Source organism: Bombyx mandarina, chromosome 17, assembly GCF_030267445.1.
Source record: "Bombyx mandarina strain Sakado chromosome 17, ASM3026744v2".
Taxonomy (NCBI): Eukaryota; Metazoa; Arthropoda; class Insecta; order Lepidoptera; family Bombycidae; genus Bombyx; species Bombyx mandarina.
Genome location: NC_143223.1, coordinates 4,796,389 through 4,868,477, shown reverse-complemented (window position 1 = coordinate 4,868,477; position 72,089 = coordinate 4,796,389). Strand labels below are relative to the sequence as shown.

Sequence of the window (72,089 nt, the reverse complement as noted above, 5' to 3'; positions counted from 1 at the left end):
ACAATAGACAGGGTCTATCTCCAGACACTTGTACATTTTTGTAATATCGTAGCCATAATATCATTAAAAAAATTATTGAGTTGTCTAATATATTGCATCGAGTAAAAATCGTTATGCAACATAGAAAATATAGCTTAAACGAATATGAAATAAATCGACATTGCTCAATCATCTCAAGGTAGCTTCGCTAGTTAGTGAGAATTTTACATCAAATTCACTCTCAAAATCTCAAGTGATTATTAGTTCACAGTGCGGTGCTAACATTTCGTTTATTAACTCGATTTAACGCGAGTTTTTATTAAAATACGACAAATGTTGAAAGGAGTCTGTGATTTATAAGGCACGAGCGTAATAAAATCTATTGTTTGTGTTTATATCTGCGCTGCGGGGAATTAAATTGGGTTCCTTAATGAAACGATCATTTTATTGTGTCCGTTTTGTTGTGGATTTCGGGGGCAGACTTTTGTTTCGGCACGACTTTCGTTGGGTTTTCCAAGTTTGCGAATCTAGATTTTACTAATTATTTTTTAAAAGTTTAATATTGAATGAGCAATGTTCTCCTCGGCACATACATATACATATATACAGGTATATATTATGTAGGGTTGATAAGAACAGAACTATGAAAAAAGTGTGGAACGGAGCCTTAAGATGTGACTGGGAGAAAACGGAAAGAGAGGAAGAAGAGAATGACAGACAGAATGACAGAAAAAAAGAAGATGGCGAAGACGGTTGAAAAATGAGCAAGACGTAATAAAAGTGTTAATTGATAATTATTATTATAATAGAAGATTTTGGAACAGTGGAAATTTTATTTTATGCGCTCCGATCCCTATTTTACATAATATAATAATATATTTTTGTAACGGATTTTTTTACAGTGATACAATTTCATAAAAAGACTAGCGAAGCTCGATCATAAAAATCTGTTTATCTTGCTAATTGTACGTAAAACTCGGATTTGCTACAGGTACAGAATAAAACTGTATTTTCACACATTTTATGTTAAATAGCATTTGTTTTTGTTTCTTCCGCATACGGAACCTAATTGTAGGCCAATGAAATTAAAATGTCTTTTACATTTTTATCCCGCGCTTAATGTTTTTAATTTAGTTAGATTTAAACACAATTCAAAAAAAAACTCGAGACTAAACCAATAAAATTAGTTGTAATTATTTATGTACGTCTACAACTCTTAAAAACCGAAGAAAATATTGATTTTGAAATTTAAGAATCGAAAGTAAAAGGATTTACAGCAAAATTATATATTAAAAAATAGTCGTTATTTATAATATAAATTTACATTATTATATATGAATGTAAAGACCATGTGGCCTTTTAAATAAAATGCCCAGTCTGCATAATTTAGCTTAGATGCAATTCAAAACCAGTCTCGCCACGAAATAATCTCTCCTCACCCATTTTTTTCAGTCTACCCGCCCATTTATTTTTAAATTATCAGTTAAGTAATTTTCAGTGTACATCTTATGCAAGTTGACTTTGGTCAACTTTTAAAATACGGGATTTGGTTTTGGGCACTAAATTCATGTCCCTAACTAAAATATATTTGTTTTTGATGGGATTCTATTTAGATTCTATCAATAGAAAATCTGACCTTCATTGTAAACAAACAAAAAACAGATAATGTATAAAGTATGTGGTTATTTGGCTTTTGTTTTTTTGTTAACTTTAGTTACGTATTATTAATTAAAAGTGCGATCCGTTGATTAGTTTCTGTGATGCGGCTTGGAGTTAACCCAGAAATATTGTTGATAAATTAACTTTCTTATTATATTGATGTTTTCATTGCAACTAGTAGAATCATTATCACATTTCACATCAAAGTCAAGTGACGAAAGTTATTTAGAGACTCAACTTTGACTTGACGCTGCCACTGGACACTGACATTAGCACTGTTAATTACTGTACCGACAATTTTCTTCGCGATTCTCATTAGGGACTGACAGCGGTCGGGCACAACTTGACATTATTTCTGCAAGTTTAATTAGTAAGTCCCTTAAGCTGTAACAAATAGTTTATTAAAGTTCATCCTTTTCTGTCAATAATTCACTGTGATAATACTTTTGAAAGTTATGATGGTGATTAGGCGTCTTGTGAGCCTGTACGGGTAGATACCAACTCCAGCCTGCCTACTTCTACCACGATGGCATAATGTGTTCCGGTTCGAGGGGTAGGGTAGACTTAGAACTCATACCTCAAGGGGTGGTGGCTCTATGGATTCTGGTAACCTCTTAACACCAGATTATGTTTTGTTCGATTTTCACTTAACAAAAGCAATCAACAAGAAAGCTTACACGCAAAGCGGTCTTTGAGGCGTTTTCAATACATCATGTTATTCGAAGTGTATGAATTCTTCTTCTTAGTAATTTGCATTTTTGGCAGTGTGGTCATTGTCATCAGTTCGGGTGGTGGTGCGCTTCATAAGTCGTCGCTATTCTTCGTGTACCGCGGCCTTTCTTGTGCACTCCTTAGAGCTACCTTTATCTGGTTGGTCCATCGTATCGGTGATCTTCCGTGCGGTTTTGTTCTCAACCATTCCCTGCACTTAAAAGGCGCTTCACTGATTCGTCACCCCGTCGCGACACATGTCCGAAGAAAGTGAGAATGCGACCCTGAACGGCGAAGTGTACGAATACCAGACTGATTTAAACGCTTAAGGTTTTTAGGCTATCTGAGGGGTGTATTGAATTAGGACAGTAGCCCTCTTACCTATATCTGCTACGAAGCAATCATATAATTAATATTCTAATAATCTAATGTGAAGGATTAACGCTAGTGTAATGCGATTGAGTGTTCGACATCATGTCTTGAGGGGTGCGGTACTTTGTAGTGGTGTAATTATTTTTTTTCCCTACCTATGCTGATAGCCTTGAGAGGCTATTTCAGCTTCTCCTTGATGTGTAGGTGAGCTCACGGGGCTCAAGCCAGAGTTTTGCTAACACTGACCCTAGCAAGAGTAGTGCTTCGCAGAATCTACCACCGGATCGGAAACGCGACCTACTGAGAAGATCCAGCGAGAAACTCAGTGGGCTGTATCTATGGATTAATTTACTCGTCGAGCCTTTAGTCGTAAGCGACGGGTTCGGCGAAGACGGTGACCGGATAGTGTATGGTGATCGTCTCGTCGAATAGTACATTCGATCTTAACTGAAACATTACTCTAAGAAAATGAAGAAATGTTTTGGTAAAAGTATTCAGAACTTAATTCGATTATCTTAAAACCAGAGGTGCGATGCGTTGATTGTTACATCTCAATCTTACAAGAATTGCAATAGAAGAGTAATAGATGTCCAGTCTTGTGAGAACCCGCTGAATGATTTACTATAGTAGAGTTCAAGGATCAGGTTATTACAGAAACCTTGTTCGCGATTCGCGTGGAGCCCGATCTGTTTTAACTCACGAATTCAAACTGATAACACATTATGAATACGTGACGTAACGAGCTACAAATTTAGAAAATGAACAGAAAACGTCCGCATGTGACTAAACTGTTGGAAATTTCATCGTTTTTTAAATTACTTTTGTATTTATCAAGTAAGTGTAGTATAGAACTTAGTTAATTCAGTGGTTACTGAACTTGACTACTAGCTTCCGAAGCTTTCTGTCGAAGTCAAATTTTTTATTGATACTTTACTTATGAAATTGCCGTTTACTATATAGAAAGTAAGTAACTTTTTATAAAAAAAATATATTTATATCATTCAATTCACCCGTCGCATCCGTACATCTCTGCCAGTCCAGGGGTAATTTTTCAATTTTACGGGAGCCAACAAACTGCTCAAAGGCATATTGAATGTTTTCTCTGTTAAGAATTTATCCATGTTTTGGAAAAAGTAGAAGTTAATCGAAGGAAAGTTTGGCGAATACGGTGGATGACGCAAAACTTTCAACCCTAGCTTTTGTAGCTTAGAGACCGTCTATTACGCCGTATGAGGTCGAGCGTTGTAGTGAGCAAGGCTGGCCGAAGCTTCGCAAGCTTCTCCATTATTGTGTCCAGTTCTTCACAGTATACATCTGCAGTAATTCTGGTACCATTTAGTAAGCAGCTGTGATCAATTATACGTGCACTAGACCATCAAACATTTTCCATGACTTTTTTACAGGTAATTTTTCGATTGGGGCATTATGTAGGGGCTATGTAGGAACCAAAATCTAACCAAGATAATAACTTATAAAAACCGCCTAAAAATACGGCGTTATTGTTGCGAGCCTTTGTACAGCATTACGTACGTCACGGAATTTGTATTTCAAAATTACTCGAATTGTATCGTGTCCATGTTGATGAATAAGATACAAATGTAGTGAAAACCAAACACTAATAGAAAATGACTAAATTTGAAAAGAGCATTCCATTTTTTTAACATTTTGGTGGTAGGACGTCTCATGTATCCGCATGGGTACCACTACCCTGCCTGTAAGATTGTCACGGTTACAGGTTCCATTAAAAATTTAACAGTAGCCTGTGAACTCGCTAATAAGGAAAATAATCGTGAAAAAGAAAGAAAAAACTGGTAGTTTTAACTGAAAGGTAATGCTACGGCTCATAGATTGAAAAAGACTAGTCTGTACATATATCGAATAAATTCACTTAATACGCTTAAAATAAATTGTCAAAATGCAGACGAAAATATATTATATAGATATATATTTAATATTCAAAGTATTTTAAGGTAAACTTAATCAATAAATATCAGTAATGTAACGTGGCGTAGTGTACGTATAGGCTGCTTGCGTTTCAGTCTTGGTTCGCTGCAAATAAAGGGATTCGTTTAATACAACCCTAAGTTGCAGATTCACAAGTTCTGTACTTAGCAGATACGTATCCGGGAGACAAACGGATTACTGATCCGAAGAATTGGGTTGGGACTTCCCTGCAAAAAGTATTTACGTTAATATCTTCTTATTTGGTATTGGTATGGATAATATTATTAGATAGACTTATCTGCATAGCTACTTTAGTTATATTAGTCCATGATCCGACTCAGTTATGGGCTTGAAGTTCCATGCAATTACTGGTACGGAGAAATATCATTATTTTAGAACAAAAATATTTTCTGATCTATATTCGGTCCGCATTTTTTCGCATTTCTGCTCACAGATTGCCCTAAATATTATATTTATTAATTACTTAAAAACTGTTTCATGTAATTATAACTAAATCAATAATTTTAATGTAAATGAATGAAAAATAAATTTAAGTTGAAAAGTATTATAGGATCTTTATTAAAATACTTTTTACGTAATATAAAACACACTTTGTTACCGATAGAACCCTGTTCAATTCCAACTGGAATTAGCCTTAATTTTAAATTGGAGGCTATTCGAACTTTCCTAATAAGTTACGGTTGCTTTCGTTTAAATTTCAGCTGAAATACCCAGTTTTCAATCAAACTTCACCGCTTTTCAAGTTTGTTTGTGTTATAGTTTGGGATTACAAACCAAAAGAGTATTTTCAACATCCAGGTCACTCTTACGATAGGTCCATTCTTTCGTTCCAAAAACTCGTTTTTTATCTGTCTTAGACTACCATTCTAATAACGAATAGGACCTTCCGAAATTACATTACAGATTCGACTTTAAAAAACGAATTGAACAAATTACATTATAACTTCAACAATTATCAGAACTTCCTCACAAAGGGGACATCTACAAATAACTCGGGAGAAATTGAACCATAAATTAGGTACAACGGAACTCCCGACAGAAATAGGTAATGGTCGGTGTGGATTGATATAGCGCTGAATCAACGTCGAAATATTCTGGCGACGTTTGAATTTATCGTCTGGATAAACAGGCTCTGGGTTCCGTGAGAAATACGGTAGGTTTGCAAGGAATTTTCGTGAATGCCCCTAAGGTAGCCTTGGACTGGAACATCTGTTTTATTTTATAAGCGCTTTATTTACATTTGCTATCTTGTATGATTTCTTGAAAAGAAAATGGTTATTTAAATCAGGAAAACAGAGCATAAAATTGTTTAATCTTGTGTGCCTGTTCGATGCAAAAAATGGTCGTTAATCTAGACGCAGTGTAGGTTGTAGCCTACAGACCAGAATGAACACACAGAGGAAGGTAAAAAGCAATGTGTGATTAGGGAAACCGACCTCGGGGAACGGGTTATGGTGAAGCCAAAGAAAGTGTGGACTTAAGCCTCACCTAGTCACGTTGTGGCATTTGCGGGTTTTAATGATCGCTTTTGGATAGAAACAAGAATTAAAAATACTAAAAAATAATTATCCTTATAAATCGGGATCAATCCTTAGTAGAGACATTATTATCTGGTGTACCATGAACTGTGAACTCGTCGTTTCATCTAAACTAAGTTATGGACAGTAAAGAATAAACAGAGAAAACATTTATTTGAACATCAAACACACACTTATTGTATTTCAAAGGAACACCTTAAGGAGACCGGACAAAGGAGTTTTCATTAATTAAAAGAAAATCCTGCTTTGTGTAGGTGTTCTTCCGTTTTCTCACAAAGGGGGCCCGATGTTAATTTCAATTTAATTCGATTGTTGTATTTTAGGCGTTTGAGAGTCATAAATTATTTATAAAGTTTTATTTATTAAGAACGAAATTTATAGTCAAAATAAATAAATGGTCAGCGAAAACAAGAAGTGAGATTGTGATGTGATGGAATCTTGAACGTGTTATCGTTCTACTTAAAGGAGCTTAAGGCTAAGGTATGGATGGGCATCAGGTCCTTCTAAGAAACATTTCTTTTGTTATACGTATAACAGACCGTTGTTGCACTATGCTAAGAGACAGATGAGACAGCAACTCATATTATAGTCTAAAATAAGACAATGTTGTAGACTACCGGGCGAAAGTCCTTAGCATCTCCAGGTCAAACGCTGAGTTCGGTAGCATAAAAGGATTTATTCGATCTCCCGGAAGACCTGAGATATCACAGATACGAATCCTTAACAGACACAAAGAAAATCCGCGGTCATCAAGTTTCAGAAAGCAGTTCGATATTGCGTTGTCAAAATAACTACATATTTTGTGACATTTTTAAAGCCGTTCAAGGTCAAATTTCCAAAATTTTAGTGTTTAGGTTAACGAGGTTTTAATATTTAAGACTTATGTATGTATGTATGATGTTGTGTTTTTATGAAAAACAATAGAAGCTTTGTGTCTCTGAAATTTTGAGTTGTCTCTGAGGTCTTAGTAATTAAAATGATATTGTAGTTATCTTAAAGGGACTTGACGAATCAGGGTATACAAAAAACTAAAGGATTCTTAACGCTGACAACAACACGAATGCATACAAAATTAAGTAACATCGAATACAAAATAAAAAAATGGAAACAGACATCTAATTACTACTAACATGGACATATAGTTAAAGACGTAATTGAGTAGTGTCTGAGGTACAATAATTGAAGGAAAGGTTGGCTTAGTCGGAAAAGGTAAATACTGGTTATTAAGATTGCTGAGGGAGGAGAACAGTGATCTACGTGGGAAGAAGAAGCTCATGGGGAGGCTTATGGTGCAAAGCATAACCTACAGAAAAATGCTGGTGAATAAAAAATTGTAAACAGTGCACATTTGATAATGAATAAAGGCTTTATATTAATATTTTTAGATAATTGAAGTTGATGAAAGTCTTCGCTTCGATTTCAATTAGCTTTTCTTTCTAAAATGTGCGAGAATAAACCACATGTAGTAGAGTGGTTCTTATTTATTATAGAGTAACAACCAAAACTAGTTCTATTCATTACTAGCGACCCGCCCTCGCTTCGCTTCGGAAACTGTAATTTATTATTGATTTCTCCACTGTTTAATGGATGTTATTATACATATAAACCTTCCTCTTCAATCACTCTATCTATTGAAAAAAAACCGTATCAAAATCCGTTGCGTAGTTTTAAATATTTAAGCATACATAGGGATATAGAGACAGAAACAGCGACTTTGTTTTATGTATGTAGTTATTACTAGTACATGTAGTGATAAGCTATTACTTTTTCATCCTGGAAATAATTCTAGAACACGTCATGCTAAAGACTAATTACGGGCTTATTATTTGAAAGAGCAGAAAAAAAAAATTCGAATCAAATGGCAATTAAAATAGTGACCATCGTTAGATTTATCTCGTTCTAAACAAAAAAGGACAGCGTTGTGAAAGGTAAGTCGGGAAGTCCTTGATCGATGCCGTTTCCTGAACTAATTAATCTCTCCAACTTTCGCCGGATCAGCGCTAACTCGTGAAACTTTAACTTAACGTTTTTGTTTCTGCTGGAATTCGTTTCTACTTTAGGTTCGCCTGAAGTTATGCTGGGGTCAACGTAATTTGACGTTGTTGTATTGGGTTTTTTTTCTACTCTTTTCAATTAGTTGTTGATAATTGAAACTGAAGATTGAGTTATCCTTAGAATAACATACGTCATGTTCCGTATACCTATTTTTTTAAATTATCTTTTTTTTTATTGCTTTGATGGGTGGACGAGCTCACAGCCCACCTGGTGTTAAGTGATTACTGGAGCCTATAGACATCCACAACGGTAATGTGCCACCCACCTTGAGATATAAGTTCTAAGGTCTTAACTATAGTTACAACGGCTGCTCCACCCTTCAAACCAAAATGCATTACTGCTTCACGGCAGAAATAGGCAGGGTGGTGGTACCTACCCGCGCGGACTCACAAGAGGTCCTACCACCAGTAATTACGCAAATTATAATTTTGCGGGTAATTTTAAATTTCTTCTGCATATTTCGTTCACAAAAGTAATTCTACGCCGACTTCAGTTTGAACACTATGTTGCTATGAAAAAGCTAGTAGGAGTTCTGTATATTTAAATGTTAGAATTTCTACCGCCAAACTCTCATGCGTTTTTGAAAAACTGCCACTATTGCAATTTAGGCTTCGACTTTATATCTCCATATGCTTGGTAGCATTCATATTATGATATTTACTGGCTCTATCAACAACTGAATACCAGGTAGACGATAAGCTTGTTTACCTGTTAAAAAAATCTACTTAATTTACTATCTGTACAAAGATCGAAACTTTGTACAGGTAGTAAATTAAGTAGATTTTTTTTAACTCAAAAATTTATGAAATTTTATTAGTTTTTTTAGACTGTATTAAAGAGACATTTTAGTTAAAACCTTAACATATTCTTATTCCCGAAGATACACTTATCGACGAATAGATTCGTAAAAATGCTTACTAAATAAAAATATGCACATAAATTTGTGTCGCAACACCTCAAAGAGACGAATGGGGGTGCAATATAAAAGTGGGGTAAATATTCAGTTGCATTCTTATGAACAGAATTCGATGCTTGCGTGTGCCAAATTGAATTCTCTGACGCCGGAGGTTGTGGGCACCTGAGGGGACGAATACAAAATTTGTTATATATGAATAAGGTAATATAATGATGAAAACGTACAGTGAATACTACACTGTACGTCTACAAGATCGCAGCTAGGCTAGCAAACTCTGTTATTTAGAATGAGATTTGTTATGAAGGATCGGGCGCGCTAAGAATTATATTATGGCACCCTCAAACTAGTATCGAGTTGAAGTATGTTATACCCAAGTTATAGACATAGCACAGAGAATTAGTAAGCTGAAGTGGCAATAGGCTGGCCATATTAGCCGGACAATCGACAACCGTTGGGGTAAACTCGTTCTTGAGTGGAGACCGCGAACTGGAATACGCAGTACAGGACGCGCTCATGCTCGGTGGAGTGATGATCTGTGCAGGGTGGCTGGCAGGAACTGGATGAGAGAAGCCGAGGATCGTGCTCAGTGGCGAACAATTGGAGAGGCCTATGTCCAGCAGTGGACTGCTATAGGCTGATGATGATGATGATGTAAATATGTATAGTCCCCTAAATGAGTGCAGTAGAATGGCCTCGAGCAGGGAGAGATGGCGGGACATCGTGATACGCATCAAGTCCGCCCCTTCCAACACTGCATGACGATCACGACCACTCTGTAAAGAGTGACACGATTGAGAAGATGTAAATATATTCGAATTTGTTAATGTTTTATTTTCGAAAATTTCATCAAGTTTAATAGAGTGGATCGGCAAGAGCTTCTCGTCTTCACGTCGCTTTTCTCATTACCGAGGGTCGTGACTCCTTCGCTGCATCATTCTCTCGCGTACGATTTCTCTCCATGTGCTGCAATCCTTGGTTTCATGAATGGCATTGTGGAATTTAATGTTTAGAGAAGATCTAATTTAGTTCGACCAACCGTATTAGGTGACCCACTTTTTGAGCAATGTCTCCAAAGAACTCCAGTACTTTACGAAGGCATATGGTGGAAAGTCTAGGTTTAATGTGGAGCTCTTGTAGGATTGACACATTGGTGAGACTATGGATTCTGCAGCAACAACATCCTCTAGCACCACATTTCGAAGGCATCTAATTAGCGTAATTACTGGTGGTACGACCTCTTGTGAGACCGCACGGGTAGGTACCACCACCCCGCCTATTTCTGCCGTAAAGCAGTAATGCGTTTCAGCTTGAAGGGTGGAGCAGCCGTTGTAACTATACTGAGACCTCAGAACTTATATCTCAAGGTGGGTGGCGCATTTAGGTTGTAGATGTCTATGGGCTTCAGTAACCACTTAACACAAGGTGGGCTGTGAGCTCGTCCACCCATCTAAGCAATAAAAAAATTAAAAATGTATCTCTCTCTGTCTTTTTCAGTGTCCAGATATCACTTTGTAACTGAATAGGGAGAAAAGCAGCGATTTCACCAACTTGATTTTTGGTTTCCGTGACACGTTTCGATCTCTCCATATATTATGTAGTTGAGACATTGCATTTTTTGCGATTACTTTACATTTCCTTCTCTCTTTTTCGCATGACCCTTAGACCGATTTCATGTTAGGACGGTGTCATGGTTAGTCTGTCAGCATGACTTAAAACCTTGCTTTTTAGTGTATTTGCAAAAAATGTCTTAGTCATTTTTGTGTTCTATTTGGAAGGAAAACAGAAATATCATTTAAAAAACGTACTCTTCATCATATTGGGCGCCCACGTTTCTTCTCCAGACGTTGTCCAATCTTAATTTTTATTACACGTTGTTATTTCTTCACCGTGGAAGTCAATCTTGAACATTTGTTGAGTACGTATTTCATTAGAAAAATTGGTACCCGCCTGCGGGATTCGAACACCGGTGCATCGCTTTAACACAAAAGCACCGGACGTCTTAACCGTTAGGCTACGACGATTTCTATAGACTTGTTGTAAAGAGAAGGGTATGTAATAATAAATAAAAAAAAAAACATACAAATGGCACCATAGCTTAGTTTGCAAAACCACGTTCTTTCATGAATTTTTCTATCACAAGTTCGCACATTTGCGGCTGTATGGTTTCGATAAGTTCATGAAATATATCTTTGAGATCTTGGATCGGTTATGCGTTATTGGCATAGAGCTTGTCTCTCACGTACTTCCAAAGAAAAAAGTGTACGTGTACTTATGTACGCGCGTAAGAAGTTATACTTTATTTTTATTAAATTTTTTTTATTTTTTTTTATATTAAATAATTAATAATAATTTTTTTTTACGTTAATAATTTAATAATATTTAGTATTAATTATATTAAATAATAATTTTGTCATTTATATTAGGAAATAATACATACGGATAGTTAACCTCAATTGTATTGGGGCACTTAGGAAGGTTGATGAGCACCGTTTTTTCACAAATATTTTATAATATAAATTAGTATTGATTTAAATATTCAATTTAAATCATTTCTGATTATAATTCAGACGCACATATGAAATTCGCACTTGTATAATGAAAACAAAATGAAAACACGTGTTTTAAATGTAGACACTCAAAGCATGTGGATACATATTATAAATATAAATACACAGTGAACAGAGGCGGTGTGCGTGCCAACATGCGCCACTAACAGAGGTTCCATTTCTGTTTTGTTGGTAGCATTTTTTACGAGTGTACATGCGCGAAAGTTCACCTGCGGCTATATTCAGACTCGCCAAGTTACGTCGGTCGTATTGTAATGAGCGATTTAGTGGGCAACTTCATTCTGTTAATTTTGTGTCACGGTGCGCGCGCATCGTAAAATTTCACTCTCGTCAATTTTTCATAACGGGCCTAAAGAAGTATAACTTCAAAAAAGTCTAAACATGCCAAATTAACAAGATCGCGGTAACTAATTATGATCACCTCTTCGAGTAGTCACACGGTCAGAAAGCTTATTACGCAAAACAGGCACGTAACGCTGTCGTCATCATTTTCGTCAACAGTATGGTGCATTGTAAGTACATAATCAGCATTAAGAAGACTTTTTTGGTGATCGGTGGGCGTGTTAATTGAACTTTGAAAGTCTTAAGACTTAAGTTTTTGTGTAAAATACGATCGATTGTCATTTGTGGAAGATCTAATCTAAAGTTCGACGCGAAATTGACAAACCTGGGATTTTTCCCAAGGCAACAGCGATGTTTTTAGTTATTTTTCAGCGACGTCTGTGAGTTCGATTCTTCACATCAACTAACATGACCAAACAGCGGAATATTTTCTAAAATACCAATTTCATAATTGCTGGCCAATATTTCGACGCCTAAAAGGTTTTAGTTATGCGAACTATGACCATGAAATGTCACCACTTTTGTATTGTATTTAAAAAAAATTAATGCTTTGTTAAAGTCTATAATGTTCCAATTTGATTGATGGCGTAGTGTTTTAAATATTAAGTGTATTATCTATGTCGTAGACTTGTCATTTGTCAATTAGTAAGTACAACTTTACGCAAGACCACTGTCAAAATGTTAAAATCGGGTGTTATTCAAAATAAAATGTATTATTGAAGGACTCTATACACACATGAAAACCCTATGCTTCTTGTCTGTACCTCTATTATGTAAAATTTCATGATGATCGGTTAAATAATTAAGACTGCAAACAAATCCACTTTCGAATTTATATTTAAGTCGTAAGTAATATGGGTTAAGTAAATGAAACACTCAAAATTAAACCTAGTGTTTCGGCGTGTGGAGTCTGTGCTTATATAGAGCGTGTGTGGTATTATGTGGTGATAATTATTAATAAGGCAAGACAGTTTGCAACCTGTTTATTGTGCGACGACTCGACACAGACTGTCGAAGCTAAGCCCGCTACATCACTCCCCCCTTAAAAATAAGACATAAAATTTTATTACAAAAAAATAAGAGTAAAATGTAAAAAAAAAGTGTAAAAATATAAAAATCTTAACTTAGTAACATTATTCGTTGCTTAACAAATAAGAAATATAAAATAAAAGTAATCCTATTTAAAAACATTTTTAAACTTCTAGTCATTTGTAGCACAATTTCACATAATTTCCAACGTAGCGAATTATTACAATTACAATTTCTTGCGAAATACTTTGTACTGTGCAAAATATATCGTTTTTCTATTCATCTACTTAGTCAGCAAAACGTACCGGTGGTTTCACAATACGACCACTACGTGTAACACGGTAATTAGCTGAGCGATTTTGATCGCTATTCTCGGAGGCTCTAATAGGTTCCTTGTTGTGGTCACTTATTTTAGGTCTATCCGTTAATAAGTTATTTTTAATAACCAAATTATTTTCTGCCAAGTGTTGGGACTGTAGTACGGCTTCGACTTGTATAAACCACAATCGGGGCTGATCCTGCCAAAAATCAGGAATTCTAGCTGCCACTGACACTGCTAACACGCCCGTATCCGTCTTAAATCCTTCCTCAGCCATGGTGAAATAATTTTTTTAATGTAAATTGCACAATCTAACAGTTTCAGTTTTTCACCTTAAAACACGTAATGTCTTTCACTATAAATTGTTACAGTTCATCACCACTATAATCACGCCTCAGTCACGTCGTCAGCAAATCACGTCGGGGTCACCAATGTGGAGTCTGTGCTTATATAGAGCGTGTGTGGTATTATGTGGTGATAATTATTAATAAGGCAAGACAGTTTGCAACCTGTTTATTGTGCGACGACTCGACACAGACTGTCGAAGCTAAGCCCGCTACAGGCGTACCATCTAATTAGACAAGCTATGGTCAACTTTAAGGTTAGACCACTGAACGGGTGCGAAACACATTTAAAATCGCCACTTGACAGCGTTTTTAAGGGCAGTCACAAACATAGGTAAAATATAAATGACTAGCTTTTGCCCGCGACTTCGTTCGCGTGGAATAGTTACTTTGGCATAACGCAAAATTTTACCCGCCTCTTCATTTACGTAGAAAGTGAAAATATGTTTGTAGAATGTTAAGGAGCTGTTTAATGTACCAAAATCACGCTTTTTAACCGACTTCAAAAGAGGCAGTTATTAATTCGACCAATTTTTTTTTATCTATGTATGTTCATCCATTTCTCGAAAATGCTTGAACCGATTCTGATAATTCTTTTTTCTTTTTTTTTGTTCGAAAGGGTAGACTTCCCGAATGGTCCTGTAATCATCAAGATCAGAATCTAATGATGGGATCCAGGAGAAATCGAGAAAATTTTCAAAGCCTGTCTTGAAGCGATTTGGGTTTTTGTTATGTTTCTTATTCTGTGCCACCGAGCAGCACCAGTCGGCCGGCGCCTTTCATTTCATGATGAGTCTTAGCGTGATTTTATATAGCCTTCCTCAATAAATGAGCTATCTAACCCTGAAAGAATTCATCAAATCGGACCAGAGTTCCTGAGATTAGCGCGTTCAAGCAAACAAACAAACTCTTCAGCTTTATATTATTAGTATAGATTACTTTTTTCATAATATTATGTATTTTCTGAATTAATAACATGATTTTTAAATCGACGTTCGCTAGCAATATTAATTTTAGAATTCCACTCAGAAGAGATTAAGTTAGAAAAATTCTATATACTTGATTGTTGAGTGGGACAACCAAGCCGTTGCCTATTCCTGCTACTGCCTAAGTCTGAGACGGGATATTCGAAATAATAAGCAATCAATCAGAAGATCCACCTATTTTTCTATATTTAAACCAGAAGGCAAGATCGGTTTACAGTAGCGCTGGTAACTTTGGTCAAACTCATAAGTTTTGTATTATAAAAAATTGCGTGCCACTAATTACTATTTGTTTTTTTCTTTCACATAAACAAATAAAAGACAAGATAGGAAATAACAAGTAAATAGTTTTTAACAAATAAATAACTCGTTTATTACATAGTCCCAAAATAAATATATCTCTCTGGATACACTTAATACGGTTCGATTAACATGATCTTTTTGAAATCTAATATGATAATAACGTTATTGTGTACGTATCAGGAAATAACGTGATCCGAAAACAAAGAGCCTCTTCAGACAGCGATGCTAATTTTGTTACTAATGAAAAGATGCTTTCCTTTGCTTGTTAGATGCCTACTTAAATGATGCACAATGTATTCTAAGTTTGTTTTTGTTACTAGCCTATCTAAGCCGATAAGCGATGGATTTGAATAAAACAGTATCTTTAGCAATGTAAAGTTTGTTCTGTGAATTTCTAGTCGTCTATAATTATGCTAAGGGCACTGTTAATTTTATGTCTGTAGAAAGAAACATATTGTGGGAGGTTTACGACGAAAGGAAGATGCGGGTGATATTACTCGGTAGACCGACGGTCCGAATGTTGTTGTTCGGAACTGTATATATGCAAGCTTATCTGGAAAATGTCGTAAGCGAGATTCAGGCATCTGTCAATTATCTTGCGTTGTCTGAGGGCTACCCTCCGAGACCGGACGTCGTGTCATTTTAATTATCGTTGTCCGTGCTGAGATTAGCTTGCAAGTGCCAGTGCTGCTCGAAGTTTGCGGTGAGTCGAAACTGAGTTTGAATGCTGCGTGCGTGTCGCCAGTAGTCCATGTGATGCAGAGCTGCCACGCCGGAGATGTGCGATCCCAAGTGTTGATAATTCGGTCGTGGGCTGCGATGAACTGTAGTGTCGTGATGAGGAAGTGAAGTTGCGTGCCGTAGGACCAGGAAGCGCGGTGAGTCGGCTGCGATGGTCCTGTTGAGGCTGCGATGCTGGCTTGCTGTGGGACGACTGTTGATGACTTTGTTTTTATCTGCGAGAATGCAGGAATTGTGGTAGCAGAAGTTCTTAATGAGCTGATGATGAAGTGTGAAGACTGCAATTGTTCCGTCGCAGCTCACCAGTTTGGGGGGCTTAACGACGGAGGGAAGATCTTCCACCGAGCGGGTGATATTACTCGGTAGACCGACGGTCCGAATGTTGTTGTTCGGAACTTGTATATATGCGAGCTAATCTTGAAAATGTCGTAAGCGAGATTCAGGCATCTGTCAATTATGTTGCGTTGTATGAGAGCTACCGCCACAATATGAATTGGAAATCGCACAAACGATCATGATGCAAGATGTGACAGTTTCCAATAGTACGTTTTCTATATCTACGTTTTTACTTTGTTATAAAATAATGGCTTGAAGACATGGAGTGATTTATATAAAATTTATAACCTAAAGTTCGAGAAAATCCAAGAAAAGTCAAATCCGAAATGATTGATGAGTTACAAGCCTTTTAGGTCTGTTGCTTTGCGGGAGTTAGTGTTTTTGGAAAATGTATTTGTTTCGCCATATTTCTATGTATCGTTCAGTTACTAACCTTAGTAGTCCAACTATAACCGTCAGCTGAACAGAATAAGGCCGACATTCACAATGGCATTATTTAACACGTGACTATTCTCCAAGTTGCGTCAGATTGAGTGCGGTACGTTCGCCAACTTTCGCCTCGTCATTTTGAGGTGCTCGAGACAAACATTGCAAAGTTGCGTAATGCCGGCCTAATGTAGTTAAAACATTTAATTTACAATGCACCAGTTTTGATACTTTAAAAACTTAAATATCCCAAGCCGTACGCACGTACCGAGCTTAGCCGGCACCTAAGTGCTGCGGGCGTTGAAAATTTCATTTGCAAAGTGCGTCCATTACGAGTCGTTTAACTTCGCCCGTTAAGCCGCGGATGAAGTAAAATTAGAGCGTCGTGGTTCAACGTTGTTGCCAGACGGAAGGAAATCCTCGGAGACCAGTGGTTTCTGAGTTATGATCTAGGAAGGGATTTCATCAGATTAGAATAAGTTACATCATCCTCGTAATGTCTGTCCTCTGTTCACCTTTTTTTAATTTTTATTGCTGATGTGGGTGGATGAGCTCACAGCCCACCTTGTGCTAAGTGGTCACTGGAGCCCATAGACATCTACGACGTAAATGCGCCACCCACCTTGAGACATAAGTTCTAAGGTCTCATGTATAGTTACAACGGCTGCCCCACCCTCCAAACCGAAACGCGTTACTGCTTCACGGCAAAAATAGGCGGGGTGGTGGTACCTACCCGCGCGGACTTACAAGGGTACCCAACCACCAGTTATTACGCAAATTAAATTTTGCGGGTTTGATTTTTGTTATTTGTTGTCTGTCATTTACAGTAGTTGAATTTTAAAACTAAAAATCATATAAATTTTATATATATAATTTTTTTTTTTTTTTTTTTTTAATTGCCTAGATGGTTGGACGAGCTCACAGCCCACCTGATGTTAAGTAGTTACTGGAGCCCATAGACATCTACAACGTAGACGCGCCACCCACCTTGAGATACAAGTTCTAAAGTCTCAGTATAGTTACAACGGCTACCCCACCCTTCAAACCGAAACGCATTACTGCTTCACGGCAGAAATAAGCAGGGCGGTGGTACCTATCCGCGCGGACTCACAAGAGGTCCTACCACCAGTAATTACGCAAATTATAATTTTGCGGGTTTGATTTTTATTACACGATGTTATTCCTTCACCGTGGAAGTCAATCGTGAACATAAGCAAAATACCTATATTGGGTACACGCTTATTTGGTTTTAGTTGAAATAGTGCTTTTGGCTGATGTAAGATAACAGAATCACAAATTAGCGCTGTGTTAGCACTTAGAACACTTCACAAACACTTTAAAATTCTCAATTCCCTTCTTCCGCTTCGCTTCAGGTGATCTGTTCGCTGTTTCGCTTCGAGTAGTTTCGATTAATAACTGACTGCGTGCCATCTCTGCAACGATTTTATAGCCAATACCACATCCCTAGAATTATCGAGAATATTTCACAAAAGTCGAGTATTGTGTGTTTCCGCTATCTGACAATAGATGGCGTTCTCAAGCGTTCTAGATGCTACTGGATCCTTCGATATTCGTTCGGCTATTCGGCGATAGATGGCGTTACTCTTACCAGTGTAACAATATTATCAGTATTCTGTCGAAAATTAGCTGCTGTTAAATTAGTATATATGACATTAAAATTACTTTTAGGCCATATATACTTAGACACCGCAATAAGAATACTCCACTTGACATAGGAAGTTAAAGTCGAAATTATTTCGTTGACGGCTGACCTACCTTTCAAATTAGATTGCATAAATTCTCCGCGATGGAAATAATTTGCAATAACTAGTATTGCGGGCTCATGATACATACATCCGTAAGGTTGGATGTCAGATGATCCGAGTTACGGTACAGCATCTTTCTATGCTGTGCACTGACGCATCATATTGTCGATTAAATGTATGAATTTATAAATCATCACCTGGCAATCCTATTTAGTGATCTGAGTATTAAAGTCGTGCTGTGACTAGGTAGAATTTCGGTGCTCCTCTATAAACTAAAATTGAATTAAATAAGTCATGGTCGCTCTGGATAAGGAACTTTGCATCGAGTTAGCGTTGAATATAATAATTGTTACTGCCTTGAAGTTTTGCACTTCGAAAACTTTTAGTTTTAATGAAGAGGTGACCACTTTTCGAAGTGCTTATTGTTATATAGAGGTGCTGCGTAGTTTTCCTAGATTCAATTTGTAATTCCGAATTAAGTAATTTGTACTATACCGGGATATATATATGTAGTTACATGTGTCAATTTTTAGATTTGTTGGTACATTAGATCAAGAACTAACGAATGCACTGTCATCATCTTTATTATATCAGATACACCCACCATTATTTCAGTTGCGTTTTTACTATTTTAATAAGACTTATGTATTAATTCACGTTATAAACTATGCGAGATATTTCATTCAAATTATATAAACGCTATTTTTTTAATATTAACTAGTATAGAGAAAAAAAATCTTTGAATGTTTCATAACCATCCTGAAGATGAACGCAGGACCGATGAGTATATAGCCGTTTCAATAATATGTTCTTCTTCTTCTTCTCAGTCGTGTCACTCTTGACAGAGTGGTCGTGATCGTCATGTAGTGTTGGAAGGGGCAGACTTGATGCGTCTCACGATGTTACTGACCGTAATTAGTTAAGAATAAATGGCAAATCCCAAATACCCCGCGTTCCCTCCTGGCGCGAAGACTACGAGGTTCTGTGCACTGATCTTGACGTTATACGGTCTCCAGGATTACCACTCGGCTTTATTATATTTCCTATTCATTTTGTATATGGGTGTTCCCTTTCTTGTTTCATATCAGTTTCTCATGTTTATAACAGGAGAACACATCCCTAGTAGTCTCGGTTTATCGAATGTCGAATGCTTGGGCTTCAATCATCGAGTTTGGGGTTGATGGAAAGACGTTACAAAAGGCTTAGAAGCAGGTGAACATTTAATAGGAAGATTCATTTACATTCTAAAATAGATAGGGTTCTATGATCGGTAACTGGAATTTAATAGTTTTTACCTAAATTCATGTCCCCGTCCTTCAGTTTTACGTTGTTTGTATGCGGTATTTATAGAGCAGAAGATTTATGAGAGAAGAAATAGAAAGAGACCATCCGTTATACAGTGAAATTACGGCTTTGAAATCATGTATAAGGTTAGTGGCGGCAAAGACGGCAAATCTAGAAGCTCCGGTAACAACTTTCGATAAGGTGTGCCGTAAGTACGTTCACCCTAATACGCAGAAACAAAAGCTAATGCGTCTTAAGCTGCTCTCAGACTACGCTATACTATAGGGCCATACAGTATAGCAGCCTATACTTAGCCAATAATATACAGTACAGTATAGTGTGAACGTGTCCTTAACAATGTATGGTGCGCGATATTGTTGTTGTGCTATGAGCTATATAATCTATGTCATTATATTATAGCGTGGTCGGAAAGCGGCTTTAGGCAATGACAAATACTAAAGTACAAAAGAGAGGCCTATATCCGGAAGTGCGAAAGAAAAATGATCATGATTTTTTAGAAGCTTTATCCTCCAAACTTCCTCACACAAAACTTCCTTAACTATCTTTATGATTGGATACGGCTTCGTATTACCGACCAGCACATTTTGATTGCAGCTAAGAAAGTTTAAATAGAAACTTTAGCCTAACTAGATCCAAAAATCTCGACCTGTTGCTTAGCTCTCGGAGTATAGAATGGCATGTTTCTTACTAATAATTAACCCATAGACACAGCCCACTGAGTTTCTCGCCGGATCTTCTCAGTGGGTCGTGTTTCCGATCCGGTGGTAGATTCTACGAAGTACTGCTCTTGCTAGGGTTAGTGTTAGCAATGTTTCCGGTTTGAGCACCGAGAACTCACCTACACGCTGGGATAAAGCTGAAATAGCCTGTCAAGGCTATCAGCATAGATAGGAAAAAAAAACTAATAATTGTTTATTGCTCTCCGTGTCCTTCGCTCATTAGAGAAATACTTTATACTTATTTATATGTTTGCCCTTTGACTGTTAGAAAAATTGTGTTTCAACTATAATTTAAGTATCGAAATAAACGACACATTTATATAATGCTAGCTAAAATACCCTTACATTTTTCAAACGTCACAGGTGTTCGAAATCGTTAAAATACATCTCAAAAGTCCCGTCCAAATAAACGCGAGTCACACTGGATTCTGTCACTCAACGCTGAGTGTTTTATTACTATACGCCTCGTCTCTCTTCTTAATTATTTTCTTTTCATTTTGTCATGAGAAAAAAACGCTTGTGACGCATTAAAGCATCAGATTTTGTGATAAATATAGCTCCCTTCTGGATGCCTTTTTTTAAATCGTGGGCGTTATAATTAAGGCACGCTAGGTAGATAGGTCGGGTGCAGTTTTTTTGTTAGTTGAGATCATTAAGATTCGTTCTGTTAATGAATTGAGAAATGGTTTTGTAGCCCTTTGGACGACTTTGTTTGTTCAGTAATCGAAATTTTTAAGTCTGGCACTTTAAAAATTTAGAGAAGCATTTGCCGTTATTTTTCTATTTCTTATCCTACAAACGGTTTGCTTTTATTGGAAAAGAGTGCAGCTGAGCCAAGATCCGCTGTGACTGTCGCTGACTGTGTAAAATAATAGATATGTTTACGAATACTTTAAGCATGCACTTATCATGTATTGGTGTTTCCATATACATAACAAAAGGCTTTCAAAAACAATTGAGTAAACTAAGTATGCTGCTCGATAGATGTGTAGGAATACATAATGATAGATTGATTGATTGAAAATTCTTTATTGCACCAAAATATTGCACAAAGGCGAACTTAACGCCATGTAGGCATTTTCTCCCAGTTAACCCCCGTTGATGATATGAAAGATTCAAGAAGTGCGTAGCTGTGATAAAGTTAATACATGGCGATAATTTAAAGAATTATGGTAGACATGAGTGAAAATAAACACTAGGTTATAATTACATTGCCAAAATAAATACATAGATAAGAAATACATCTATAAGTATAAATAAAATTGGAGTGTCTGTTTGTAATATTGAAATAATCGCTTTTTATTACATGCATATGAATATATATACGGTACATACACCAAAATAACATTTTTTACAATTTTTTCTGTCTGTCTGTCTATTTTTTCCGGCTAATCTCTGGAACGGCTGGACCGATTTTGATGAGACTTTCACTAATAGGTAACTGATGATATAAGGAGTAACTTAGGCTACTTTTTTTAAACTAGCTTCTCCTCGCGGCATCACCCGCGGTACGACAATAGCCGCGGGTAGCATCACGGGACTCAGCTATCGATAATAAAATTTAATGTTTCCGAAGCGAAACGAGGGCAGGTCGCTAGTCTAAAATAAAATAAATTATATAACCACAACATACTACAAAACAATCAAGCCATCTGTGCTTTGAAAAAGAGATCATGTACTTTGGCTTTTAAAATATCAACTGAAAGTGCCTCACGAAACCTCGGGGGAAGGCTATTCATAATGGAATGTATGTTTTTACTGTATCGAAAAAAAAACAAAATGTGTGCAATTCACACGTAGTAGAAATGAAACCTTCCAAAATTAAAATACAATTATCCTAAACGTCTTAAGTATATGTAAAATTTTGTCATTAGTAAATAATTGTAAGGTAGCGCCCTCTGTGAATTGATATTTTAATTTCACGTATAATCCTAAATTAAAATTCACTACAAGAGCTTTTATACACACGTTAGTATTAAAAAATCTCACAGATGGCGCTGTATTAAATAGTATGTATATTTCTGTCTCATTCTTTGCTGGCTTCATCCTACACATTTTTGTATTTGTGTCTCTTACCTGTCGTTTTTTCCGTTGCATCCGGTTTGAAATCACAACGATTCTAAAGAAGTTTTCACTTCAAAAAAATTATATTCTACAAAGACGGTTGATGCGCACACCAGACCTTTTCGTTATACGTCTTGCAATTGTACATCGTCGATGATGCTTGGTCAAGATTGCGAACACTTGGTTGGGTCCTCCTCCCCCTGATCCATGTAGGTTATAATTGTAAGCCGCAAAACAAGCACGGCTGCAAATATAATTAACATAGGTAGTGGTAGGGTCTATCCACAATCTGCCTACAAAGAATATTGCGGTATTTTGGTCATGTTGCACGTAGGGATACCAGCAATTTGGAACGCCTTGTGGTGACCGGTAAAATAGAGGGAAAAGGCCTAGGGTTAGAGGTCCCAAACGATGGTCGGACCAAATAGCGGAGGAACTGGGGATACCTATCAGCGACGCATTCCACCGGGCTGCAGGGCGGGATCAATGGAGACAGTTGGTTGACGAAATCGGACGGAGTCACGATCCTCAGCAGTGAGGAACCGATCGAAGAGAGAGAGGTGGTGGTAGGACGTTTGAAGTCGTCGTGGCTTAAATAATAAGACGTCCGGTGCATTCGTGTTGAGCGATGCACCGTTGTTCGAATTCTTGGCGGATACCAATTTTTCTAATGACACACGTACTTATCAAATGTTCACGATTGACTTCCACGGTGATGGAGTAACATCGTGTAATAAAAATCAAACCAGCAAAATTATAATTTGCGTAATGGTGGTAGGACCTCTTGTGAGTCCGCATGGGTAGGTACCACCGCTCTGCTTATTTGTAACGTGAAGCAGTAATGCGTTTCGGTTTGAAGGGTGGGACAGCCGTTGTTTTTTTTTATTTTTTTTTTATTGCTTAGATGGATGGACGAGCTCACAGCCCACCTGGTGTTAAGTGGTTACTGGAGCCCATAGACATCTACAACGTAAATGCGCCACCCACCTCGAGATATAAGTTCTAAGGTCTCAGTATAGTTACAACGGCTACCCCACCCTTCGAACCGAAACGCATTACTGCTTCACGGCGGAAATAGGCGGGGTGGTGGTACCTACCCGCGCGGACTTACAAGGGTCCTACCACCAGTTATTACGCAAATTGAAATTTGCGGGTTTGATTTTTGTTATTTGTTGTCTGTCATTTACAGTAGTTGAATTTTATAAACTAAAAATCATATAAATTTTATATGAAGCAAAATACCTATATTGGGTTCACGCTTATTTGGTTTTAGTTGAAATAGTGCTTTTGGCTGATGTAAGATAACAGAATTACAAATTAGCGCACTTAGAACACTTCACAAACACTTTAAAATTCTCAATTCGCTTCTTCCGCTTCGCTTCAGGTGATCTGTTCGCTGTTTCGTATATAATAAATATAAATATAAATATAAATATAAATATAAATATAAATATAAATATAAATATAAATATAAATATAAATATAAATATAAATATAAATATAAATATAAATATAAATATAAATATAAATATAAATATAAATATAAATATAAATATAAATATAAATATAAATATAAATATAAATATAAATATAAATATAAATATAAATATAAATATAAATATAAATATAAATATAAATATAAATATAAATAAATATAAATATAAATAAATATAAATATAAATATTTACTAACAATCACGCCACGTTAACTGGTCCCGTGCTAAGTTCGTAAAGAACTTGTGTTACAAGTACCAGATAACGGAAATAAATATAATATTTTTATTATACACCCGTCCGGACTCACAAGAGGTCCTACCACCAGTGATTACGCAAATTATAATTTTGCGGGTTTGGTTTTTATTACACGATGCTATTCCTTCACCGTGGAAGTCAATCGTGAACATTTGTTGAGTACGTATTTCATTAGAAAAATTGGTACCCGCCTGCGGGATTCGAACACCGGTGCATCGCTTCAACACGAATGCACCGGACGTCTTATCCTTTAGGCCATGACGACTTCAAACAGTCACTACAGTAGAATCGATTCTTCCAACTCTTGTCTTAAGGTCGGTGGCGGCAATTATGTTTTTTACGTCTATGAACTCCGGTAAATACCAGGTACACCGTGAACTTATTCACCTATCTAAAGCCTTCGTCAAGCAGAACGCGTATTTAGCGCCGCGTACTTAACGTCGCGCTCTTCAAATTGATTAGATGAGTCTAACGCTCCTTGATGCAACGCATTCGCCAAATCATAGTGCCTTTCGATAGAGGTGTGAAAATTTAAAAGTATTAAGAAATCGAGTGATTCAGATGTGGCATTGTATAAGCATGGGTATTTTCTAACTATTTATATCATTTTTTCGGGCATTATCTAGTATTTTAATACACATTCACTCGGACGCTAAAATAAAATTTGTAAAAAATTACAACGCCTGACGTCAAAGCGTCCCAACGCCGCGACAGAGCGCTGCGTACTTATAGCGCTGGGGTTCTGTTTGACGGTATGTTACCATATAAGTACAACACATCTCGGTGTCATAACGCGGCGTCAGTTTAGCGCTCTGACGCGCGCTAATTACGCGTTCTGTTTGACGAAGGCTTAACTAATAAATACATACACAATCAGTAACATTTTCACTGTACTAAATTGATTGTTGAGTGGTGGAAGCCGCTGCCTACCGTAGTAAGATGTGACAAAAACATTCAAAATAAAAAACGCAGGTGGTACATGAGGACAAATATTATTACCAGATGTAATCCCTTTAAGGGAATTCTGTCTATAATTCAAACGGCCCTGAATCTTAGCAGCACCTGGGTAAGCCAATAACATCGTTCTTTGTCGCACGCTCGACCGCTCACTTATTGGACCATGTGACTTATCGGTCTCTCTAGGGCGTCTGTCGTGGTCTCTTCGAATGTTGTTAATCTTAGTTCGTTTTATGAAATAATATAATCGCTTTTATTTATGAATAACTAGCTGACCCGGCAGACTTCGTAGTGCCTCAATCGATAAATAAAAGACCTAAACTTTTGTATAAAATAAATTTAAAACAAACAAAATGAATCCGTCCGACGGGAGACACATCAAACGGAAAACAAAATTGTTATTTTTATTTAATACCGAGCATTTTCATATTTATCTACCTTTTAAACCTTCTCTGAAATTCCACAAATAATTCAAGACCAAAATTAGCCAAATTGGTCCAGCCGCTCTGGAGTTTTAGCGAGACTAACAAACAGCAATTCATTTTTATATACATATATAGATGAATAGGATAAAACGCGGGGAAGATGGCGCGACATCGTGAGACGCATCAAGTCTGCCCCTTCCAACACTACATGACGATCACGACCACTCTGTCAAGAGTGACACGACTGAGAAGAAGAAGGATAAAACGCACCGAGCTTTCAAGCCAAGATGTACGTACATTTTTAGATATGCTCAGTTACAGCTCGTGTACACTCAACTGTACTCATTTTTGGCCTATAGAGTAATGAACAAGAACTCAGTAATGGACAAGAAAATACCAGGTTTGGCTGAGCCCTTGCTCGCCCACCTGCCCTGGTAAGACTAGAAAGGCCTCCGGGCCACCAGTAATCTCTCAAACATAAAAAATATCAGGTCGGAGGTGACTATAAACAGTGCAGACCATCTCCATTCCATCCTTCTCAGGTTCTGTCTCAGGCAAGGTCGGGATACTCCTATTAAGAGAAACGAGTGTATTCCCACATAGATTCGCCATTAACTCCAAAAAAAATTACGTCATTTTAATCTTCATATTTTCATACAGTGTCAAATACACAATAAGATAGAAATAGAAATCATTTTCTACCTATAAAATGATTATTATAATATAAGAACCATTACTACGAGTAGACGTTATCTGGTTTTAATCTTGGCTACACCGACGATACATTGTTGCTATTTGGAATTTATTTTTAGTGTATTTAAAAAATCTGTTAAAGTAATTCAGATTCATTTTGTCCACCTCTATAAGAGTGCTTCCTGTTGCATATTCTTCCCTAACTATTTGCTGGTAGCCTAATAGGTAATTCCAGCTACGCCCAGACGAGTGCGTGAGTTCAACCTGAGAGAATTTGCTAACACTAGCCCTAGCAAGAGCAGGGCTTCACAGAATCTACCACCGGATCGGAATCACGACTCACTGAGAAGATCCGACGGAAAACTCAGTGGGCTATGCTGTTGCAATTTGAAAATTTCGTAACATGTTGTTTGTTTTACAGTCATAGATAAGTGGTTGCAGGTGATATAGTCAAAGCCTCGTCACCGGCTTACCTTGAGACATGAGATCGTAGTCTCAGTTGTACTACGTAAAGGATGTACCGCTATTTAAAGCGTAGTATTTCAAGATATCAATTAGCAGAATGCTGATGCAGGTGCGCTTCCACAATATCTCCTACAGACATATCATTTCACTGATTTAATACCAGGATCCTTCTCACTAAAATTGGACCAAGCAATCCCGACCAAAATACGGCACAATAAGTCTCAAAGGAATGACGCTCATTAATTTTATTAAGGGCGATAAAATAATAATTCAAGCCGATGGCATGACCGGAAATAATATCCGGAAAGTATAGAACAAAAAGCGAGTAATGATCCCTCATTCTTTTAGCGATATTGTGGAAATTCGCGAGGTGTGGCCTTCGATCCCGAAATTTTACGATCAAATTAAATAACCTCCAATTTTGTTTTAATCAAGCGAATTGGGAATTTACATTTAATAACTGACGTCTTTGTAAAAGAGATTGAAATTATAAACGCGTTTACGTCAAAAGATTAAAATGATTAGCCAGCTTATTGTCATCCACGGTTATCGCACCATTTCTTTCGAGGGGGCGTGTGTACTGGCTGGGACGCCACCTTGGCTCCTGGAGGCGGAGGCGCTCGCCGCTGACTATCAGTTGCGGGCTGAACTTCGTGCCTAGGGCGTGGCGCGTCCAAGCCCTAGTATGGTCAGAGCGGGGAGGGACCAATCTCGGCGGTCCGTGCTGGAGTCATGGCCCAGGCGGCTGGCTGATCCTTCGGCTGATCGTAGGACTGTTGAGGCGATTCGGCCAGTCCTTGTTGACTGTTGTGTGTCTGTTTTTTTCTTAACTTATACCTTGCCAACACTATATTTTTAATATTTCAGTGTACATCACCCTGTGAATCACTCGATAGCTTCATACAATCGTAACTTGAATAGGCTATTAAAGACCCGCATTATCTAGTTTCAGTCTAGCCAAAGATCAAACTAGATTGGGTCATCACTTATGTGGTTTAAAGATCAAACGTTTATCTTCGAAGTCTTTCACATAAGATACCTTCAGTACCTCGAGCGCCAATTAGATTAATGTTAGCTACAAATTTCAATTCAACTCCATGTATGTAGGTTTCGGAGGCTTATTTCAATGAAATCTTTGGCCTGGTTAACCGTAACACTGTTCCGTGGAGGTAGAAACGTAGGCAATAATGGAAGCGAACATTTGGATTCATGAGCGCACGGAGATCACAGCTGTGTAATAAAATAAAGTCGGGAATACAATGACACAAAGCATTCCGAGAATTCCTGTCAGAATCCTCACGAAGTAATTATTCGGTTTTGTTGTGAAGTAATTGAGAACAAAATGTAATGAAACCTTGAAGAATACACGAAGGCTTTCGGCTTTTTTAAAACGCGAACATCTTTTTTAAAATATTTAACTTACTAGTACAACAGAACAGTCATATAAAGCGGACAATATAGTGCCCTCCATAATTTGATATTATAATATTATGACAGAGAAATCTCTCATTTATGTAATGTTAACGCGATGATAAAGTTAATTATGTACTAACCATTTATGATGCTCACGATGTCCCGAACCACTTAGTTTTAAAACATGAAATACATAAAAATTACTGATGGTGATGACATGCACTCACCGACAGCCGGCTTGTGTGTTCTGCTTATTAAGGTAATAAAAAAGGAAAATATTATTGAGCAAGTGTTGCCTTCCACAGTTTTATCTATTATCACCTAAATAATTGAAAAGAATCGCAATTAAATCGCGCTCAACTTTAAGTCGATATTCACTGGCGCAAATCGTAAAGTAAATGGTATTCTATGAACATTCTGCTAAAGGTATTTTTGTGCGCCCGATATATCTGTATCGATGAAGTTAGCGTTGAGGCAAAAAAGAAGGGAACAGCTTTGCGTCGGACTAGGGTATTGTATTTTTAGTGTTTCCGTTAGTTTCGACGTGGTTCTTGTGGCGCGATGAAACTACTGTTAATTCACAAAGGAAATGAGAATACTTGTTTATTATCGTTTGGAAATTATAAGAGCAATTTTGTGTTTGATATCACTTTTCTAAAAAAAATTGTTCAGAAAAAATTCTCACATAAAGCATTTTATTGGCCTTTCCTCCTCGCCTTTCCTCGTCTCTTACTACGTGTATTTTAATTGCTTTCTAGAATATTCCAAATACTCTTGGATATGAACATCTATGACAATCTAGTTAGTTTCTCATATTGAACAACACATTTTTAATGTAATTCCTAAGTTAGTAAGAATTAATTTAATCAAAGTACGTTGATAGAACTAAATCTTCAATTATCATTGTTATGTTCCGTTGCAGGAAAACGAGGCTATTCCAGAAGCTTCTATTAGTAATTCCATAAGTTTGATAGCGTTGTAAAGCTTCGTCTATCACTGAAGGATATTTATTCCTGTTCTTCCCGAAGGCGCGGCCACTTCAATTAGTCGGGAGTCCCGGCATTAAGTTGAAGACAAATTACCGTTTTTCACGCCTCACTCCACCTTATTCTTACAAGTAGTGAACTGGCAGCAGACAGTATGGCTGTAATTCGATAAGACTGTGGAAAACTGCAGCTCAGGAACCATTTAATTTCTATTATATATTATTTTTGTTTCGATAGATGAATCTCTCTAATTTTCATTGCTATCTATACTATTATATAATATTATAAAGAGAAAAGATTTGTATGTTTGTTTGTATTGAATAGGCTCCGAAACTACTGAACCGATTTCAAAAAATCTTTCACTGTTGGAAAGCTACGCTATCCCCGGGTGACATAAGCTATATTTATTATTGATTTCAAAAAAATTTGTAATTCTTACTGAAACTTCAATAATGTAACCCAATGTGTAAAAAAATTACCTAAAATTCTTTACATCGCGTGCGCTACTTCCGAAGCGAAGCCGGGGCGAGCCGCTAGTTTAGAATATTTTCGTCATTTCCGAGTTTACTTTTTGGGAGTACTCATTTTAAGTAAAAACTTAGATTCTCGTGTTGGTTTTTTGCGGTTATCTTTTCCAAAGAAAAGGTACACTGTTTACGATATACTTTTTCAGATTGGTCTATGTTATTTGACGAATTTGTTTTGGGCGAGTTTTAATGGTAAACATTTTGTAGCGGTCGCAGCTTCTTCTCAACCTTCAAGAAAAAACATCTATTGTATTACTTTATTACATAAGTAATTAATAGTGTATAGAATTATAATTACAAGCATATTCATTTTTTTATTGGCCATTATAGTAACTATACTGAGATCTTAGAACTTATATCTCAAGTTGGGTGGCGTATTTACGTTTTAGATGTCTATGAGCTCTAATAACCACTTAACAATAGGTGTACTATGAGCTCGTCCACTCTAAGCAATAAGAAAAAACTTAGTTTTAAGTGTTTACCGGAGTCCATAGACATCTACAAAATGCCATCGCTCACCTTGAGACATGAGTTCTAAGGTCTCTTGTTTCACGGCAGAAAAATAGGCAGGGTATACTTACTCGTGCGAACTCACAAGACGTCCTACAACCAGTAATTACGCAAATTATAATTTTGCAGGATTTTTATTACACGATGTTATTCCTTCACCGCGGAAGTCAATCGTGTATCATTGAAAGTACGTATTTCGTTAGAAAAATTGTTACCCGCTTGCGGGATTCGAAAACCTTTGCATCGCTTGATACGAATACACCGGGCATCTTATCTTTTAGCCCATTACGACTTTGATTATTAATATAATAAAAATATATAATTATTATCAAATATAAACTTCGTATTCTAACGCCATTGTTGCAGTCTATAATTAAAGCACTCTATGTGGACATTTGATAAAATGCATAGTATGAGATTTTAAGGGAGACTAAGGACTTAAACTAAGGATTTGATGTACAGAGAAGACAAACATTAGGAAGTAGAGAGTAGAAGAGAAGATGTTCTATTACTTGTTATTATATTGAAATCACGGATTTTACTAGTGGCCTTAGGTAATCGAGAAACACAGTACAATGTCAATTGCTAATACTGTTACGAGAAAGCAAATATATCAATACATAATATTGTATGCGAAGATTATAGATTTCAACACTAGAAAAATCCACCCGAGCAGACAAATGTATGTACAAAAATATTAATATAAATACTTGGTAAAAACAAAAATAAAACTTCAGAGGTGTCAAGGGACACCCGGATGGAACGAAGTTCCTTTCGATTAATTAGTGAAGGAATTGTAATTTTTTTTTTAAGTTATAATAATAAATTACGGCATTATGAAGAAGAAAAAAAAAATACTATCAACTAAATTACTATTGTTGAAACGCTATCTCGAGAAACTGTACTCATTACGCGGACCAATCGGATACGAGCAATGTCACGCGATAAGCGCCTACACGTTGATTGGTCAGAATGACGGATCTAAAAAGTGTCGTGACAACTTTTCGTAAGAATTTTTTCCGTCTAGCCCCCTTTCACAACGCGCGATAAGGAACTTCGTTCCAATTATTATCAGTAAATGACACGTTGGAAATGATCACGTATGACAACGTATTAACAAAGTATGTACTTACATTCTTAATGATTTACGGTATTGGCTGTTTGTATTTCCACTACACCACACGTCTCTGTATTTTATCTTTGCGTAGCTTCAATAACTTATTTTTATTTATTTCTATAAATCGAATATTGTTATTAGATTACGTTTGGCATGGATAAAGTAAATCGACATAGCCGCTATATATGAAGAGTCATCAGGAAAATACTCGAAATACGCTATCGACGTGGAATCTTCGAGATCAAATATTGAAAGATTCAGTAGTATATAAAAATAATACGAAACATATGTTGCTATGATTTATTAAAAACTGAGAACTTCTGTTTATACAATATTTTATTATTTTTCTTTCTTCAGTTTGTTTTGTAACAATGATACTGAGAAAAGAATGTAACGAAAAAAATCAATTTTTTTTTTCTTTTTTTGACATGTTTTTATTAGTTTCTTGTGTAAATACGTTTATTTGTAATATAACGAATTTTTTGAATATCATTTTCACCGACTTCAAAATATCCGATTAACATGAAAATTTGCTAACGTATCAATATTTACACGAAGAAGTGGTACAAGTTGTGGTGTTAGCCAAGAAGTAGGGCAAGTGGTGGTGTTCGCCAAGAAGTGGTGCAAGTGGTGGTATTAAGGCGAAAACGGACAGCTAGCTGAAATTTTTCTTTGTTGTTTTAGAGCAGATTGAATCTAACTTATGAGCACTATATTTCCATTGACTAATTTAAAAACCTAAAACCTTTTTTTTTATTGCCCTTGTAGGCAGACGAGCATACGGTCCACCTGATGGTGAGTGGTTACCGTTGCCCATGGACTTCAGCAGTGCCAGGGGTAGAGCCAAGCCGCTGCCTACCGCTTAATACTCTCCACAAGCCTCGTTTGTAGAAGGACATGTCTTGACAACATAAGATTTAAATTGGTCACATACTGAAATGAATCAAAAAAAATACCGTACCGCAATTATTTGGTGCTCAGCCAAGTTGTGTCGAATAAAGTAAATATGCGCTAATGGACCAGTCGCCTTATGATTGTCTTTTCGTTACAAATATCTAAGTTTCAGCCCAAAATAATTAACTCGTCTTCAAACTAATGTAGTCTTATTTTTGCGACTAATTGGATAAGTTTATTTTCATTATTATCTATATATTTGATTTTTATTGCCCTTGTAGGCAGATGAGCATACAGTACCACCTGAGGGTGACTGGTTACCGTCGACCATGGACGACAGCAATGCCAGGGGCAGAGCCAAGCCGCTGCCTACCGCTTAATACTCTCCACAAGCCTCGTTTGAAGAACATGTCATAGCGCTCGGTAAATACCGTGGAGGGGAGCTCATTCCAAAGCCAGATGGTGCGTGGCAAAAAGATCTCTGGAAGCGCACTGTGAATGAACGCAGCGGTTCTAGTTAGTATGGATGAACTCGACTCCGGTGACGGGCGGTGCGATGGTAAAAACAAACTTTAAAGTTGCTGTTGAATAAATAAAATAAAGTAGATCATAGACGTATTTGTAAACGTTTTAGTACAGATTATTCAAATTGATGTGTGTTATCTGTGCAAATGTAGACTGATGTGACTTGAGAGCTAATATAATTTTTTTTTTTTGGTCGCCCACCTGGATGGCGCTGGTTAGAGTGAGCTATCCTACGGAATACCCAGCTGGACCAGAACCAGCGTGGGTAGGAGCGAGGCGGTCGAGGATAGCCGGCCTTTCATCACCCGGATGCTCTTGCGTAAAACGCGTGCAGAGCAGCTTGCACGTCGTCTTCTTAGGCCCCCCTCGCCGGTCCCCAGGCCGACATGTGAAGGGGACCCGAAACACTTAGAGGGCCAGGGCTTGGGCGAAATTCGGCTTCCTGGCCCCCGCTCGACGACGGCGGGCTTGTGCGTCTCTCACGCGCCCCGCCGCCTCCTTCTGCGAGATGGTACACTCGCAGAAGTCGAGCATCGCCTTCCACGACTCGTCGTCGCCGAGAATCGATGCCACAACACTCGGCAACGACAAGTCGTTTCCTATATTTGCGACGAGGACACGGCGCCACCCCTCCCATGCGGGGCAGGCAACGAGCGTGTGCTCCGCCGTGTCCAAGACGCAACCACAATGGTGGCACTCTGCCGTCGGCTCGGCTCCGATACGGTGCGGGAACTCACCGAACCAACCATGCCCAGTGAGCACCTGCGTGAGCCGGAAAGTGAGGTGTCCTCTGTCACGATTCAGCCAATCCACAAGGACCGGGCGAATCGCCTCGACGGTCCTACGACCGGCCGAAGGATCAGCCAGCCATTTGGACGATGACTCCAGCAAAGACAAACCATATTCTATTCTCAATTTGACAACAGACGTCAAGAACAAAAGTTTGACAATAAATACTCGTAGTATGCATGCGTGTGTGCGTCAAATACACGGTATGTAGTGTGTGTAATGTCTTCTTTATTGATTTAATGTATCTTTTATGCATTATTTAAAAAAAATATTGGCATTGTGCACTTCTTCTCTATACTCTCTATAAGTGTGGAAAATTTCATCTCCTCCGTCCGCGCAATTTTCGTAAAAAGGGATACAAAGTTTTTGCTTCACGTATTAATATATAGATACTGCCGAATTCCAATTAGTTGCTGTCAAACTGTAAAACATAAATTTGACACCATTTCATTAACTTTTGCTATGACGTATTAAGGTATCTCTTAGCATAAGCATATAGACATGCCTGAAATTTCAAACAAAAAAAAATTAAAACTCATTTAAACCCTTATTATTACCGGGACTCGTGGTATTGATATATAGTGAATAATTTTAAAACACGTATATTAAAAAGTCGTTAAAAAGTTAATGTTGTTTTAATGTCTCCATACCAGAAATAATAAAGTGCGCCATAAAATTTCGATGACACGAAAACAGCATTATTTTAGTTTCGATTATAATAACTATATTATGTATTTGTAAACATTAGTGTATTTGTTACTAAATATATCATTTAATTTATTTATTACAGATTTATTATTCAAAATTCAAGATTTACTCTCGGGCTTGACTAAAGATGGAGCCCAGAAATGTTGCAAAGAATTTTGTAGGTTTTTTTTATTATTATTTTTATTGCTTAGATCGGTGGACGAGCTCACAGCCTACACACACACACAGCTTGTTGTATATATATAGTTCGGCCACAAATTTTAAAACTCGAGGTCGAAGCCTTAATTGTTTTTATAATATTTAATCTTTATTAATTAAATAATCACAAGATTATATTGGAATAGGCTGAATGGTACCCGGCACACAGTCAATGATAACGATAATAAAACAATTCTGCCGGTTTTGATTTCTGTACAATAATATGCTCTCTTATTTTCATCTTTAGAATCGTAATTAAACATGGGTAAACATTATCAAAAATTGTATTATGTATATCTGCTCTAGAATTTATAATATTCATAGATCACTCCATTCGAGGACTTTCCTCCCCCACCTGACGTCGCTGGCTCGACAGATGTGACCGGCCCATTGCCACTTCAGCCTGCTAGCTTTGAGAGCTATGTCGTCGACTTTGCCACGGATGGGTACAAGGAGCGTGGGGCGTCCTCCAACCAGGTGGACTGACGACTTAGTACGCACGGCGGGAAGTCGTTGGATGCGGAAGGCGGAGGACCGCATTATGTCGAAGGCATTGGGGAAGGCCTATGTCCAGCAGTGGGCAGATAAAGGCTGATGATGATGATGATGATGATAGTATCACTGGATATATGCATCGGCATCTTAGAACACTTCTAGCATTATTCTAAAAACATAAAGCGGCAATGTAGCAGATATAAAAATAAAAATAATAATTGCATTAACTCTTTCAATAAATATTTAAACTCGTAACAATACATTAGTGCCGTGGATAATATAAGTTTTATATACCGAGAATATATAAATTAACGAATAACCATATAATTCATTAGTTGATTATCGGAAATTAATGAATTTAGAACTCATTAATATGTTAAATTTAATTAAATAAAAATACATAATAATCGTAAGTTTGAAACCACTTGTCTAAATACATGGTTATAATTAATTAAGATACTCGTTCCGTGGCTGTTTGTTCGTGTACACTGAAATTCTCTTTTAATATATAAAAATAATATTTAGGGCTGCTTGTTCGTATTGTTGTTGGAATTTCCCGGTTTTTTGCGGTTTAATCCAGTTAACGAATATGTGTATATGGAAATGAATCATTCAAACGATTCTTTAAAGAAATTCGTGTTTTACAGTATTTTCTTCGGTTTTCATGAGTACTTTTATAGCTCAAATTCGCGTTTTAATTGTTCTTATATTATATGTGACGTTTGGAATACTTTAAAGTTTCTTTAAATTATTATTTATTTCTTTTCCAAGACGTCCTACCAGGAGTAATTATGCAAATCATAATTTGCAGGTTTCATTTTTGTTACACGATGTTATTCCTTCACCGTGGAAGTCAATCGTGAACTATTGTTAAGTACGTATTTCATCAGAAAAATTGGTACCCGCTTGTGGGATTCGAACACCGTTGCATCACTTGATACGATTGCACCGGGCGTCTTATCTTTTAGGCCACGACGACATCAACTTGTTTGTTTCTTTGTTTGTTTGTATGTGGATTTCATAGTTATAACGACTAGCTCCAATATCAGTATCACCGTATTATTATGAATTGTATTTGAGTATCTATATTATTATTTTTAAACTTGAATATTTTCCCTGTTGATCTTTTACTATAGTATCATCAGCAATATTTGACGCGCTACTGTTATTAATAATTTAGTGTATTTAATGCATTTTGTGTTTTCTTCATACCCAAATATGGTACACATTCAACTGATAGATTGATAGGCTTCGAGGTGCTGCCGCTTCCTTTGCATAGTATATTAATTACATATTTTAAAAATAAAATTTAAATGAAAAAACGTTATGTTAATATCTTCTTGAAACAGAATTAAAGCAGTTTTGATAGTGGAAGGTTATAAATTTATTATAGTAAAAGATTGGTTTTTTTTTCTTCTAGAATCTGAAAATAAGTAAAATTTGTACTGAAGTTTAAATATTTCGATTTATTTCGGAATCTCCAAGAAATGAGCTGGTAAGTGCTTTCTTTGAATTCTCCATCCACATTTTTTTCCTACTGACTTATTTTAATTTCGGATATGGAATAAATCGAGGTTACGGTCCACCTGGTATTAAAAAATCTCCTAGCGTCCCAATCGTACCGTGAAAGCTACTCATTTTGAGATATGAGCTCGAAGTCTCTATTGTATTGTTTCACGGTTGTATTACCGTATACGAATCGGAACGCGTAACTGCTTCATCTAGGGACCCACTTACAATACGATCTATCATTAATTTATATTATTTTTAGTTACTAATTTACCAGTAATTACGCACATTTGTATTATACTACGTTTTGATTTGATTTTTATTATACGATGATAAGTCGTGAATGCTGTTCGTTGATATTTTTTTTGGGTCTCGACGAAGTCGCCGGACTTTCGCCTACGCGTTGGAGTCTCTAGGAGGGGCATGTAGTTGCCTCTACTGAAACCTCCTGGCTCTCGAAAACCCTGCTCGAGTTTTGGGTGAGGCAGGCTGAGAGCTAGGTGAAGTCGTCGAGGCCTAAAGGATAAGGCGTCCGGTGCATTCGTATCGAGCGATGCAACGGTGTTCGAATCGAGCCGGCGGGTACCGATTTTTCTAACGTTCAATGTTCACGATTGAATGCCACGATGAAGGAATAACATCGTGTAATAAAAATCAAACCCGCAAAATTATAATTTGCGTAATTATTGGTGGTAGGACGTCTTGTGAATCCGAACGGGTAGCTACCACCACCCTGCCTGTTTCTGCCGTGAAGCAGTAATGCGTTTCGGTTTGAAGGACGGGGCAGCCGTTGTACTATAAAAACTGAGACTGAGAGAACTCGATTCAATTTCTTAAGGGTCGCGGTATTTACGTTATTGATTCTATGGAGTCCAGTAGCCACTTAACACTGGGGTCGAGAGCTCGTCCACTCATCTTAACAATTTAAAAAAAAACGCATATTTTTGGTCATGAAAAATTTTTTCAAAGCTACTGCTAGTCATGTCATATACAGAATTAATTTAATACCGATTTGTGAAGTCGCTGTTTTATTCTAAAGAAATCGTACAGACATGTGCATATACTTAGTACCGACAGTTACTTTTAGTTATGAAAAATAAAATAAAGATATTTACTGCGGAATTTTTCGCAAAAGTTTCTGTAATTAATTAAAAACTCATAGTAACCTATTCGTCTATATCTGTTCCTTTTAATTATATATTAAAGCTATACGAATAGTTCGTGCCCATCGCCTACAACTGGTGCCGCTTCCCAAATATTCTCCTCGGCATTACAATTCTTCGCAGCTGCACAATGTCTTATAACTGAAGATTGGCCTTCTAGCGCCAAAGTTGTTGGTGAGCCTCAATTATTTTTTCAATTAATGATTCCAATACTAGAGATTCCTAGTCAGTTTCGTGGCCCTACGAAAATCATCAGTTTTTTTAAAATACCCATCGTAAGTTGATCGTTCTGCACTATAGTCTATTACTTTACTGATGTATTGCTGTTATATTGAGAAGTTTCATCAAAGTCCATTCGGTAGCAAAAATTAATAATCAAAATTCCCTCTTCAACTATCTATTATCATCCAACAATGTAATTAAAATTACAGTTATAGCGAGATCTGTTAATGATCGCTTTAACGACATATTCATACTTACTTATTCATATTTTTCAGAAAAAATTGGGCAAGTGATGAAAGAAAAAAAAAAAAAAACAGAAAATAGTTTGTTTTGTTCCGAAAACCTTTTAAGGAAACAGAAATTACACCTTTTAAGATTATGATTTTGTTACAGTCAAGAACACATAAGCAACAGCTAGATGTGAAAATAAACAGAGCTTAAGTCGTTATAGGTTTTTGTATTTTTAATTACAGACAATGAAAAATACGATTTCATAATTGTGGGGGCAGGAACATGTGGATCTATAGTTGCTAACAGACTTAGTGAGATTGGAGACTGGAAAATATTACTGTTGGAAGCTGGTGATAATCCACCAGTGGAAAGCATCGTGAGTATCTTAATAACTTCAGCGAATGGATAAATAAAAAAAATTAATAAATTGTTTATGAATTTATAATATTAACTTATTTCTGTTTTCATGAGATCACTGCACTTGAATCGACAAGGTAACTTCTCTGCCTATTTATTATTAATATTGTTATTAAGCAGAGTATCTGTCGAAGAGTATTAAACAAACCGACATAGTCTAGCTAATTTTATTTAACTGCTTAAAATATTTCCTTCTTTCATAGAATTACTAAATTTAATACCGAACTAACAGTTATTCGTTTGCGTTTTCATATTTGTTTCCTTACCACATATTTCTTATTCCATTTCTTATCTAACTGTACTTTTAATTTATATAATACATTGAGTACTGATACAATAGTTAGATATTGTTCGACTGGGAACATACGTTCCACTTTCGAGGTGTTTCTTATTTTGTTGTAATCTAGATTATGACGTTATATATTAATATAGACAGGATATTTCCCAATATTTTTGGTATGTATTCCCTTAATACTAGGATACCTGTGAGTTGTTGTATTAATTTGTATTAAAGAAATCAATAAATATAGTTTTATTTCGTTCCAGATAATTGCTTTGGATAGACAAGTATATGGTTCAAAATATGATTGGGGATATGTAACTGAAAACAATGGAATTACAAGCCAAGGTTTTGTAAATGGAGAAGTGCAATGGCCTAGAGGAAAAATGCTCGGTGGAAGCAGCGGTATAAATGGAATGATTTACATTAAGGGAAACTTTAAAGATTACAAAAGATGGTATGATGCAGGAAATGAGGAATGGCATCCGAAAGTTGTAGAAAAATATTTTATAAAAGCAGAAAATCTTCAAGATACTGAACTATTAAAATCCGCTGAGGTTAGAAAAAATTACGGAACAAGAGGGCCTCTAATAATAAATTCATTTAACGTAACATCAAGGCGCATTGCAGATAAAATAATAGAAGCCTGGGATGAGATTGGATTCAAAAAAGTTTTGGATGTTAGTAATCTTAACAACTTACGAGGATCTGGAAGGTTTAGGGCATCTGCTGCTAGTGGTACAAGAGAAAGTACGGCTAAAGCATATTTAAATCCAATAAAATATAGAAAAAACCTTTACATTGTTAAGAATGCTCTTGTTACCAAGGTTTTAATAAACAATAAAACTAAGGAGGTATTTGGTGTATCTGTAGAAATTCATGGAAAAAAATTCACTTTTTGTGCAAACAAGGAAGTCATTTTAAGTGCAGGTTCAATTAATACACCGCAGCTGTTGATGTTGTCTGGAGTTGGACCGCGGGAACATCTTATTTCAAAGAATATTTTTTGTAAAGTAAACTCTTGCATGGTTGGTAAAAATTTACAAGATCATGGTATAGTACTTGTTCCTGTATTTGGTAAAGAGCCGGAAGACCAAACGACAGCAGAAAAAAGTTTTGCTGCCATACAATATCTTTACAATCGTGAAGGGTACTTAGGTGGTAAAAGTACCCCGGACGTTTCAGCATTTTATTCAGAATGTGCCAACCAAACATATCCACAATTTCAAAGCGTTCCTCTTCTTTTCGGTAAAAATTCGTCATCAGTGCGTGAATTTTATAACACTATCAAAGTGAAACCTTCAGTGATAGAATCAATAGTGAAACAAAACATTAACAATGCTTTGTATATTTTTCGATTTATTTTGTTACATCCTTTTTCTAAAGGAAACATTAAGTTGCGTTCAAATGATCCAAAACAATATCCGATTATTTACGCTAATTATTTTAAAGATCCAAGGGACTTAGATGCAGCCGTAGTCGGAATTAAAATGCTGACTAAAATCGTGAATACTAAATATTTCAAATCGATTGGTGGATTTTTAGGCAGAATAGACTGGCCTCCTTGTAATAAATTCGTACTCGACACCAATGAATATTGGAGATGCATAGCTTTGAATTTTATCACCACCGTGTATCATCCAACAGGTACTACGAGAATGGGACGTAATATAAACGTGTCTGTTGTCGACAGCAGACTAAGAGTTCATGGTCTTAAAAAACTTCGCATAATAGACGCAGGTGTAATGCCATTTACAGTCAGTGCAAATACCAACGCTCCAAGTGTGATGGTGGGTGAAAGAGGAGCAGATTTGGTTAAAGAAGATTACAGAAAGTGTCCTTCAGGACGATGTCCATGTTAATAAAAAGTTATAAATACGTTGAAAAACTAAATTAATAATTAAAAATCTAACGCAAAGAAATGTAGAATTACATTTATTTAGTGAGACTAAAAAGATTTAGTTAAAATTAAAAGGCTGTTGGTTAGAAATTAAATTGTTTTAATACAAATACCTTTTGAATCTACCTAAAACTGTGAGAACGATTTCTTGTAATATTTTTTCTCTGTGGTAAGACATCACGGTTAATATAAATACCCCTTTCACAGAACTAGATCCATAAATAATGTCGTAATGAACGCAGGTCTCCTACCGCGGGTATCAGAGTTCGTTAGAAATTGAACTAAATATATATTTTTTAAGGGACATAGTTTTTAGTGGTTAATTGACTTTTGAGATATCAAAAGACATTCAAAAGGTAGCCGTTATACTTATAACCTGGCCCATTATCGCCCGGCTGGGTATCCGTAAACTGTGATTTCCCAGTGTTACAAAAAGGTAGCTATTATGCTTATTTCCCAAACACATGATTATTTTGCTCAAGAAGTAGACAGTTCGGCCGTAGCAGTTTGTGCGCTTATTATCCCGTGTTCTGAAATTCTATAAGCAGAAAATCGTGAGAAAAAAAAACTTTTTGCTAATTTAGTCTTCTAATCGCTTGATATGAAAACACTGGGGATTTTTTTCCTTTTAGCTACGACGACTTTATTCTGTCTATCACCTGAAGCTCTAAAATAGATTTTGGTATGATTTTTGGAAAATATAATAATATATTGAATATATATACGAAAATGAAAATATATACATTTGGATGTATGAGCTTTGGTTGGATCGAGACACTTTCTACTTTCCGTTGTAAGTTGTATCGTATCCATTTTATTATTTTTTTCATGATTTAGCACCCATTTAGCAATAATTGTATCGTGATAATTGCTAAATGGGGATACATTTTCGTAATAGACAGATTTTCGAGAATTTCACGCTGTATTTTATCCGGTGTTGTTATAAGAAAAAATCATGTCTATTTTCCGATCGAGTATTTAATGTGAGCGTGCGGTAGGGGACAAAATCTAACCCATCGGTGCTGACAAGCATTTCGGTGATGGATCGTCGTCAATGACCCTTAAGTACTGAATATGAGGAACACAGAATAAAGATCACATTACACGATCAAAACGCTTGTTGTGAACTAATGTTTTATGAAATCTAATGGTGATTGCGAATCACAATACTAGTTTTTATTAACTATTCACTTTGGCCTATTGTTCAAAAGCATATTTGTCATTTTACTACACATTTTTAAGTAACTGAACGTGAATCTGTTCAGGACTTAACCTAACCTAATCTATCTTAAGAAGGAGGGAGCCTGGAGATCAGTAATACAGGTCTTTGAACCTAGTACAGACTTCAGCTCTTTCAAAGGCTTACAAAATAAATTATAAGGTTAAGTTCCATTTGTATTTGTACTGTACCTTTAAGAGAGAAATAAATAAATTATTATTATTATTATTAGAATTTGTATGTGGCGAGCAATTGGCGGCTTGATGTATTTTGAATACAAGTTGAAACGATGTCTGGTTGAAGCCCAACACCGGAGGATTTTGTTGTTGCCTTCGCAAGGAGACGAATGTACGGCGCTCTTGATGGTGAGTGGTAACCGACATTCATGGACATCAGCAAGAACAGAGCTAAGTCGTTATCTATCGCTAATTACTCCTCTCAAATCTCGTTGAAAGCAGAATTTATTACTAAATTTGGGAGCAACACCATAGAAAGAAATTCACTGAAGAAAGGAAGAAGATAATTTACTAACGGTTGGACGTTGTGAGTAGGTACCACCGTCCTGCCTATTTCAGCCGTAACGCAGTAATGCGTTGCAGCTTGAGAAGTGGGACAGCTGTTGTACTGCAAAAATGGAGACCTTACAACTCATGTCTCAAGGTTGGTGGCGGCATTTACGTTGTAGATGTGTTCTATGGGTTCTAATATCTACTTAATACCAAGTGGGCTGTGAGCTCGTCCATCCATCTAAAATAATAAATAAATAAATAAAAAATCCAAAGCTGAATGAATGGTAGCAAACCTTCTTAATAAATTCGATCGTCTTCTTAATAACTGCATTCGATTTATTTTTAGTCTTCGTAAAAATGATATATCTTCCTATGGTGCTGAGCTCAAACTTCTAACGATTCGCCAGCGTCTTAATTTACGTGCACTGATGACTCTTCATTCTTTATTGTCTCCCGAACCCCCTTCCTATCCAACTCCCTATTTTCAATATCTTCACTCCAGCCATGAGCGGGCCCTAAGTTCTCTCCATAGCCTATTATTACGTTGTCCGACACATACTTCTAGTTATGTTCCTAACTCTTTCGTCGTGCAGTCTGTTCTGCTATGGAATGCGCTTCCTCTCGAGATCAGGACTATTACTAACTGGTGCGCGCTCAAGTTAAAGGTTCGGCGAATGCTGTTGGAAAATTTAGCGGAATCGTCATGAATTTATTAAAGATGAAGTTATTTGTTAAGTGAATTTCTTAATATTATTCCTTTTAATACTGTATAAACTATTAAATGTATATGTATATGTGTTTGTGCATATATGTACATATATATTTTTGGTGTATATATTTCTAATCCATATATATGAATAAAATTGAAGTGTCTGTTTGTAATATTGAAATAACCGCTTTTTACTACATGCATATGAATATAAAGTATATACGGTATATACACCAAAATAACATTTTTTACAATTTTTGTCTGTCTGTTTGTTCCGGCCAATCTCTGGAACGACTGGATCGATTTTGACTAGACTTTCACTGATGGGTAGCTGATGATATAAAGAGCAACTTAGGCTACTGTTTTTAGACTAGCTTCGCCCCGCGGCGTCACTCGCGGTACGACAATAACCGCGGGTAACGTCGTGAGACTCTGCTACCTATTAATAATAAAATTTAATGTTTCCGAAGCGAAGTGAAGGCGGGTCGCTATTAAATAAATAAATAAAGGTTACAACACTGAAAAAGTACATCACCTACCAGCCTATTGTTCTGCACTCGTTTTATCAACCAAATGATTTTTAGGAACATCAGAAGACGTTGTACATAATATACATTCTATAAATGAAGAACGTGACGTCAATTTGGTTTAGTCCATTGGTTTGTCGTCGTTATGATATCGCAGAGTGTTACGATTCCAGGAAGTTTCCTTAAAAGGTTTTTAGATTCTTGGTATGCTCAGGACATTGGAATATTATTTTTGTAAACACAATGTATGTTTTAATTCTGTTAGTGTGATATCGCGAGCTTGTAAGATAAAAGTAGCTTAGGTATTATTTGGTCAATATGGTGACCGCAATTATTCTTTTCGTTGGTATTACGAGAATCGGTCACGGTTGAAGCATTGCAGTTGACAGCCGATTAAAGATCCTTAGAGTAAAAAACCGAATGGGTCATAAAGGGTGAGCTGATGCCGAATACAAGGAGAAAAAAATGGTGATTAGTAAATAATTTACTTACTGAATTTAATTCGATGTATTTACCAACCAAAAAGTTACTGTCAAAAGTTTTTTATGGATCATAGACATAAAACAAGAATAACCTAGAACTAAACATAAACATAGAAATCGTGCTCAATTATTGTTTATGGATAAAATGTTCTTGAACCATTTTACCAACTTGTAAGCTTGGTAAACAGACCCTTATTGTCGAGTATTCGTATCAAGTTTGAAACAATTTAGTTTTAATATTATTTTATATTCGTTCAAGACGTGAAACTTTACAAAAAAAAAATTAAGTAATCAGAAGAATCAGTATTGCTGACGGAGTCGAAAGGATAGAGGATTGAATGTTTCATTTCAATCAATTTGTCACATTAAAAGACAATTTTTATTTAAAAAAACTGCACATTATTTTTTAAAAAATTTATCTTTCTTGATTGAAAAGTTTCGTTTTGTAATCTTTAAAGGATAAAAAAAAAATTAGATCTTCTTAAAATCTCATGTGTTTATCGCAAAATCGTTCGCAAAATAGGCATTTCGTGTTTTAAGACTTTCTTATTGTCAAAATTGATAGCTCTTTCTATCTGCCATTCCCGGAGTGTCTGAACTTGGGTTCCGGGTATCACACTGCCACCTTCATATTTGGCTTTATAAAGTTCCTCTCTAAAGGTTTTCAGTTGATTTTTTATGTACTCAACTGGTACTTTAGATATGGCAAGTAATCTCGGTTGATAATTTCTAAGTTCCTCTACGTTTTTCACTTCATATAGTTCGTAAACGAGATATTTATCGTGTGGCTCCGGTTTTTTTAAGAATACAGCATAATCGTTTCCGACGTGTAGGAACCCTTGTAGATTATGTTCGGAACGAAAGCCGTCGATAAACTGGAACAAATTGTGAAGTCTAACCGCAAAGAGTTCTTGTGAACATGCTATTATAAAGACCAATTTGGATACCGAGAACTGAAAAAAAAGAACAATTACAATTACATTTTGACTTGATACTTCTAATTTTATTGGGTTAACGAGGCACATCAGGAAATTTACCACAATATTATCAGTTTTACTGTATTACCCGGATTTATATTCAGCTCGTCGGGTTCATCGTGATTAAATGACATTTTTTCATCTGAGTATAGAACGACTCAGGCAGCCGGTTTTCCGGTTAATTGTTTTATCCTTCTATTATAGGGAGTAGCGGATATTCGGATCTGATGAGAGGATCGTGATTCCGATCCGGTGGTAGATTCAGCGAAACACTTCTCTTGCTAGGGCAGATGTTAGCAAAGTCTTTTTTTTATTTTTATTGCTAGATGGATGGACGAGCTCACAGCCCACCTGGTGTTAAGTGGTTACTGGAGCTCATAGACATCTACGACGTAAATGCGCCACCCACCTTGAGATATAAGTTCTAAGGTCTCAAGTATAGTTACATATAGTTATAGGCTGAGCCCCGTGAGCTCGCTGACACGTTCGGTGAAGCAATAAGCCTATATCCCCTCAAGGTTACTAGCAATAGGTAGGACAATAAAATCAAATGTAATAGATGTTTATCTTTACTTTCGAAGGTGAGCAGTGAGAGTCACGCTAAGTTGTGTATTATGGCCTGATTCGAAAAACTAGTGGATATGAAACTATTTGATAATCTCAATATTCGGACCGTCGGTCTACCGATTGCCGATGACCCCTCGATACAAGATCTTTACTGTGCAATTGAAAACAAAAATTACAGCGTTACTCATAAAATCGCGATTATACTATATATTGTTTGAGTACTCAAAATTTATCCGCTTACCGAATTGGTTGTCATAATAACGTTGTTAACCTTCGTGCAATGCTCAATAGCTGTTCAGTATCACATTTGTTTGAACAATACAAACGAAAACAATACACGTTCAGGTTTTACGATTCATTAAAAAAAAAACAATATTGAAAAGAAATTTAATTTTGTCGATTTGGATTTTTATATCTCAACTTATATTCGAAACAATATTTTACAGTGTGTAAAATAAAATATTGCAAAATTAAATTCGTCACATATTGGGACGTTCTCTGACTAGATGGGATGCAGCGGACCCCACACATAATGATATGGGAGGGGTGGCGACGTATCCTAGACGATTCTTTTCCCTACCTAATCGTTGATAGTCTAAGGGGCTATTTCAACTATGCGCGTAGGAGTAGGTGAGCTCACGGGGATCAATCTGTGAGCCTAGATTCACAAATCAGTACTGACTTGGAAGACGAAGTTTTACTTTTGCGAGTACGCCAGCTGGCCGAAGCAGGCGGCGGGGTGAGAGAGATCTCTAGTCTCTCTTCCCAACAACTCATACTTTTTTTTCTTTTTCCCTACCTATTCGCCGGTAGCCTATGAGGTTATTCCAGCTACGCCCGGACGGGTAAATGAGCTCACGGGCTCAACCTGAAAGAATTTGCTAACACCAACCCTAGCAAGAGCAGTGTTTCGCAGATACTACCACGGGATGGGAATCGGGACCAACTGAAAAGATCCGGCAAGAAACTCATTGGGCTGTGTTTGTGAGTTAAACTCATAGTCATCGGGCTCGGAGCCAGGAAAGGAATCTCGCCCCAATTCTGGTTCCCTGATTTTGGATTTGGGGAATCGACGAGAGCGAATCAAAAAGATGATGTAGAAGCTGCTCTAGACGAGTCGATCGAAAGAGCAACCGGATCACGGATGACCGCACTCTCTGATCTACGGTGTTTTGGTATCTTGGGAGTAGGGGTGGGGGTGGATGAAGGTGACCTTGGGAGTGCTGCTAACTTTAGGGGATTATATCGAGTATGCCATCGTTTATTTCGGCTCACAGCTTATTGCTGCCAGCCAGACTCCTTACTGAAAAACTACACTAGATTAAATGTAAAGACGAATATCATGTAACAATGATGCATTATAATATAAAATGGAGAGACTTAGAAACAATTTCTAGAGAAATATAACTGTTTAAAAAAACATACTTAAAAAAAAAACCTTAAATTATCCAAAATTAAATGTCCATTTATTATACTTCTTCAAGCATTATTATAATATAAGGTTTTTGTAAATTGTCAGTACTTAATATACTTTTTCAAGCATTCCTATAATAAGCCGAGATTTTTCTCGTAAATTGCTAGTGATAATTATAGTCACATTAAGATGTAAAATTGACGTTCCAAATGTTATGCTATATGTATTTATTGGTATTGTATTATCTTTTGGATCACTGGTGAACGAAGGCCTTTCCACCGTCTTTAGAAAATTACTATTTGTTTCTTCGAACCGAGGAGGCACCCAGAGATAATTCACTTAATATTTAAGGGGGCACCTGACATGCTTATAGACAGGAAGGTTATTATTAACTCTAGGATTCAAAATGTGCTCTACCACAACTATAATATAATACGTTTTGTTTTAATACTTCAATAGATAAAAAAAAGGTTACAATTTGACTTGATAGTTTAAATGTTTAAATTTTATTGTACAATATCGTTCAATCAACCGTGACTCGGTTTTATTAACGATATAAGCGGGTGAATAAAACTGAACAAGGTTCATTGTTTTGCTTGTTGTGAAAGAACGAACGTTTCAAATGTGTCGGTGAGTTAATTTTTCTGTAGACATATTCAATTTAAAAAAAGGCTGTTTGTTTTAAACTTATGTCATATGAGTGTCAAAGAATAGCCTTATAAATATTGTAGAAGGTGGAGAAATGTTTTGAAGTCGTTGTGGCCTTAATAATAAGAAGTCTAGTTTACTTGTATTGATTGTTTTGAATTTGCCGGTGTTTAAATCTCGTAGGCAGATTCCAATTTGTCTAACTTAACACGCATTTAATTTATGTTCGCGAATGGCTTGAAAGAAGGATCAAATATTGTTTTAGTATTTGCTTACGTGAATTATATGTATAAAAATAGAAAGAAATCTTTGATACAATAAGTGAATGTTAGAGTAAAAAATAAGGCCAAATAAATTTTATTTGATACCTTAATTTTAATACTGTAATTTGAGAAATATTCAAAATAAATGTGATAGATAGATCAAACGCCAAAGCAGTTGGAAGCTGCTTTGGCGTTTGATCTAGCAATAGCTAACACATTTTTCACTAAACGCAAGGAACATCTTATAACATACAAAAGTGGAAACTGCAACACCCAGGTGGATTATTTTTTGATCCGACGACATAAAATTACTTCTGTTAAAAACTGCAAAATTATCCCGGGTGAATCCTTAGCTCTTCAACACCGTTTATTAGTATTGGACTCTAAGCATTACATACGCAAACAAACAAGCAATTCCAAACCGGTCCCGAGAATAAAATGGCATATGATTGGGAACACAGAATGTGGTGAAAAATTTAGAAAACAAGTAGTAGATAAAATGATAGAAATGAAAGATTTGAGTGGACGAACGGTGAATGAATGTTGGAATGAAATGGCTGAGTGCATAAGGAATGTGGCAAAAAGTGTGTTTGGAATGTCAACGGGAAAGAAAATTAAAGATAAAGAAACTTGGTGGTGGAGCGACGACGTTCAAAAAGCGCTTAAAGAAAAGAAAAAGACCTTTAAGAAATTCCAGAACACAGATTTCCCAGATTTGGTGACGAAAGAGAAGTTAAAAACAGCATATAAAGAGAGCAAGAGGGCAGCAAAAAAGGCTGTAGCTATTGCCAGGGCCAAGGCACAGGATGCTTTGTATGAGTCACTAGAAAGACCTGAAGGACAAAAACACATTTATAGGATAGCCAAAGCAAGAGAGAAGGATGGAAGAGATTTTAACCACATTAAGTGCGTGAAAGATAGTGCTGGAAGAATGTTAACAAATGATGAGGAAATAAGAGATAGATGGAAGAGGTATTTTGAAAGGTTGATGAATGAAGAGAATGACTGGAGTGGTGAACTGCAAAATGTTCCAATAAATACTGGGGTAGTAAGGGAAATAAGTATGCAAGAAGTACGAAAGGCTGTACAAGATATGAAGAATGGAAAATCTATTGGACCAGATGGTATTCCAATAGAAGTGTGGAAGTTTCTGAAAGCGGATGGATGCACGTGGCTGACTTTATTCTTCAATAAATTGTTTCAAGAAGAGGCCATGCCTGACGAGTGGTGCAAAAGTTCACTCGTGCCTGTATTTAAGAGCAAAGGTGACATACAGGTATGCGACAATTATAGAGGAATAAAGCTCATGTCACATAGTATGAAAGCTTGGGAGAAAGTGATAGCGAGAAGAATGAGAGATGAGAGTGAGGTATCACAAAACCAATTCGGGTTCATGCCGGGACGCAGTACAACGGACGCCATTTTTTGCCTGCGCCAATTGTGCGAAAAATATCGCCGTGCAAGTAAAAATGTGCACATGGTGTTTGTTGATTTAGAAAAAGCGTATGATAGGGTTCCCCGTGAGGTTTTGTGGTGGAGCATGAAAGTGAAAGGAGTGCCAGGGAAATACCAACGGCTTGTTCGAGCTATGTACGGTAGAGCTAGTACGTACGTACGCTCCGCAGCTGGCGATAGCGACGAGTTCAGTGTGGCGGTAGGCTTACACCAGGGATCAGCTTTAAGCCCTTACCTGTTCATCCTAATAATGGATGCCCTAACATCGGACATACAGGAAGAGGCGCCTTGGTGTATGCTGTTCGCCGACGACATTGTTCTCGTTGGAGAGGAAGGGCCTGAGATACAGAGGAGATTGGCAAAATGGAGAGAAAGGTTGGAAAACGTGGGTTTGAAGATCAGTCGAACAAAAACCAAGCACATGTTTTGTGATTTTGGTGGTTCTTCAGACTTCACGCCAATCGCCTTAGATGGTGTATCCCTGCCAGTCTGCTCCGACTTCAAGTACCTCGGCTCTATACTCCAGAACGACGGCAACATAGACCGGGACGTCACAAATCGAATAAACGCTGGTTGGATGAAATGGCGACAGGTCTCTGCAACAGCATGCGATCGTAGAATGCCCCTTCAGCTCAAGGGTAAAATTTACAAAACGATCATTAGACCTGTCGTGCTGTATGGATCTGAGTGTTGGGCGACGAAAGTTAAGCATGAAAGAGGAGTGCATGCGGCCGAGATGCGAATGTTGAGATGGATGTGTGGAGTGACAAGAATGGATAAGATAAAGAATGAGTATATCAGAGGAAGTTTGAAAGTGGCCCCGGTAAACAACAAATTAAGGAGCAGACGGTTAGCGTGGTATGGACATGTGATGCGTAGAGAGAAGATGCATGTGACTAGGAGATGTATGGAAATGGTAGTGCAAGGTAGAGGGGGAAGAGGTCGACCGAAGAAGACATGGATGGAGTGTGTGAATGATGATATGAGAGAGAGAGGAGTGAATGTTGAGATGACGGCTGATAGAAGAGAATGGAAGAGAAAAATTAGCTGTGCCGACCCCACATAGTGGGATAAGGTGGAGAAAAAGAAGATATGCTAAAACCCGAACATGTTTCGCTGCTGCTGTAACGAAACTATTCTTGGAAACCAGGAATGCCTAGTACAACAACTATATCAAGTTTTCAATCCCATAGATGATGAATGATTTTTTTTGTCATGATCGCAAGCAGGCTGAACTGTGTATACATGGGTCGCTGTGGTGCCATCTCCCATGGGATGTTACCACAGTAATTCATTGTGATGTAAATATAACTACTAACATAGGTCTAAGTCTTATTAACAATTTATATGAGTCATGGTTACTTGCAATAAAAACATTATTATTATTATTGCCTAAATCATGCGCCTAAGTGTAGATAAAGTCCAAACAAAAGAAGATATTATTCTTGTGTATATATGAGAAAGTACAAATCTTTTTAAAATAGATACACAAATAGTTCCTGTTTGTCGCCAACCGTCGGTGCAGTCCCAGAATTGTTTTCTTCCGCCCTGCAGTTTTTTGCTGCAGCGCAGTGTTTGTTAACAGAAGACTGGCCTCCAGACGCCATTGTATCTGGTAAGCTTAAAATTGAAATAATAAATTCTGTTTTCTGTATCTGTTCAATTAAATATTATGTTATCGCTTTTTTCTATCCTGGCTGAAAACGATTTTTCATTGGAAATAACAAGCAGTGTCTTTGTACGTAACTTTTCTTTGCTTATTTTTCTGTTTCTTTGTGGCATTACCAATTTTATTTAAACGACAATAGATTTCAGTTTAATATCTTTTTAAGTAAAATGACTATCGTTAGTTTATTTTTTGAATTTGTAAATTGCTATAATAGTAGCATATACATACACATTTGCAACTTAACAATTAAAATGTACCTCTAAATGTTAATGAAACAGTCGAATATAAATTAAATAGTTTTAGGGACGTTACTGACTAAGATGTGTTCAGCAAAGCACTGCTCTTGCTAAGGAAGATGTTAGCAAACTCTCCCAGGCTGAGCTCCACCAGCTCGTCTACAAGTTCGGTGAATCTAGTTTAAGCCCTTGAGTTACCAGAAGAAGAAAGGCAAAAAAAACTGACTTACAAAAGTTTTTTTTTTTGCTTAGATGGTTGGGCGAGCGCACAGCCCACCTGGTGTTAAGTGGTTACTGGAGCCCATGGACATCTACAACGTAAATGCGCCACCCACCTTGAAATATAAGTTCTAAGGTCTCAAGTATATTTACATCGGCTGCCCCACCCTTCATACCGAAACGCATTATTGCTTCACGGTAGAAATAGGCAGGGCGATGGTATCTACCCGCGCGGACTCACAAGAGGTCCTACCAACAGTAAGTTAGAAGTAACCAGTAAGTGTAAGTTAAAATTACATTTTCAGATAAATCGAGATTCGATTTCATAATAGTAGGGGCTGGAACCTGTGGATCTATTGTAGCCAATCGATTAAGCGAGATAAAAAACTGGAATATTTTATTATTAGAAGCTGGTGGCTTACCTCCCGTGGAAAGTAATGTAAGTGATTTTTAAGTCTCTATTTCACCGTTCCAAAATCAATTAAATTGCTATTTATCCAAACATGTTTTACAAACAACATTTAGAGCTAGATAAAACAAATTACTAACATAATTTACTGCACAATGTATTATCGACTTTCTTTTTTTGTTCACATTTAATGCAAAGTATGAAGAGATCGTTCTCAAAGCCGAATCTCTAATAATAATTTACAACGCTATAAAACAATCACTACGCCAAAAAAACTATTTAATACTTTTTTCAGATCATAGCACTAGATCAACAACTTATTGGGTCAAAATACGATTGGAATTATATAACTGAGAATGATAGAAGATCAAGCCAAGGTTTCGTTAATGGTACGGTGATTTGGCCAAGAGGAAAAATGCTTGGTGGTAGCGGTGGTATCAACGGAATGATTTACTTTAAAGGAAACGATTTTGATTTCCAACGATGGCACGACGCTGGGAACAAAGAATGGCATCCAAAAATAGTGAGATATTTTTATAAGAAGCTCGAAAGCTTACAGGATGCTTCCCAGTTGCGGAATCCACTTATTAGGAGAAACTATGGCCTCAATGGCAACCTTATCATAAATAGTCTGAACAGTACAAACGAACATTTAATAGAAAGCGTCATAAATTCCTTTGACGAAATCAGCTTCCGACGAAATTGCGATATAAGTGCTCTAAATGCGTTCGGGTCAGGAAAATTTAAAATTAACGGAAGTAATGGTAGACGAGTAAGCACAGCTAAAGCGTATTTAAACACGATAAAGAAACGAAAGAATTTAAAAATAGTAACAAACGCTTTTGTTACTAAAATCTTAATAGATTCTGTGACTAAAACTGCTGAAGGAGTAGAAGTGGAAGTACAAGGACAAAAGAAGACATTTTACGCAAATTTAGAAGTGATTTTGAGTGCAGGAACAATTAATACTCCTCAAATATTGATGATATCAGGAATAGGTCCCGAAGATCAACTGAGTTCAAAAGGAATTTCATGCAAAGTAGATTCTCCGATGGTTGGGAAGAATCTTCAGGATCACGCTATTGTACCGGTTACAGTTTATGGTGATAAGCCAGAAAAGAAGAGTGAAGCTGAACGTAATTTTGATATAATTAGATATCTATACAACCGCAGTGGCCCTTTAGCATACATTAGCTCTCCAGGCATTGCTGCTTTGTATACCGATGATCCCAATTTACCATATCCTAAATTCCAATCTTTTCTTATCTTATATGAAAAAAATACATCCTCGGTTCGCGAAGCCTTTGAAAAACGCGGTTATAAGCAATCCGTCGTAAATTCTATTTCAAAGCTAAATACTAACCACGCTCTGTATCATTTCACGATAACACTTTTGCATCCACATTCCAAAGGTTACATTCGGTTACGTTCTAATAATCCTAAAGATCCTCCCCTAATTTATACCAACTATTTTAGCGATCCAAGAGATCTGAGATCATGCGTACGCGGTGTCAAAATGCTAACGAAAATCACAAAAACAACATATTTTAAATCTATAAATGGGTTTCTCGGTCGTATTAATTTGGAGCCGTGTAATGGTTATGAATTGGACAGTGCTGAATATTGGAAATGTATATGTTTAAATCTGGTAACGACTGTATACCATCCGGTTGGTACTTGTAAAATGGGCGTAGAACCTAAGACTTCAGTTGTGAGTAGTCGTTTGAAAGTCTACGATGTTGCTAAGCTTCGAATTATCGACGCTAGCGTAATGCCGAATGAAATTAGTGGAAATACAAACGCTGCTTGTGCTATGATCGGAGAAAGAGGAGCTGCAATCGTAAAGGAAGATTACTCAAAGGAAAAGCAGTACTCAATATAAAAAAAACAATGGCTAAACCTTGCAATGTAGTAGATATAGTTCATTTTACATAGTTTAAATAATTGTCAAATATAGAACAACAATAAAAAATATGTTAATGCATTTCTTCACTTCTCAAGGTGGGTGGCGCATTTACGTTGTCGATGTCTATGGGCTCCAGTAACCACTTAACACCAGGTGGCCTGCGTGCTCTTCCACCCATCTAAGCAATTAAAAAAGCCCGATATTCATAAAAACAATAATAATTATATTGCCACAGATCATTTTTATTATTATCAGCCTCAATCTAAGACTATATCTATCCAATAGCAATAAAACCAGTCTTAAGTTTGACTGCATGTTTTTTTTAAGACGATCTTTTAAAAATGATTAATTGGGCAAACACTGACTTATCTTAGTCGAAAATATTGGATAAGTGGTCTCGATGTTTGCTTTCGGACAAAAATATCTCTTCTACAAACATTGATAATGCAGTGGACTGCGGCTGTGTTCGTTAATAAGTTTTTAAATTATTATGTGGTTCAAAATATGTTCGGCCTAAGATATTTTATTTGCGTGTGTTCTAAAACGAACATTTACTAAGTGCCTAGTGTTGTTATATCTAGGAGTATAGTACTATTTACTAAATCAAGCTTAACAATTTAAAAATATTCAAATAGTAATTAACCATATATGGTTTTGATTGTAAACGAAAACAACTCGGCTGTTTTATAGTTTGATTTATTGAATGACGGGTAAATAAGCTCACGGCTCGCTTGGTGTGAAGCGGTTAGCGGAGCTCAAAGACATGGCAACGCAAATGCGTGAGCACCTTGAGACATGAGGCTTAAGTATTAATTGTATTATACGACTGACCCACTCTCCGAACCGGAAAATGCTTCGCAGGAGAAATAGGCTGGGTGGTGGTTCCTAAGCAGGCAGGTTCACAAAATACCCTGCCACCAGTAACGTTGAGATAACATCTCTCTGATTTTCAAGACAGTAATAGTAAAGGACTAGTGGAAAAGAAAGCAGTATATTTGCATTAAGTGATTTGTGGTTAAAATGTTACGGCAAATAATAATTTTTATATATAATTCTAAGACGTATCGTAGAGGTGAGACTGTGGAATTCGTTGCCGGCTGACACCCGAGTTTGCAAGTCTTTTTTTGTTTTTAAATACAAGGTCAAACAATTCTATCTCTCATCAACCGAATGATCATTGTTCTATACTCTTCGTATATACTGTGTTACTTATAACTAGAGGTCTCGCAGTAGTCGAAATTCGACTATAATTAATTGGAATTGTAAGTTTGTACACTATTATGATTGTATTTTATACTTCTATAATCACAAATTTCGCCAAGAGTACACTATAAAAATAATAACAAAGACAAACCATATTCTATTCTCAATTTGACAACAGACGTCAAGAACAAAAGTTTGACAATAAATAGTATGCATGCGTGTGTGCGTCAAATACATGGTATGAAGTGTGTGTAATGTTTTCTTTATTGATTTAATGTATCTTTTATGCATTATTTTAAGAAAATATTAGCATTGTGCACTTCTTCTCTATATTCTCTATAAGTGTGGAAAATTTCATACTCCTCCGTCCGCGCAATTTTCTTAAAAAAGGATACAAAGTTTTTGCTTTACGTATTAATATATAGATATTTTGTATTGAAGTTTAACAATATTTGCTATGTGTATGTGCATTACTATAATTCTCATGTTGTATTTGTTATTTTAGCTGTTCAACACACAATCATCACTTTTAATTATTATTCTCATAATCCTCTCGCAGGTCTGCTGGAAGAGATTTCTTAAAGAAATAAGCAGTGCCTTTGTACATAATTTTCCTATTACTCTGTACTATGTCTTCTTTTTTGTGTGTACATAAATAAATAAATAAATACATAAGAGGCTACAAACGACGTAAACGTATAGGCAATGACATGGTCTAATAACAATGAAACCCGATTTTTTTATAAATATGCGGAGCATACCCGTTAGGTACGGTACTTGGACTTTGGCTTGCTGGGTAGGAAAACCATTATAAATACGATATGACTCAGGCTTCGACTTCGTGACAAGGCTGGTAATATTCATGTTGTGATATTTATCGACTTCAGTAACCATTGGACCGTGAGCTGATCTGTCCATCAACAGCAATTAAGTTAAAAGGGTCAGTGAAGGAAATTGAGTAATTGAAAATAAAGATAACAGTTAATGAATAATTAGTGGTCTTATGAGAAAATCACAACGTTTTGTATCCCGCGCCTCAGGGCTGAGCCCTTGCTCGCCCATCTGTCCTGGTGAAACTGGAAAGGCCTCCACGCCATCAGTAATCACTCAATCATAATTAAAAAAAAAAAACAACGTTTTGTAATATACATATTTCCTTCTAAAAATACTTTTGTTAGTTATGAAACACGCCCTTAGACGCTCATGTGCTGGTTATGGATATAATCGAATGTTTTAAAAAAAAAAACAATTTGCCTTTTTCTATATTGAAATATAGAAACGACCGACACCTTAATCTGCATTCTTGAAGTAGGTATAAGCCTGTTGATTTGGGTCGACACTTCCGATCTGCGTTAAATTTATGTGCGACGTAAAATCGTGTAATAAATAACCTTGTTTGCGAGTAGGTACGTGTGCTACAAAAACATGTTCATTAAATAACGGATATAAGGGAAGCTAAGCTCGTTTACCTATCACATGGGTGGGTGGCGCATTTACGTCGTAGATGTCTATGGGCTTCAGTAACCACTTAAAACCAGGTGGGCTGTGAGCTCGCCCACATCTAAGAAACATCATCGTCTTCATATCGGCTGCAAGACTTGACTCCACTTAATTGGTTTCAATCAATCTGCCAATAATGTGTTCCTGCGATCTCTGTCACTTGTTGTTTGACGAAATATCACCGATTTTTTTTAATTGCTTTTATGGGTGGAGGAGGTCACAGCGCACCTGGTGTTAAGTGGTTACTGGAGCCTATAGACATCTGCAACGTAAATACCGCCACTCACCTTGAGATGTGAGTTACAACGGCTGCCCTACCATTCAAATTGAAACGACAGCTTCACGACAGAAATAGGCGGGCTGGTGGTACCTACCCGTGCGGATTCACAAGAGGTTCCACCACCAGTAATTACGCAAATTATAATTTTGCGGGTTTGATTTCTATTACACGATGCTATTCTTTCACTGTTGAAGTCAATTGTGAACATTTGTTATGTACGTATTTCATCAGAAAAATTGGTACCCGCCTGCGGGATTCGAACACCGGTGCATCGCTAGATACGAATGTGCCGGACGTTTATCCTTTAGCCCACTATGATTATGAGGCAATATAAATTTTATAGTGCTGTATACCATATATTCCTTGACATAAGCATATATTCTTTTTTTTTTATTGCTTAGATGGTTGGACGAGCTCACAACCCGTTACAACGGCTGCCCCACTCTTCAAACCGAAACGCATTACTGCTTCACGGCAGAAATAGGCAGGGCGGTGGTATCCACCCGCGCGGACTCACAAGAGGACTCACAACCTACCACCAGTAATTACGCAAATTATAATTTGGCGGGTTTCACTTTTATAACACGATGTTATTCCTTCATCGTGGAAGTCAATCGTGAACATTTTCATATTCTGATCTGATATTCTATCAGATTTGTTGTGAAGATTTCGTTAAGATTGATTTTCCCACGTCAGGTCATCAGAAAAAAAAAAGATTGGCAGAAACTCTTTGCAGTCTACAGTACAGCATCAACTATAATAATGTGTCAAAACATTTCGCTTTGGTTACATTCAGACCTTAAATTAACCACAAAGCCACAGAAATTCAACAATCCATTTCGAATTTCGATTTCACCAACTTAAAGGAAATAGATCAAAAGGTCAAACCGTTTAAATTAAACCAACGTTACAAATAGGCACCAATACTTTCAAGTCACATTTGAGGGGTAAAGACATCAATCGCCGTCTTATTTGATATCTGTTGGCCGCTCGTGAAATTTGTTACCCGTTCAGATAAGGTGGCCAGTAATGAAGCCAGTTCAACCGGAAAAGCTTGTGATAAGGTAAGGCTCGTATATGAAACGTCGTGCAGTTTTGTAAACTGTATCGCGTGTGTATTGACACTATCACGTTGCATATGTCTAGCTGGTGCATTTTATCGGGCTCGCGACATGCGTTTAGTTCTACGCATTCTAATAAAATTTACATAGGCTATCATCGACTTTGAAACGGTATAGGTGCATTGTATCCTCTATCCTCTTTTGTGCGTTTTATTTATCTGTTTTTTATTCACAAGAGTGCAGAGGTGGACTTCATGTATAAGACATTCTATACCAGTCAATCACAGGGGCGCCGCCATGGGAGCTGGAGGCGGAGTCACTCGCTACCGTTTATCGGTGGCGCAACGAACTTCGTGCTCTAGGCGTGGCGCGTGTCCTCAAAAGTGAACTGCGGGCGCGGAAGGCCCATTCTCGGCGGTCCGTGTTCGAGCCGTGGTATAGGCGGCTGGCCAACCCTATGTGGGATTTTCGGACCGTCGCGCAGGTTTACCCGGTCTTTGATGACTGAGTAAATCGTGGCGGAGGACGGCTAACCTTTCGTCTGGTGCAGGTGCTGACCGAGCACGGATGCTTCGAGAAGTAGCTACACCGGATAGGAGCTGAGCTGACGACGAGGTACCACTGTTGTGGACACGACCTGGACACGGCGGAGCATACGCTTTCTGTCTGCCCCGCTTGGGAGGTGCAGCGCCGTATCCTGATCGCAAGGATAGGACCGGCATTCCGATAGAGGCACCCGTCACGTGCGGACGTGCTCATCGTCCACTCGATCGCCCGGTCTTTGTTCTCCCGGCTTTTGTTAGCCCGGCCATTGTTCGCGCGGCCTGTGTTCGTGATACATCTGCCGACCAAGTGTGTTTCCTGGAAGCTTTTATTTGTTTTGTTTTAGTTATTTTTGTGTTCGTGGAACATTTGCCGACAAAGTGTTTTCCTGCAAGTATTTATTTGTTTTGTTTCTTTTTGTAATTTCTGTTTTGTTGAGCTTTTTCTTTGTCCTGTAGTAATCGCGCCGCATTGCCACCTGTGTTCAATAGAACCGCTCAGGTCCGAGAAGTTGGGGCCTCGCCGCAAGGCGAGTGTTTTCAAGACCCGGGGCCGCCCCACCTGGGTACTCAGCGATCATGGACGCTGTATTCGCGGAATTCCTCCGACTTCGCCACCCACAGCTCGCCTCAGAGTTTCTGGCCTTCAAGGCCAATCACACTGCGAGCCCTCTCGAGGACTCCGCCGCGCTCGCTGCTCCTGCGTCGCCTGTACCTGCGTGCAGAGCTTCTGCATTGAGCACCGCAGCCTCTGTCGTGCCTGCCGCTCCCGTGTCGCCTATACTGGCGAGAAAAGCTGCTGCGTCGTCCGCCGTGACCATCTTTTCAGCTGAGCGATCATCCGCGGCCTCCGTCGCGCCCTCTAAAACACCTACACTTGCTCGTAGGTCGCCTGCACCCGCCTCCTCGTGCTCCGACTCTGACTCGGACATGGAGGTCGACCTCGCCCCCGCCTCATCGACGGATGGGTAAGAAGCGTGCCGCGGAGTCTCGAGCTCCCGCGGCCGCTAAAATTAGCAAAGTCGTGAACGCGTCGCGCCCCCGCCCTCAGACTCCCGTTGCGCCCCCAGCCCGTGCCACTCCGTCGCCGCGTCCGGTGGCACAAAATAAAACCCAGACCCCTCCCCCGGTTATCCTTCAGGAGAAGGCAGCTTGGGATCGAGTTTGCCTGGCCCTTAAGGCCAAAAATATAAATTTCACGAATGCCCGTAACCTCGCGAACGGCATTCAAATTAAGGTTCAAACACCCGACGACCATAGGGCCCTCTCTTCTTACCTCCGTAAGGAACGTATAAGTTTCCATACTTATACGCTCCAGGAGGAGCGCGAACTCCGCGTTGTAATACGCGGAATCCCTAAAGAGTTAGATGTAGAGCTCGTCAAGGCCGATCTGTTAGAACAGGGCTTTCCAGTGAATTCTGTGCACCGTATGCACACCGGTCGCGGTAGGGAGCCATATAATATGGTTCTAGTCACTCTCCAGCCTACCCCCGAGGGTAAGAAAATCTTCAACACACAGACCGTCTGTAGGCTCTCCGGTATCGCCATCGAAGCCCCCCATAAAAAAGGCACTCCTAGCCAGTGCCATAACTGTCAATTGTACGGGCACTCTTCCCGTAACTGTCACGCGCGCCCCCGATGTGTTAAGTGTTTGGGCGATCACGCCACGGCCCTCTGCGCTCGCGACCAAAAAACCGCGATGGAACCGCCTAGCTGCGTCCTGTGTCGAACACAGGGTCACCCCGCGAATTACCGTGGTTGCCCCCGAGCCCCTAAAATAAATCACCGCGTCGCCCGCCAAAACCGCCTCCGAGCTTCCGGCCCAGACATCAAAGCCTCGGCACCCTCTGTGTCGCAGGCTAAGCCAGCGTTCGTTCCGGCGGCGGTGCCCAGTGTCTCGGCCTGGGCAAAACCGCTGCCGTACACGAACACGGCTACAACTCCCTCCTCCGTGATTCGTCCCGCCCCCGCGACTCGTCCCTCTCCCGCGACTTGCCCTCCGACCGCGTCCGAAAATCTCGCTTTAGCGATCGACTTCTTTCAGTCGATCAACTTTGAGCGCGTTAACGCTTTGGGCGACGCCATTCGCGCTGCCTCCACTGCACATCACTTTATCGCCGTTGTGCAGGAATACGCCGACGTATACGCGTCATTAAATACGTACGTCCTCCCCTCACTCCGCCGGTAATCAATGGCGTATATAAGTAGAATAAAGCCCCTATCCGTAACGATAGGATTTTTTAACGCTTACGGTCTCGCAAATCAACGTGATCAGGTTTCTGACTTTTTGCGTGACCATCAAATTGATATCTTTTTAGTGCAGGAGACCCTACTTAAGCCCGCGCGCCGTGACCCTAAAATCGCGAACTATAACATGGTCAGGAACGACAGGCTCTCTGCCCGTGGTGGTGGTACCGTCATTTACTATAGAAGAGCCCTGCATTGCGTTCCGCTCGATCCTCCCGCGCTCGCTAATATCGAAGCATCAGTGTGCCGAATCTCACTGACGGGACACGCGCCGATCGTTATCGCGTCCGTTTATCTTCCACCGGATAAGATCGTTCTAAGCAGTGATATCGAGGCGCTGCTCGGTATGGGGAGCTCTGTCATTCTGGCGGGCGACCTAAATTGTAAACACATCAGGTGGAACTCACACACCACAACCCCGAATGGCAGGCGGCTTGACGCGTTAGTCGATGATCTCGCCTTCGATATCGTCGCTCCGCTAACCCCGACTCACTACCCGCTAAATATCGCGCATCGCCCGGATATACTCGTCATAGCGTTATTAAAAAACGTAACTCTGCGCTTACACTCGATCGAAGTAGTTTCAGAGTTAGATTCAGACCACCGTCCCGTCGTTATGAAGCTCGGTCGCGCTCCCGATTCCGTTCCCGTCACGAGGACTGTGGTGGATTGGCACACGCTGGGCATCAGCCTGGCTGAATCTGATCCACCATCGCTCCCGTTTAACCCAGACTCTATCCCGTCTCCTCAGGATACCGCTGAAGCCATAGACATCTTAACGTCACACATCACCTCGACATTAGATAGGTCATCGAAACAAGTTGTAGCGGAGGACTTCCTTCACCGCTTCAAATTGTCCGACGATATTAGGGAACTCCTTAGAGCTAAGAACGCCTCGATACGCGCCTACGACAGGTATCCTACCGCGGAAAATCGTATTCGAATGCGTGCCCTACAACGCGACGTAAAGTCTCGCATCGCCGAAGTCCGAGATGCCAGATGGTCTGATTTCTTAGAAGGACTCGCGCCCTCCCAAAGGTCTTACTACCGCTTAGCTCGTACTCTCAAATCGGATACGGTAGTAACTATGCCCCCCCTCGTAGGCCCCTCAGGCCGACTCGCGGCGTTCGATGATGACGAAAAAGCAGAGCTGCTGGCCGATACATTGCAAACCCAGTGCACGCCCAGCACCCAATCCGTGGACCCTGTTCATGTAGAATTAGTAGACAGTGAGGTAGAACGCAGAGCCTCCTTGCCACCATCGGATGCGTTACCACCCATCACCCCGATAGAAGTTAAAGACTTGATCAAAGACCTACGTCCTCGCAAGGCTCCCGGTTCCGACGGTATATCTAACCGCGTTATTAAACTTCTACCCGTCCAACTCATCGTGATGTTGGCATCTATTTTCAATGCCGCTATGGCGAACTGTATCTTTCCCGCGGTGTGGAAAGAAGCGGACGTTATCGGCATACATAAACCCGGTAAACCAAAAAATCATCCGACGAGCTACCGCCCGATTAGCCTCCTCATGTCTCTAGGCAAACTGTATGAGCGTCTGCTCTACAAACGCCTCAGAGACTTCGTCTCATCCAAGGGCATTCTCATCGATGAACAATTCGGATTCCGTACAAATCACTCATGCGTTCAACAGGTGCACCGCCTCACGGAGCACATTCTTGTGGGGCTTAATCGACCAAAACCGTTATACACGGGAGCTCTCTTCTTCGACGTCGCAAAAGCGTTCGACAAAGTCTGGCACAATGGTTTGATTTTCAAACTATTCAACATGGGCGTACCGGATAGTCTCGTGCTCATCATACGGGACTTCTTGTCGAACCGCTCTTTTCGATATCGAGTCGAGGGAACCCGCTCCTCCTCACGACCTCTCACAGCTGGAGTCCCGCAAGGCTCTGTCCTCTCACCCCTCCTATTTAGCTTATTCGTCAACGATATTCCCCGGTCGCCGCCGACCCATTTAGCTTTATTCGCCGACGACACGACTGTTTACTATTCTAGTAGAAATAAGTCCCTAATCGCGAAGAAGCTTCAGAGCGCAGCCCTAGCCCTAGGACAGTGGTTCCGAAAATGGCGCATAGACATCAACCCAGCGAAAAGTACTGCGGTGCTATTTCAGAGGGGAAGCTCCACACGGATTTCCTCCCGGATTAGGAGGAGGAATCTCACACCCCCGATTTCTCTCTTTAGAAAACCCATACCCTGGGCCAGGAAGGTCAAGTACCTGGGCGTTACCCTGGATGCATCGATGACATTCCGCCCGCATATAAAATCAGTCCGTGACCGTGCCGCGTTTATTCTCGGTAGACTCTACCCCATGATCTGTAAGCGGAGTAAAATGTCCCTTCGGAACAAGGTGACACTTTACAAAACTTGCGTAAGGCCCGTCATGACTTACGCGAGTGTGGTGTTCGCTCACGCGGCCCGCACACACATAGACACCCTCCAATCCCTACAATCCCGCTTTTACAGGTTAGCTGTCGGGGCTCCGTGGTTCGTGAGGAACGTTGACCTACACGACGACCTGGGCCTCGAATCAATTTGAAAATACATGAAGTCAGCGTCGGAACGATACTTTGATAAGGCTATGCGTCATGATAATCGCCTTATCGTTGCCGCCGCTGACTACTCCCCGAATCCTGATCATGCAGGAGCCAGTCACCGTCGACGCCCTAGACACGTCCTTACGAATCCATCAGATCCAATAACCTTTGCATTAGATGCCTTCAGCTCTAATACTAGGGGCAGGCTTAGGGACCCCGGTAACCGTGCTCGTCGAACTCGACAAAGAGGTCGACGTGCAACCTAACCCATGCATCAGCCCGCTGAGTTTCTCGCCGGATCTTCTCAGCGGGTCGCGATTCCGATCCGGTAGTAGATTCATTCGCGAAACAATTGCTCTTGAGTTGTTAGGTCTCCTTCGGAGGCGCTCGGGCAGTTGTTAGCAAATCCCACCCCTCTTGGCTGAGCCTTTGCTCGCCCACCTGTCCTGGTGAAACTGGAAAGGCCTTCGGGCCAACAGTAAACTTTCAATCATAAAAAAAAAAAAAAAAAAGGTTAGGACCGGACCTGTCACTGGCGGACGTCGTGGCGTTGATGCTTGGCAGTGACGAGTCCTGGAGAGCTAAGCTTGACTTTTACGAGTGCACCGTCTCGCGGAAGGAGGCGGTTGAGTAAGTGAGGCAAAGCTCTCCTCACTACGCAGAAATCCGCCGCCGACGAGCAGGGTGTCGGGACCGGGTCCCGGTCCTGGCTGCCTAAGAGCTTAGGGCTTCACCCGCTTTCTACGGAGAGGGACCCAGGCGTGGGACTGCGTGCACGCTCGCCCGTATAGGAAGCCGAGTGATGGTAGGCCACGTTTCCCCGACTGCTACGGGAAAAGGTACAGCGTGACGCCATTAATCGGGCTCCCGGCCTGTCGACCGAGGGAGCTGCCAGCGACACGACCACCAGTCCGGCGTTTGGGGGACGGTGGGATGGATGTAATATGCTCTGCGTCGTCCCTGTTCCGCCGTCTCAATGACCCCGACTGGACTCCGACCCGGTCCGAGGTCAGGTGCTGGTTGTGGGCGGCAGGAGTTTTTGGTGAGGTTCAACTCCCACACACATATTCTCCTGTAAAAAAACAAAATCAGTCAACCACAAGGGTGATAGAGAGACAGAGAAAAATAAAAATAAACATATTAATAAAATAAACAAATATGTACCTTTATTATTAAACAAATACGTTTGTTATATAACGCCATGCATACTATAATATCATAATAATAATAATTTACGATACTGGTGTTGTTGTTGTTGTTGTACTCTCAAGTGACACGTCGTCACCGTAATTTGAGTAGAAAGTAAAGATTTCCTTATACAGTAAGTATTATCTATATATATAAAAATGAATTGCTGTTAGTTAGTCTCGCTAAAACTCGAGAACGCCTGGACTGATTTGGCTAATTTGGGTCTTGAATTATTTGTGGAAGTCCAGAGAAGGTTTAAAAGGTAGATAAATATGAAAATGCTCAGAATAAAAAATAAAAAAATAAAATTATATTTTACTTAAATCCGAGAAGGAGTTTATATGTTACACGCTTTCACGTCTTAGCTACGTAACCAACGGATCCTTGCCGCCGGAAATTACATACCCGATCCTGTGGACCGAATGGTAAACAGTCGACGTCGCCCTAAACGCATCATTACGGATCCTCCCGACCCATTAACGGTGCTTTTAGGTACTTCAAGCACCGGTCACCGTCCTTGCCGAATCCGTCGCTTGCGACAAAGGGCTTGACGAGTAAGTTAACCCATAGACACAGCCCACTGAGTTTCTCGCCGGATCTTCTCACTGGGTCGCGATTTCGACCAGATGGTAGAAATCTGCGAAGCGCTGATCTTGCCAGGGCCAGTGTTAGCAACACCTCCGGTTTGAGCCCCCAGAGCTCACCTACACGCTAGGGTAAAGCTGAAATAGTCTCTGAACGCTATCAGTATAGGTAGGGCAAAAAAAACCGATTATTATGATAATATATTGCGTATACATTAGCAGGGTTACAGAAAAGGATATAGAGTACCTTTCAACCAGAAAAAAGTATTATACTAATCCTTAGGTATCAATATTTTTTCTACAGTAACGCGAAAAAAGGCGCGGGTAAGACGGTAATTTATATTTGAAACTGTCATCTTCAGTGACAGATCTGTAAATTAAACAATTTTGGTATATAAAAATGCATTACATTTATATGTAGGTATATAAAGCTTAGGCAGGAAAAAAAATGTACGTATGAGCTTAGCGAATACCCGTATCTTTTTTTATTTAAAAAAAGGTTCGTTTGATTAATAAAATATGTATAGATAGGACTTTAATTGAAATTCATCAGAGATTTGGAATTCCAAAGAATCCAGAGTATATTTCGAATTTAATTGACTGACAATGAAAAATTAATTTAAATAATCATTAAGTACGTTTATTGAAACAATGTGTGTTACCAGTGATGACTTACGGTTCCGAGACATGGTCTTCGTGAAAGATCTATTTAGGAAGATTAGTGTCGCGCGGCGAGCTATAGGGAGGGCTATGCTAGGTATTTCTCAGCAAGATCAAATCGGAAACGAGAAAATCCGAAGAACTAAAGTTGCTGACATAGGCCGTAGGATTAGCAAGCTAAAGTGGCAGTGGGCAGGTCACATAGCGCGAAGACCGGACGCCGATGAGGCAGAATGATCCTCAAGTGGAGACCACGTAGTGGCAAGCGCAGTGTGGGACGCCCAAATGGACCGACGACTTTGTGAAATTCGCTGGGTGTAGGTGGCAACGAACCGGCCGCACTGGACATTAATTGCAGAGGCATATTATGTTCAGCAATGGACAGTGGACAGGCTGAGATGATGATGATGATGATATTTTGAACTAATAGGTACCATTACCATCATCATGGCTTCAAGCCGGTTTCGCCAACGGCGACCAATATTTTCTATAACTTAAAAGCTAATGTCCGCCCCTCTCATGTGCTCTAATATGGCTACGGTAGCCTATCTTGTTCTTAAACGTGCGCACATAGAAGCAACACGTAAGAACACCACCCACGAAGTTGTAAAAAATGGTGGAAGGCGGTTTTATTTTCAGTTTATTTCGCCTGTCGTCCAGTTCGCGCCTCCTGTCGTTTTCAAAGACAAACACGCCCTGCTGCACCAAACGTCTTAATTCCAAGCGATTCTGTGCTTGGGCCTCCCAACGAGAGGGGTTACCATTACCATACCACATATTCCGCCTATTTCTGCCGCGAAACAGTCCAGTTTTAAATAAAGTACACTCGGGATATTGACTTTATATTATAAGTCAAAGTGGATAGCAAACATACACTTAATAATGATTAGTGGTAGTTTCTAAAACTATTTGGGCCATCAACTCTGCCTTTCTAGTGCAAATTACAACGGATTCATGCAAGTAAACACATCCATTACAAAAATTGACAACAAATACTCTTAGTAATCGAAACCTTTGCTCCACTATTCACGTAACTCTGTAAAATGAATATGGGATGTAAATATTCAAGCCAAATAAACCAACTAAACAATGTAACGGAACCTAATTTTTTTAATGAATCCAAAACACGATTGTGTAAGCAGAAATTAATATCCGCTCGTACTACGTGAAATGCTTTTTTAATTTACCAGAGCGGTATGGAAGCTTCCGCTGTTGATGAGCTTATAAAGCACTTTAAATTAAAAATTATAACAGTTATGCTATTTCCAATCAAGGTTGTCGATATTTTTTCGTATGTAGGTCACGTTGGTGTGATCAATTTAATTACTTCGCAATATACTGGAGTGTGATTCAGCGATGTACGGAGATGATTTTGAGCTAATGTTGAGCATAGCTATTTCGCTGTGTTTCCCGTTATATTCAATTGGTGGATAGCGGGAATTATGTAAATTAATTGTGATGACGCCTATACACAAGCGCGGCCAAACGGGTCCGTGGCCGGTGTACTTATATCGAATTATGCGACTATAGGTTATTCTCATATAATTTCCTATATCTTCTTACCGATTTATCTACAAAAAGCCACATAAATACGTATTCGTAAACAACTGTTATATTGAAGGAATAAGATCGCGTAATAAACATATAAATCGGCAAAATGACAGAATGTAATTACTAGAGCGTACGTATTACATGTCCACGTAGGCGAGTACTTCTTTCTCGTCTGTTATAAAATATAGGTTGTTTCAGAATGTTTTTCGTTTTTGAATTGACTACTCGATACTGCCATATGATCCAGACTTTTTTGGCTACAGAAATGCAAAACCAGTATGGCTACAACCGCAACACCTTTTTCCAGGAAGATGGAGCCACTTCTCATGTTAGAAAATTAAATGACTTATTAGCTGCTCTTCAAGGTTTATTTCCTGGAAGAGTGATAAATCGCCGAGGAGACATCAACTGGCCACCGAGGAGCCCTGATTGAACGCCAGGTGATTTTTTCCTATGTGGCTACCTAAAAAGTAAAGTTTACAATCCATTGCTACCCAACTTGAATGTTTTGAAGCAAAGAATCACGGAAGAAGTCAACACTTATTCCACGAGCGATGCTCCAGCGAGTGATTGAAAATTTTAGCTCCAGGTTAAATGAATGTGAACAAGTGAATGGTGCGCATTTGCAAACGGTTGTTTTTTCATAAATAAACTTCAAGAACTGCTCCTTAATTTAACAATAAATAAAATGAGTTTTAATGAATATTGTTGTTTTTTATTTAACATCTAAAAACGAAAAACATTCTGAGAACCCGTTACAACGAGAATACGATTACACTTTTCATGGTGTGGGGAGTTTTCACGATGTGATGCCCATTGCTACCGGTAGCCATTTAGCTTCGAGTGTATGATGAGTTCGTTCACCAAACTAAAATGCACTGATTCAACAAAATAGATAACTGAAAAAATGGTGCGCGTGCAGCTTGGTGCACGTGAAAGAACTGTAACTTCTTTTGCGATGTCTAGCATTGTGGCTTTCTTCATTTTTCATCCTTATATTAAATTTCTCTTGGAATGCTGTGTATTATTAGAGAAATGCCCTAGTTCACTTTGCCCTTTTCCTTTCTCCACGGTCGAATGGTTCGCAGGACGCTCTGTCTATTTTCTCACTCTCGCTTTTCCTAAATTGTATATTTTTTCGCTTTTTTTTAGCCGTAACGAATCTGTCGCCAATTAAATTTTACTATTAACGCGCCTAATGAAGTCTCACTTCAAAAAATAAAAAAATGCTTACACATGTAATATTTTATGACATACTAATTTTGAATCAAGCTGAATCTTACATACAATCTGCGAATATCCCTATACCAGATGTCGGTGAACTGAACAAAGGTGCCCTGACAATGGTGGCGATCGAATCTCATCCCTTCGAAACGAGAGAGGGCGAGAAATGTTTAGATATTATATCTTTTCAACGACGTTTATAACTTTGTCGTGTACTCACGGTAGTCCAATGAACCGTGTCATGTTATACAGCATTCATATACTAGATTCATTCATTCTTTTGTATTATATATATATTATAGATATTGTATTATAAATACGGGGAATCGGAATGTATGAAATACTCTTACTACACTTTTGTGAATTTGTTCATTGTTTTTCATTCCTGGTAGTGGTTTAGTTTGTTATGTCTCGATATATTTACTGCTTGGCCGTCTTGTGAGTCCGCACGGGTAGGTACTACCGTCCTGTCTATTTCTCCCGTTAAGCAATAATTAGTTCTTGTTTGAAGGGTGAGGCAGCCGTAGTACTATAGATCTGTGGGTTAGAACTCATATCTACAGCTAGATGGGTGTATTTAAGTTGTTGATGTATGTACATATATGGGCTCCGGTAACTATTTAACACCAAGTGGGGTCGTTCAATAGGCCAAAGGACATAAAAAAAATCAATAAAGAGTCATACGTGCGCTCTGTCAAAGCTAATAAAATTACTTAAATTCCCAAAAATGAACGGTCATAAGGGCGTCTTATTTCCGCATTGCGTGTCGAACGCGTGACAGCTTGTGACGGGAAGCAGAGCAAGGCTTTTGATTGTCATGTTTATGATTAACATTAATGGGAGTCATATAGGCTAACCATTCTTCATTGAACTTTGTGTCTTCTAATACTTCAACATTACAAGATCGTGTTGGACTGGTGGTACAGCGTATTGCAAGCCCAAATGGGTAAGCAATACCGTCCATCCTAATTCCTTTCATTAAACAAATTTAATTGACCACAACAACCAACAGTAATCTACACCGCCAGCTACTAGGCCAACAGCTACAATACAATAAACACCTTCAGAGCACCTACCACCGTGCATGACGGCTTCCTAAACTATTTATTTAGTGTCTTCTTTGGATTTCGGTAGTCGTGGAATTAACGTAATTACTTCTATGGTTTAATTGTTTGTTACTGTCATTATATTGTTTCCGAAGCTTGGAAGTTATCAATATAGCACGGCGGATTAGTAAGCAGAAGTGGCCATATTAGCCGGAGAATCGATAACGGTTAGAGTTAACGTGTTCTTGAGTGGAGACCTCGAATTGGCAAACGTTGTGCAGGGCGCCATCAGGCCCGGTGGAGTGATTATTTATGCAGGGTAGCTGGTAAAAGCTGAATGAGAGAAGCCGAGGATCGTGCTCAGTGACGTGCTATTGGAGAGGCCTTTATCCAGCAGTGGACTGCTATATGATGATGATGATGATGATGATGATGATGATGATGATGAAGTTAAAGAAGTCGTCGTGGTCTAAAGGATAAGACGTCCGGTGCATTCGTACCTAGCGATGCACCGGTGTTCGAATCCCGCAGGCGGGTACCATATTTTTCTAATGAAATACGTACTTAATAAAAGTTCACGATTAACTTCCACGGTGAAGGAATAACATCGCGTAATAAAAATTAAACCTGCAAAATTATAATTTGCGTCATTATTGGTAGTAGGACCTCATGTGAGTCCGCGCGGGTTGGTACCACAACTGCCGCCTATTTCTGCCGTGAAGCAGTAATGCGTTTCGGCTTGAAGGGTGGGGCAGCCGTTGTAACTAAACTGAGACCTTAGGACTTATATCTCAAGGTGGGTGGCGCATTACGTTGTAAATGTCTATGGGCTCCAGTAATTACTTAACACCAGGTGGGCTGTGAGCTCGTCCACAGATATAAGCAATGAAAAAAAAGTTTGGAATGCTTTACTATTTTCGTGGTCATGAATTACTGACAGCAGTTGTTTTAATTACATCTAGTATCAGATAAGCTGTGAGCTTGTTCTAAAAACTATGCAATAAAATGAAAATCTATTATTACTTTGTTACACTACTGTGTGCGATAAAGCTATATTTCATAACTAATGTCTCATTGCCTCATTACCTCAATGTCTCAAGTTGAGTTGCGGGATTCAGTTCTATGGGCTCTACTAAACTACTCATGGTCTTATATTATTGCTTATCTTATTATAATAATACATTTTCATTAAACTAATATCTCGCAATAATCGCTTTCATCTCTTCATCGTCGATAGTAACTTGAATACAAAGTACCAATTTCTCTTGAATCTCAAGGATTAAATTTAATTATCTTTGACGCCTGCTACAGACCTTCTGTCTAAGCGTTTAATAACGAAACGAATTATAATCTATTTCTAAAACAATACATTTTGGTATAATTTTATTTAGTCATAAATTTTACAAAGTTTTTTTATTTTTTTTATTGCTTAGATGGGTGGACGAGCTCACATCCCACTTGGTGTTAGCCGTAGACAAGCTCAAGCCCATAGACATTTACAACGTAAATGCGCCACCCACCTTGAGATATAAGTTCTAAGATCTCAGTATAGTTATAACGGCTGCCCTACCCTTCAAACCGAAACGCACTTCTCCTTCACGGCAGAAATAGGCAGGGCGGTGGTACCTACCAGCGCGGACTCACAAGAGGTCCTACCACCAGTAATTATTATGTCGTATTCGAATAAAACTTTATAAACACTATTAATTAATGCGTACTCACCACAATTTTCACTTTTAATTAGTACCCGATATTTGAAATGTAAAAGCTTGCTAAGAACCTATTAAGTAATAGTGTTTCAAATGTAGATAGCGGCGAAAGTTTAAAACAATTTGAATAAAACTGTTTAAGTTTTTATGTGTCGATACAGGACTTGGTAAAAACCTATTTAGTTTAATTCAATCAACAAATACTTGGTTTTGTTTCACTTATTGTAAACAAACAAATGGTATTATACATTATACGCGAGCACACATAAATCTTTATTCAATTAGCAGGTTGCCCCGCCTGTTTCAAAAGTGATCGTGGTAGAATTCAAGAAGCATGATAATATTGACTTTAGGGATATCAAAATCTTTTCTAATGACTAAATACTTACTTCTATGCTATGATATTCTATTATAATAAAGATGTTTTTAACGTTCGCCTACAGATAACCAATATTCATCAGTCGTCCGTGTTATTCATTACAATACATTGCTATTAATATATTGTCAAATATATGTTTTCGACTGTTTGGTAAGGCTCATCCTTATATATACCTCTTCCTGTGGGAATTGTGAAAGATAGTCAAGGAATTTGCCTGAGAATGACAAGCATACCTACTGCGATAGTTTACCAGGCATATTTTACTATCATTCTGGCTATTTCAGTGTGATTAAGATTTTTGTCTAAAACACTCTGCTAATGAAAACGAGAAATAAAGCTTTGTTTCATTATATTTGATTCAAAAGTGGCTACAACCTCTCATTAATGGCAGCTTGTTAGCATTACATAATATTTCAGACATTGCAATTCTCTAAATTAAATACACTCCTCACTCGTTTGCCCAAGGATGTAATGCCTCGAATAAACCTTGTTCAGAAAAGGCCCGATTGTATGAAGCTTGTATTTTATTCG

General features: G+C 38.4%; 3 protein-coding genes across 3 annotated transcripts; 2 read left to right on the top strand and 1 right to left on the bottom strand.

The window, feature by feature from the left end:
• The first annotated feature begins 36,268 nt into the window (after positions 1-36,268).
• On the top strand, positions 36,269-40,654 carry LOC114253230 (ecdysone oxidase). The gene is made up of 4 exons (XM_028188022.2): positions 36,269-36,387; positions 37,608-37,738; positions 38,260-38,393; positions 38,981-40,654. Exons 1-4 carry the CDS (start codon positions 36,380-36,382, stop codon positions 40,574-40,576), a joined length of 1,869 nt encoding a protein of 622 aa, XP_028043823.2. The 5' UTR covers positions 36,269-36,379; the 3' UTR covers positions 40,577-40,654.
• Positions 40,655-44,557: 3,903 nt separating this feature from the next.
• LOC149501106 (uncharacterized) lies at positions 44,558-45,860 on the bottom strand. Its single transcript, XM_089734108.1, has 2 exons — positions 45,846-45,860; positions 44,558-45,013 (listed from the first exon to the last, which is right to left on the bottom strand). Exons 1-2 carry the CDS (start codon positions 45,858-45,860, stop codon positions 44,558-44,560), a joined length of 471 nt encoding a protein of 156 aa, XP_089590234.1.
• Positions 45,861-48,374: 2,514 nt separating this feature from the next.
• On the top strand, positions 48,375-53,799 carry LOC114253386 (glucose dehydrogenase [FAD, quinone]). Its single transcript, XM_089734448.1, has 4 exons — positions 48,375-50,005; positions 50,869-50,999; positions 51,814-51,947; positions 52,213-53,799. Exons 1-4 carry the CDS (start codon positions 48,375-48,377, stop codon positions 53,797-53,799), a joined length of 3,483 nt encoding a protein of 1,160 aa, XP_089590574.1.
• The last annotated feature ends 18,290 nt before the right edge of the window (positions 53,800-72,089 follow it).

What these genes read in the sequence shown, in the direction of transcription:
- LOC114253230 (XM_028188022.2), top strand. An exon ending in TTCTAGCGCCAAAGTTGTTG is followed by an intron (nt 37,739 to 38,259) that starts GTGAGCCTCAAT and finishes TTTTAATTACAG; the next exon opens with ACAATGAAAAATACGATTTC. An exon ending in ATCCACCAGTGGAAAGCATC is followed by an intron (nt 38,394 to 38,980) that starts GTGAGTATCTTA and finishes ATTTCGTTCCAG; the next exon opens with ATAATTGCTTTGGATAGACA.
- LOC114253386 (XM_089734448.1), top strand. Translation starts at nt 48,375, where the DNA reads ATGATTGGGAACACAGAATGTGGTGAAAAATTTAGAAAACAAGTAGTA. An exon ending in ACAGCATGCGATCGTAGAAT is followed by an intron (nt 50,006 to 50,868) that starts GCCCCTTCAGCT and finishes TTTTTAAAATAG; the next exon opens with ATACACAAATAGTTCCTGTT. An exon ending in TCCAGACGCCATTGTATCTG is followed by an intron (nt 51,000 to 51,813) that starts GTAAGCTTAAAA and finishes TTACATTTTCAG; the next exon opens with ATAAATCGAGATTCGATTTC.